We start from the raw sequence: 72089 nt of genomic DNA on the forward strand, positions 1-72089 counted from the left end.
CCGGGACCAGTGTTCCCAGAGCAGTCCTTCGTGTGTCTGGCTGGGATTGTGTTTGTGTGTCAGCTGTTTGATCCAAGAGGCTAAGCAGGGCAGGATGAGGAGGAGCTTACATGTGAAGCCCTGTTTCAGCAGTGCATAAGTCACGCCAGCTGAAGCCTTCACAACACTGACTCGCCCAATACTAGCAGGCTTCTCCTAAGCTCATTTGCCATCCATGTACCTACTATCAGCCCTTTATCAAAGTCTGTCAGGTATACAGTCTTGCCTTCACATGTATGAAAACATGTCCAGGATACTATTTGGTGTGTGCTACATGTTATGTCATTATTAGGAAATAAAGCAGGTGCATCTTAGACATTTTATGGAAAAGAGCTGACTTGTCTCAATGTCTGTCTGTGCAATATACACAGCCTAGACAATCTATTGGTTAGGTTCCCATAACTTTGTATGAAGCAAACCTTGCAACCAGAGAGTCAAGGGCCAGTGATAGGTGACTGATAGAGAAGATGGCAGACTTATTTGTTTCCATCAGCAACAGATCGAAATCAAAGCAATTTCAACTGGGAACATGTCACCCCCGATTAGGGTAACGGGCTGGCAGAACTGAGGGCTATTAGCCCAGTTGGTTATTATTCTCTTTGTAGTGCAATAGACAGAGGCTGTTCGTGCTATGATGCCATCTTAATTAAAAACATTTCAAACTGTGTTCCTGTTTCTTCATGAGGTCACCTCCTGAATCTTTTGTTCTGTTGTCTCCATTTCAAGATTTGAAATTAACAACTTGTGCAGGATCCAGATTCCTGAGATTCCCGCGTTCTGTCAATAATTGATATCCTTTTCCTATGGAAGAACTGGTGAAGAGCACCAGTATGTGGTATATAGACACATAACTGCCTTTGAAAAGGTAAAACAACCTTTCAAGTTACAAAAGTATTTTTCTCCTTTATAAAAATAAATTAGTAATTTAATCTTTGGAGTAAAAGGCTTTGTAAAATCATGCCCAACGTTAATACTGTTCTAGAACTTTATGAAAAAATACTCCTTATTCTGATTATCATGATTAAGCATTTCAACAGCCAAAAGTGAAAGTGGTTTACTTGGCATTTGCCTCGAGAGATTAACTCTGTTTGTTTTGTTGGACTATATAGCATTATGACTCAACATGGCAAGTTCTACCTTGTCAAGAGAGAAATAACCAGACATAGGTGTAATGCAAATATGTAAATTGCAAATTTCTTCCAAAACATTTTATTACCCCTCTAGGATGTCTCAAAATAAAATGATCATGAAAAACAAATGCCTCATTAGAATCACCAGCCCTATTTTATTTTTACAAAATTCTAAAGCCACGGGATTACACGTTCTCAGCAGGTATTACTGACAGGTGCAAAGTCCCAGGACTTCATATGCACCCTGTGGCTTGGAGATCGCCGGTTCAAATCCAAGCTATGCCACTGCCGACCGCGGACTGGAGTTCCCAGGGGGTGGAATATAATTGTCCAAGCACTGTCCAGGTGGGATAAGGGCTAGGTTGGCTGGGGAGTCCTTGGCACACCAACGACCCCTGTGACTGGCTGGTCGCCTGCAGGCTAGCCTGTATGCAATTCAGAACTACATGGTCCTCTGACACTAAGTTTTGGATATGGCTGCATACCAGGCTTGCAGAGCGAAAAAAGCGGACGGCTGATGTCACTCGTTTTGGAGGACGTGAGTGCTCGTCTTCGTCTCTCCCGGGTTAGTTTGGTGGTTGCAGCAGTAAGCCAGGTTGAATAAGGGTCATTCCAAAAGTTCCTATTAAAAGAAGATGAGTATTATTGTAAGCATGGGTATTTATTAAGGACTCCGTCGCAGACTTTAATCAGCAAAATGGGTTTTATTTAACCAGAAATAGATTTTCTATTCTTGTACAATTACTGTCTCTTGCAACAGTTCAACTCTCTTTCAAATCACCATCTTAGATCTCTCCGATCAACAAGACAGGAAAAAGGAAGCAACGTCCTGTCAATGTAACGCAGTAAAACTAAACAACTGTACTTTTAGACTGAGTCCCCTTAGAGAAACCCATAGGGTTCATATTACAAAAATAAAAATGACTGATTCTCTTATATAAAATGTACGAATAAAACCAAATAAATGCGGTTCATCTAATAACATATTTAAAAAGTAGTTGCAGTAGTCGATTCGAGAGGAGACAAATGCATGACAGAGTAGGCAGGCAAAAGCAGGAGTCACACAATTAAACTGTAGATTTGAGTGATTTTGGACACTTTTGTTGTTGATCACAAATATTATCACAGAATACTGATGTTTTCAGGCTTTTAGTCTGGGATCACACAGCTTTCCCTGGTACACTTATTGACCCAGACTTGTACATCAGTGCTGGAACAGATTCTCAATTAAACTTTTCCTCCGGCCCTTGTGAGTCTGATTTTCTGCAACCTTTTATCCTCCCCTGGATCATGTCACCAAATTGAACAATGAATTAATTAATTAGCCCACCAATCGAGACCCACAGTTTCCTCATTTCCAGCCATGTTCTCATGGGAGTCAGAAACCAATTTCCATGCAGGGATAGTAACTTTTGACCCTATCCCTGCTAAAATATAACACAACATAATAACCCTGTGACAGGGGTCACACCACACACAGCCATAACCATCCAGTTAAAAAAGAAATCAACAAAAAGATGCATCTCAGTAGCTGAAGTTCTTTCTGACAACCAGACCCTGAAACTGCTGTCCAGAATTATAGAGAAACGAGATCTACTGTAGTTCTATTGCAATTTATTATGAGAATGCAAAAAAAGCTCTATCTAGTACAGATTACAAACAGAAAAAATATTTTCACGTTAATAATGCTGAATGAAACAAAGCAGTAAGATTGGAAAAAGCATAAACAAATTGTATAAGTGACAAGCAGTGTGTTTACTGAAAGTGATCTTCACACTTGATTAAGACCTAGGGGTGTGCTGTCGCCCCTGGTATGCATCTTCTTGGCTTGGTTGTTTATCATTGACTCATTATTTGTTTAATGTGTTACGATGTTCGTGACAGAAATATTACAGCGTTGCCACATCAGCCTTATTTTGTGTTGTTGACTGCTTAGTAGCATCTCTTCAGACAGGTGTTTTCTTTTTTTTCTTTTTTATATTTTCATTGCTGTGGGTGCCACTCCTTCCCTGTTGGACCTGACAGTGTTTTATGCGATATTGCTCAGAGTCTGCTGGAAGACACTGCAATGTGGATTAAACCCAGCCCTTGATCCCAGACACCACTGCCTAGAGCCATATGCCGTGTGAAATCTTAACTTTGTATGTTAAAAAGTTCATCTCAGAAACAGAAAAAACAATACTCTAACTACATGTGCAGCTGAGTATGATGTCACCACCACCACCTGTGCAATGGAGTTCTGTAGAGATTTGTCTCATCTGTGACACACTACACAAACTGGGATAGAATGTGCCTTAATTGCCATTGTGCTCGGCTGGGTGTTTTAAAGGAAACTGAAGATATAATAAATAATCAATAATTCCCATCTGTACCTGATGAAAGCCATTGTCTTTTTGCACATCACAAGAATGACCTTTTTTTAGGAGAACATGTAAATTAGTATTGTACATCTCTAACTACAGTATAAACACTACATAATAGCTTTTTTGGAACGCTCTTTGCTATTTTGGTTGTACAGCAAATGTGCTGTGTGTTTGAAACCCATCTTGGGTACTATACTGTACCGTTGTATCCCTGCTGAGCACCTGAATGCAACAACACATACCAACCAACCCCGTACAATTACTTTTAGCAAGCCAGAATGGTACGTTCTCATCCTATAATGCACTGTGTTGTCACACATTTAATAATTTTTTTTTATAAAGTGCGTGATAAAAAGTCGTTTAATCCAAAGGGAGGGGGGGAGGTCCCAAAAGTATTTAAATTTGAACTTTCACTAAACTGGACCATTTTAGCAAAGCCCTCGCTCAATTAAAAAAATCTACAATACTTTTTTTTTTTTTTTTAAATAAACATGGATTTTTTATTTGTAACATTTATATTTTATTTGTAATATTTATATGGGATATAATTGACGGTTAGTAGTGCTCACTTTCTACTGACTATGTTGTTTGCTTTCCTCTTGGACTACAAAATACGTCTTTTTTTAATTGCTAATAATCTTGTATTTTGCTGTGGTCCTGTGCTAAATGTTCCATCAAACCAATTTCAAGGTAGCTCCTGCTCTCTTCTTGTCCGTGGCCGGCAATTAACACGGGTTGCCATAGCTCAATGTACTCATTACATGCATGTAAACTTCCGTATTGCCGTTTTCACAGTATCTTGCCTATCAAGAACGGACAGTTTCATCTCCTTCAGCCAACTTTTAAGATAGACCTATCAATCTTTGCAATATTGATCCTTCCTATCCAAAACAGATTATAAAGAGGCGTTCCCAACTGCTAGGAGCCAGGCGAGCTGAGACAGACCGAATGGCCTCCTCTCGTTTGTAAATTCTCACGTTCATAAAAACTCTTGCCATATGAAGCACATACTGTATGTGTGTGTGTGTGTGTGTGTGTGTGTGTATATATATATATATATATATATATATATATATATATATGTAAGCATAAAATGATAAAAGCATGGAGAAACAAATGTGCTGTTACCTTTCACCTGGGACCTTATTGACTATGTCTTACAAATTTGTGGAACACCATTTGTAGAGGAAGGAGCTCTTTGGTTGTTAAATTCGGGACATTTTGTTCTTAATGTCCAGTCTTATCATTTCCATGGTGTGCTGGTATATAGAATAATATGGAATTGTACCCAGAATCCTTCAAACGCCCCCTCTTTATCTGTGCAGTGTTCCAATCAAAAAGGAAGTGAAGTTTGCACAGCAGCATCTGCCATCTCACAGGAGGCTGACAATCATTTCCTCTGTTTACAAAAAGGACTTTTCATGTCTAGCCCTCAGTGACAGGCTGAATAAATTGTATTAATGACCAAACTGTGGTCTTTTTGTCCTTTAAAAAACACTCCCAATTTGAAACACCTGTTTTGTTTAATTGTAACAATACAGACATTCTGTGGGAAACAAAGTCTCTCAAGAGATACAAAAGAAAATGAATTTACATTTTAAAGCAAATGAATTTTTTATCTTTCAAGATTTCAGAGCGATATGGTACGTTGGGTTTCAATGAGCACAGGAGGGAGGCCCTTTGGGTCTCGGGAGGGGGGGGGGGGTCAAAGGTTAATAGGTTTACTGCCAGTCAGCCCCTTCATATTGTCATCATGCAAGGAGGGCTGTCTGACGCATGCTGTTCAAAATGTTAGCCGTTTCAGACTGACTGGAAGAATGCAAGTGAGGACACATTTTCCTGGACAGTTTTGTGTTTCTAACTAAAATAAAACTAAATGAATTGGTATGTGAGTGCTGGGTGATTTCTCTCTGTTCTTTCCCATAATCCATCTGTATCTGATTTAAGACAGTTGGTAAATTCCATAAATATTATGAAGTGAAATTCCTTAATGACATTGTCAGACTATTTATCCATATCTTACAATAGCCTGCCCCCTTTTTTTTGAACTTCTGTCCTAAAAGAGGTAAGTTATATTATATCTCCTCCTTATTCTGCAAAATGCCATCAGTTAAAAAACTAAAGTAAGTTATATGAACAGTAAACATAGATCTGAAGTTTCATAATTCCAAACCAGACAATATTAAGCCTTTGGAAATTAATAGTTTCTGACAATACAACATAAAGGTCAAGCAATTATGTTGTGTTAAATGATTGAAAGAAAGGAGCAACTACCATTGCTTTTACTTCTGCACTTCAACATATCTGCCAAATTGTGGTAGCACCCAAAGAGCGGACTTTCACAGTGTGTTCACTATGTGAGAGTTCAACACAGTGTCACAGCAGAGCACAGAGAAAATGAATACATTGAACTTGCAGTGCAATAGCCTAGGAGTGCAATTCAAAACCTATTCAGCCGGTCGGTTTCAAAATGATGACAAAGTTCATGTCAAACTGTAGCATTTTGTGCAATTGTATATCAACTATATATATATATATATATATATATATATATATATATATATATATATATATATATATATATATATATACACACACACACACACACACACACACACACACACACACACACACACACACACACTGTATGTATAACTTATTTTGTGGTAGAAAAGAAGTTTTGCTCAAGCTAAAATGCAAGTCTAGTTAAACAGTTTCGAAAGACATTCTGGTATTCGTCCCAATCCTACCTCTTGTATTTTCCCACTGTGTAAGTCAAAGAATAGCTTGTTCAGACTGACCTATTTCTAACATGCACAGTCCTGTTCAGTAAGACATGAGTAAAGAATTTGATGTACAGTAGGTTTCTTCTTGAAATTACAGATTAAATCATAGCTGTCAAAGATGTCTGATACTAACAGTTACTGGTTAGTTTTTAAAGCCTTTTAAGATTAGTTTTCCTGTACAATCTTTGCCTTTATGTAAATTCAGTCTCACTACTTCTATCATTCTGCAGCATTACATCTTGTCATTACCCATTAAAAGACATTTAAAAGAAACAGATGTTAAATCAGCTACAAGTATGTGTATTTTATAATAATCTTAAGCTCAACAAGTTTAAAACTTTATACGTTGTCTACTTTGAAATGTTCAGAATCAGTTCATATTAGAATAAAGGCTAACACTTAATTCTTGTAGGTCTGGAGCAAGATGAGGAAACAACAGTATTTCTAGTTTTGTTGTGCCATTTAGAAGGCTAGTTTAAGATATAAGGCGATACCAGTGTAAATCATATCAGAAAAAAATTAAATTGTTGGCTGATTAAGAAAGCCTTGAAATAACTTACAATGAAATTGGAGTGCTCAGATCTGAAGCTGTACGAATATCTCAGCAACGTCACAGTTTTAAAGTGTCACTGAAACCAGATCAAATCCTTCGTTAGGCCTTTAGCTTTCGAAGCCTAGTTTGTTTTATATTATATTATATATAAGTTTAGTGTGTCCAATGATTGTTTCCCCCTAATCTTCTCCCAATTTGAAATGCCCAATTGCTTTTCCCCCCGCATGGCTCAGGAGACCCAAAGGTTCAGTGGGTATCCTCCTCTCCAACAACCAAGCCAGATGGCATTGGCCAGTCAGAGAAAATGACAGGTTAGGTCACAAATGCCCTTCCTATGAATGTAGTAGGAGTAATGGACAATGACAATATTAGGTTTGGAGATATCTCGAAAAAAAAGTTAATTGTTTTATTATTGAGCACATAAAGAGCTTTTTTTCCATGCCAACGAGACAGGGAGCGGGAAGCGGGGAGCGGGGAGCATCCTGCGTGTTTTACTTTTCTTGGAAAATATTTGAATCACTTGAATTGCTTTTATTACCAATTTGATTGTTTGTCCGTCAACCTGGCATGCACTGTTTTAATAAAAGGAAAAACCCTTTCATCCGTTCAAAACAGGCTTTTTTAAAGCTGTTGCAGGCGTGCATGTAAATGGAAAAAGAGATGATTGCATTAAAGAAATATATTTTATGAATGTTGCACAGTTTGGCACTTGGAGAGCAATTTTTGGCCAACATTCAGACATATGTTTCAAAGAAAAATAAATGTAAAAAACAAAACAAAACTTCAGCCATTAATTATTGCCTGTTGCATGAGCAGCAAGGGAGATATTTCTCAGTTATTTTGCTTCAGCAAAAGATATTCTAACGACAATCCTTAGGAAAAACTTACCAGCTTTATGGATGGAAGTGATGTAGATGTGTTCAGTTTGTCTATAAATACTCCCGGAGCCACAGATATTTTCAGAGCCTTTTTCTGCGATAGAAAATTGAGTCTTTAGCCTTCTTTGTACTTGCTTGGAGAATCATGACTGCCAGACATTAAACCGAGTAAGTTGGAAGTCTTTTTGTGGCACACAGGGTAGGCATAGCGTTTTATTTGCTACGGCAGCAAAAGGTTTCTTCATTCCTGAGGTAATGGATTTGTAGTGGCCATTTTAGTCATGCTGTCCAGTTCTACAGTGAGCATATGCAACACAATAACTGGAAAGCCTGAACTATGTGAGAAACTGTCATTTTGTGAAATAAACAGGAAGATGACTCTAGCAGCAAGTCTTATTGAATTTGTGTGAGGCATGTAACTCTCCTGCTCTAACACAGGTGTTTACACCTCTCTATCATTTGATCTCCAGAGCTGAAAATCATCATGAAGGAGCCAGCATTGTGCACACAGTTCTAACTGAGTTACAGCCATTGTTGCAAACGCCTGCTTGCTTCCCCACACTCACTTCCTTGTTATACATGCGCTAAAAGGTCAAATTATTATTATTATTATTTATTTGGCTGACGTCTTTATCTAAGTATAATATAATAACAACAGTGGAAGATACTCTGGCAGTGTGGCAAAGCTGTCACGTCTCTTGATATGAATTTCCAAAAGTGGGGCTGTAATATTTCAAGGTGTAAAATCTTTGAGTGAGACATGGAGACAAACATACATTGCCACTCACATAGAGACAAATTCAAATAATTGCTAGAAAAACAGTCCCATAACACTGTCAATATGGTCTAGTCAGCCTTGTCAGCCTGTAACATGACAAGGTTTTTAAATTGTTCTGGATTTATATCTGACCATTTTTTCCCCCACAATGGCCCATTGGGTCATCTCTTTTGAAACACATGTGTGTCCGCTATTAAAATCTCACACCTCCTGTCATGTCAGCTAATCTTAATAAATAGTATAACCACCAAAAAAAACCCTTTGTTGTACTTCTCACGGGCCAACATAGCTTATCATATGTAAAATTCTAAAAAGTGTGACGTGCTGTGCATAAGCAAAGATGGACGTCTGCTGAAAGAGATGATTTGTCGGTCAAAGTACTGTATGTATATATATATATATATATATATATATATATATATATATATATATATATATATATATATATATATATATATTGCTGGGTTTATAAACAGGTGTCAGTAGTGTGAGAAGTCTTCTTTCGTTGGTATTGGAGCATTCTGGGATTGAAGTGTATTACCCATATTGGATTAACATGTAAACAATGCACTGTGAGTAGTTCACTTGTTCCAGTAGTAACAAATTCACAGCAATAATAGCTGCATGCCACTGTTATATAAAATGGTAACACTTCAAATAAAAATGAAACTAGTGTTTATTATAAAATAGTGCACCCACTATCCAGCTCTGACTATAAAGGGTTCATTGCTGAAGATAGCAGTTAGGGGAAGGTAGCTCCTGTTCTTTACTCTACACACCTGTTACCAGGAACACAGGCAAGCAAACACAGAGTGTATTTTTCTGCTCCCGAGTTTTAGTTTTTTATTGAAATCTTTTGAAGAGTAACTTTATAGTGATTCAATACTAGATAAACTGGGCTGAATCTGAGGATTCAGAAAAAGATTCCTTGGATTTACGTTTTTCATTTCCAATGCTGGGATTCACCTTGAGAAGGACAGCCTTATTGTTTTTTTTTTTTTTTTTTTTTTTTTGCTTTTGTTTTTAGTTTGTTTATTGGAAATGAGGCTTTCAGAATAATTGATAAGATCTTTCCAGTTTTCTATTTCTCACTGATGTGTTTGTTTCTGTTTTTATTGCTTGTGAAGATTTAAAAAAATGACTTCCGAAAAGACATAATAATATTGTTTTCTGGCTGTTTGAGAATTGCCCAGGCGTCATGCTGCCGATCTTGTGTGTGTGATTATTGACTGTTGTCAGAAGCTATAAGAGACTGTGCAATTTATACCCAATCTGATGGAATGACATTATTGGGCAAATGGGAACCAGTTCCATAGTGTTTTATAACTGGTACTGCTATATAAAGTGACACCTAATAGTCATTGAGAATGAGTTGGAATGCCCTGAGTTCTCTTCATGTATTTCTTTCCTACACAGGCTTTCTTTTTATACACAGGAAAAGGTTATTAATGAAAATCAAATCTATTATTCAATTTGCCCCAGTCTGTGCAGTTTTATGGGTGCAATCAAGACAAATTCTGTCTTGTACATCAGTTTTTTTTGTAATGTTTTGAATTAAACAAGGTGTTTGTATCAAACAGCAGCCCAGTGCACTGGTTTAATGTATGGAAGGAGAGCTCCACTTTCACTGGACTTCAGCCATAAAGCTTGTAATGGTTAAATGAGAAAAATTATAGATTCCCCATCTCAGTTTTGTTGCTGCTATAAAGCTTGTCAATTTCTATTGAAAGTAATGATTCCATTGTGTCCAGAGGTAACTGAAAAGCATGATTTATCTCTAAAGATAAGTAATTGATGCAATCAGAATGGATTCTCTGGTACTGGAATGCTCTAAATAAAATCCACTTGTGAATGATCTAGATGGGATAGTCTAATAGACAAAGGTTTCAGTACTACTAGGCCGAGTTTGGGCACTTGCCACGTTGAAAGCCTGGTGTGCGTGTGAGCTAGCACCCCTGCTGTCTACAGTGCCAGCATGTAAAGTTTTGCCAGACCACACACTCTGGGCAATTGCGACAAGTTTAATGAGAAATGAAATGGCATGAAGGCTCTTTGTTGATTTAATAGCACCCGCTTTAAGTAAGGGAAGCAGTGTGGCCTGGCAGTTCTTCTGAAAGAACAGCAGCCGGATGGTGCATTTATAGTGTCTGATTATTGAGAGCAGACTAAAGTCTCCATTTCTGTCCAGGAACTGGAAAACAATCAATAAGTTAAGAATATATATATATATATATATATATATATATATATATTATATCTATATGATATATTTATATAATAATATATATATAATATATATATATTATCAGCTTACAGAACTGCAGATGTAAGCACTCCTAACACTTTCACTTTCAATCACAACTTGACAATTCTGTGATTTTTAATTTGTGTTTTTATTTCTTTACTTCCATTAGTTGTCAAATTAGGGTACATTAAAGCAGTAGCTTCTTACAGGTTACCAGTCATTTTACTTGTCAAGTTCTCTACACTGACAAAAACTTTTTACTATCAAATAGCCACCCTGCTACACACGCATTGCTTGGCAGGTTCCAGTTTTTGGTTTAATGGTTCCATGGCGTTCCTCTTCTCCATTCCATGAACATGCCTCATCTCACATTGCATGTGTACGCCCTGTATATTGCTCAGAATCAGCAGTCATTTAGATTGGATAATCAGTGATTATCAGTGACCACAGTTGTTTTTTCAGCCCAATATTTCAAAGCATTTTCTTTTAACAAAGATCACCTAAGATTTTCCTTGCCGGGTTCATTTAACACATATACAGACTGTAAACAAGGATTATTTGTATCATTCTCTATTGCCTATCACTAAGCCTATTGAATATAAACTTAGTGAACATTTCTCTGTTTAATGCTTATTTCAAATTATTTTAAGTGTCAGCCAAGAAGAATGTCTTGGGCAAGAACAATATTCGGGTACATTGACCTCAATTCAATGTCAGTCATTAATGTACTTTATCCCAGACCTTCTCCATTTTCAATGATTCTTTTTAATACCTTTGCTTGAAGAGAAGGGATTTGGAGATCCATTTGTTACCCATTAAAAGCATACCATATTTAAAAGCAAAAAATGCTATCAAAGCAATATTCTACACTACAGGTATCATGGCATGATAGGCAGATCATGTTTAAACAGTTGATTATTCATGCGTGGCACAACCTGTTTGCTAGAAACAATGACACGTCATTGGGTGCTTAAGTGCCAGTTAGTGCCAGATTAGAAAGGCTTGCAATGGAAGTGAACAAACTACAGTTCATACAGCTGTCTCTGAGCCCAGACTGAAGATCAAAGTGTCCGTTCCCTCTCTACACACAATCTAATTCCCTAGCATTTTATTTTTAATCTCTTTACTGATCTGCTGCGCACGGGGAAGTGGAGATGTCTTCAGTTGACTCCCAGGCTACAGCCTTCACAGCATGTTGAGAATGATGCCTTGTTTGAGATGGTAGGAATGCTGACAATAATCTATGAAATGACTGAGCTGTGTGGGTAGCAAGAACCAGAGTCAGGCCTGTGCATACAGTTCTCATCCTTGTTGTAACAAGGCCTTCTGCTGATGCAGGTAATTATAACAAAGGCTGGGCGTTGCCTTTTAAGTAAAATGAAATGGTTATCAAACTTTAGTCCAGATATAAGTTAATGGAGCTGACCTTGTCTTGCAATATAAGAGGGTCTTCTTGTCACAAGATATGACACTAAAAGGCGCAAATTGTCCAGTCAGAAGGTTGTTTTCTGTAATTACTCTGGTTTGAATATCAAGCCTAGGCTCAGAGAAATCTGCTGCTCTAATAGAGTCAGGCTCCATCTGTGGAGCGATATATTACAGTACTTCAATGTGTTTCATTCATCCAAGAACATTGCAAGGTAGAGGTGTTTCCTATCCCTGTATTACAGGAATATTAGTTCAGCAGTTTAAAGTCGTTAAATAAATACACCACTGTGATGTCTTTCAGATTATTCCATATCGTTCAAGCAGGTCTTTACTGTGCCTAATGAGGCCAGTACGGTATTGACCTGTAGTGGGGAGACTTCATATTGCATGGCATGACTCCTCAATATGCAACGGCTTTAGAGGTTACAGCTACTAAATAATTAATTCACTAGATCTCATGTGTGCAGTTTTGAGAGAAACACATATTACAGTAAATAAGCATTTTAAATGGTTTAAAAATTACATCTGGTAATACTTTGCTTCTGTTACTTCAAGACAGTCTATCACTGTTCCAAGGTCATTTCACATCAACAGTGTCTTTGGGGTCAAAGCATGTCACTGGCTGCAAATCATGTCGATCATTAAAAAAGGGAAGCACCGGGATGGTTCATGACAGAAAAAGTGGTGGTTAAAGGGTGGGGACATTTTCACTCTCCAGGTGAAATTACCAGGATAGTGCAAGACAAGTATTTTCATTTGTATGTGTGTTTCTTTCAAAACTGCACATTTGAGATTTCTGTGAAGCTAAAGGACATGAGCGACAGATAAGATGGATGGAATCGTTTTGTTAGCTAAAACCATTTTAGGCAATGCAGTAGTTTACAACCAATAACTAACTGCACAGTTTGGAGGTTACAGATCCTTATAAGTTTTGGAAGTGAATGATTCCTTTTGTGGCCAACCAGAGTCTATGTGCCAGCGTGCTGTAAATGACTCGACTGACTCAGCCCAAGGAAGACCGCTAGCATGCAACCCTGATCCCGAGGTTGTTGCTAATCGCTCTGCTGTTTTTCTTTCCACGACACCTTTAATAAGAACAGTATGACAGTTAAAAGAGAGTTCAGACAAAGCTGTCAGAAAAACAAGTCCACACATTCCCACCACAATGTGGCTATCATTTGATTACCCCACCCCAAATTTAAATAAGCAATAAAGTAATTTTTTTCTATAATTGCATTTTCAGCAGTGGATATTTATCACGAATAGAACACGGATGAAAATGTACTCTGAGCTCAGTTTTTCTCAGCACTTTTGCGACCTTGTCAGCATTGGCATGAACCAGTGACATGCTGCCAGCATTTGTTATAAAGATGATTTCAAATGAAATACATAAAAAAATTAAAATCTTGAGTATGAGCAGCAAATGTTTGCCTTTTGAGTACTCTTCTTAAACTTTGTGCTGAATGTTAACAAAATAAAAAAAAAATCTGCATATGTGCCATTCATTATGATGGCGGAAATGTATTTCACCTGTTTCAAATACTAATGATGTTTATGCATTAGGTTAAAATATGAATTGTAATTAACTGAATCTAACTTGTGGTCTGTTAGAGATCATTCTTCCCCATGTCATATAACCGGTCAGACTTCTGGTGTCAATCACCCTGTGTGCCAGGTGTCAAAATGACAATATGTGTGGTACGTATTTTTGTATTAAATGAGGCCTCCTTAAGATTAGAAACACAACTATTAATCCTGAGAAATAGGCCTACCCTTTATGCTTCTTGGTTACTTGTAAGCTTATCACTTTTTCACACTACCTAAATAATGCATGGTCATCATGTTTTGAAAAGGTATTTGTGAATAACAATCAGTGGTTTTAAATGTGTGTGGGTCACTCATAATTTGAGTGGTATGAGTAGGGCAGGTGCTCAAAAATGTTGGTCTGGGGGCAATGGCAATAGTGCATTTGTTATTAATGTATTCATATATTTCATGTGTATTCAATGACCTCTATAGATTACTGTATAGATAATGACAATGTATTATTTATTAGGTCAAAGGCATTTTTAAGGGTGCCCCAACTGAACAGAGAATCACTGGAATAGGGTACTGGCTTTTATTGAAGATGCAAAACATAAAACAGTTTTGTTTCTTTACAAATAGAATGTCTTAAAATGTGCACTTTAAAGTGATTTAAGGAAGCATGAAATGTATTTACTGTAGTTACATCGCAAAAGACAAGCACTTATCTTGAATACTAAATGCAGCTTACACAGAAACATATGGAGGAGAATGTACCTATAGATTCACCTGTAACAGATGACCCTTGCTATCACAGAGCCACAATATAAAACTATTCTACTGGTTTAATACACACAATAGACATCAACAAGTGTCTGCATGCCTGGTCTGATTTACTTGTGATGAATAGGTTAGCTTTGACACACGGTTACTGCACAGCTAAAGCAATGAACTAACAAAATAACTGAGGTTACCAATCTGAGACTGTAAGGACTGGGGATAACTTAGCATGCATTCATAGCTTTTATGTCCTTATGCTCTAGTAAACTAAATACTGGAACTGTTACTGCTAAAAAGTGTAACAAAAATAGTGGCCCTTGTTTTCTAAACTTAATTAAGTGTGGCACACCTAGCAATAACTGATGTTTAATATGATATGAATGATGTCATCTAAATATAGAATGAACTTTAACCCTTAGCATGCCATAGACTGGAGCTACTGTTTCTCCTTGCCCTGATCATCATTCCATAGATCTTTAATGAAAATGTTTTATTATTATCTAATGTTTCCAACACTTTTACAAACCACTGTTATAACAGGTGTCTGTAGCCACAAACTCCCTTGTGTCCCAGCACTTTCATTTAGTAATTGTTGTGTTGGTATACATTTTAAATTGAATCTATAATCCATAATCTAGGGACAATGCATGGAATGACCAGTAGGGGGACCGATCTTGAAGTCGAAGAAGAAATTACAGATATTATAAAAAAATTAAAATAAAAAATAAATCAAAGGTTAGTCTGTCTGCCATTAGTAATTTTGATATTGCTATTTGCATTCTATCACACAAAGTTTTTAAAAATCCAGCTGTGGCATAGTGGGACAGTAAAGGGAGGTTTCTTTACAGAGAGCAAATTTAAGGCACAGCCTAATATAAATAAACAGGCCTGTAACGCTGGAAGGAAAGTAGAATCTAACGTCCAGCATTGTTTTGTAATTTCAAACTATTCTTCAGAGTGTGTCTTGAAAACATCCATGACTCGGAATTGATAGATTGGCAGTTCAGCAAATCTACAAATACCCTCATACTTTAGAGTGTCAAATTAGTGCTGTGGGTGTCTCACTGTGTACACAGGCATATATAAAGGACATTTTGGGAAAGGATGTTTGTTAACACACTGTGATTTGTTACAAAATAGGCTTAGCTGTCTTTCATTGTCATAAATCAAATTCCTGCAAACAAATATCATGGCAGGCAAACAAAACAAAAAGGCAAGTCAATTGATATAGCCTGTTATAAATAGCTCACACAGGGGAGAAGAGACCAAACCAATACAACGAAGCTGGACTATTTCTGTCCAAAATCACTGGGTCACTCAAACACAACTCCTACGTGTTTTGTTTAATGCACGGTTAGCGCTGCCACATTAGTTTGGACAGGTGTAGAAATAAGACAACACTGGACCTCATTCAGTAATCTATTGGTATTAAAATAACCTTTTTGAGAAAAAGGTGAAAGCAAATGACCAGTTATTGTAACCTACTTTTTCATTTTTGGTAAGCCTCTTGTGTCAGTTTGTATATAATCCACATGTTAGTGCTCTAAAAAAAAAAAAAATCCCTTAAGCTGTGGTTTGAAGGCAGTATGCCCTGTCTGGTATATCTGTGGTGCGAAAAAGATGCACACATGCAGACACTCACACAAATATTTTGGATTTGGCCCAGTTTGATTCTGGAACTATAAGTCAGTAATTTTATGTATCCATTATGGAAGTTTTGTTTAACATCAAAGGGCAGTTTTAAATTTTAGAAAAGTAAACTCAATAAACCTCACCATGTGGGTCTCAGATAAAGCGAACTGCAGTACCCCCTTATTTTCTTCACAATGCAAATCATTCACAGATTCAGTTTATTCACGGTAATAATTGTAAATGCATGTTCTTTTCATGAATTCCTGGTTTTCAGTATTTCATTTTTTTTTTTAATGTTAGATGGTGAAATAAAAAGGGAGTGTACTTTTGTATTTGCTATATTTTCAATGAAAACACCAGACAAGTGGCAACAAATGCCTTTTCTTAGGGAAACTGAGGGGGCGGAGGGGCGGGGGTTATATTATAAAGCCACAATTTATCTATGGTTACAGAACAACTACTGGTTCTCACTATGGTTCCTGCAGCATGTCTGCAATAGCTCTACAATGTAATGTACTGCATATGGTGTTTGCAGAAGTGCCACTGCTAAAGGGCATTCATATTCAGTCTCTGGCAGGACAATTAGATTTTCTCCTCCAGGAAGACGGTCTTGAGGTCAGCAGGGGAGCTGATGCTGAACACTTTGTGTGAGGTGTTCCTCTTCTCCACCAGAGATGCCACCGCCTCGCCCAGGTCCAGGTGGTTGATGTAACCTGGTCCCATCCTCTCTGCAGTGGCGACTCCCATGTTTACCTTCACCTAGCAGGGACACACAAAGCAGCAATGTGAAGCTGAGATCCCAGCATCCAAAGGAAAGATCAAGATACCCTTGCACAACAGTGTTGGAGTTACACATTAGATGTAAAGCGTTAATATCATCTGGTTACATTTTTTCAGTAACTTGTAACCTGGAATGGTTTCTTTTTCTGACAGGTAATGAAAAGTGGTAAATAACGTAGGACTATGGCCAATGTATAACACGGCAATGAGAAAGGGTTTCAAAAGTGCAACTCAAAACATCACATGGAATGTGCTTTTCATATCATCGTGCAAGAAAATGGCATCAAAGGAGTGACTGGTTGATGCTTAGTAAAAACTAAGAACAGAAAAATCACATCACTTTGTGCCAGACTGCACAGTCAGATTTACATTGATTTTAGGCAGACAACATTTAGAAATCATGCAGAACTGATAGGGGATCACGACATTAATTTCACTAGGGATCTGGTCGGAACCCAAACACGATGCCAAATTATACAGGTTTGTAGAGGGGATGGATTAGAAAGGTTGTAATGTATATCTATTGTTCTGGAGGAAAAATACAGTAGTACAGTGTGAAAACATTTTTGTTATTAAAAAAAATAGAAAGTGAATGCACTTTCACCATGCAGGATCGAATGCCCTATTAGTATGTAAATGTGTACTGTGAAAACAGTGTTTGAATTTGCTCAACTGCAGTATCTTTGCCTTAAGTTTCTCAAGGGGTGTGCACTTTTTTGTGCGAGGTAAGCTAATTCTTGGTGTTGACGCACAAAACCGAAGGTATTTCAGTCTGTTGGTATCTCTGAAATCTAATAATTTGTGACCATAAAGTATTGTCTGGGTAATTGGGGGAATACTGAAGTGGGTGAAAATCTGTCTGCTTATCCGAGCAATAAACGCTGACTCTGAAGACAATGCAAGGACTGGCGCTTTGCCCAGGAAGGTGTGGGTTTAAATCTGACCTCACTGGCATCTGAAAGTGAGTGAGTGTGCTTCTCTTCCCAGGGAGGAGACAGAGAATGTTCTGTTTGGTTAACTATCTGGGTTTGGTTCCCATGGAAAGTCAAAAAAGAAAGCTGTCTCTGAAAGAAAATATTGAGTAAATTGACCTTAACAGACTTTTCAAAATATTTACACAAGTTCAATATGGTAAAGAAGCATCAACATTTCTATTTACAATGAATGCATTTCCATCCATTTTGTTTTAGAAGCAAAGCACTGTGCAGTATTCAATTCAACTGGAAGTAGTGGAATGCCTGGAGGGGGTAGGTCAGTGTGAGTGGTACTAGTTGACATCGTTTCTTGGGTTAAAGTATCTCAACTTAGTATAATGTAGCAATGTCAATATTTGCATTGTATTCAGCTGTTTGAACTGAAACGGAAGGTGTTGTGAAGTGTACAGGTTCAGATGAACAGAAGTGCAGTTGCTGTTATATTTACATACAAGTGACATTTTAATAAAATTCAAGCAGTTTTAAGATAAAGTGAAGTGTTATAAAACTGTACATACACACAAAGAGCAGCAGACATTAACAATGTCTTTTTAAAGTGGCTACTAGTTGACTATTCTGGCAAATGAGCAGTCAGTCTCATTCCCCCAGTTCACGGTGACCTTCATGTTTCATGATTAACACATTTATTTAAAACTGTTGTGGTGAGTGTTCAAGTTTTTTCAAGCACTTAGTTTTAAGGGATATTTTTTTTTATCAGTTCTTTAAATTGCCACATTCAACTTAGGTAGGTTTTCTCCCCAACTTAAATGCCCTAGAGGTGCCTGGCCAGAAGGGAAAACCGACCCTGCTAGATCTGCCTACCTAAACCACAGGAGCGCCTAAGCCAATGCGATGCTCCTTTGAAAACCCCAGTGAAGACTGACGATTTCTCACAGCCATATTTTTGCATGTAATGTTTAATTGCTTCTGTACAGTATTTCAGGGCCACTGTACCAAAGGCTGTATCTATAACGCTAATGCTATGAGTAAGGTTTTGTTGACAAGGTGAGCACAGTCTACTGTCTAAATAATAATAATAATAAATAATAATAATAATAATAATAATAATAATAATAATAAATATCCTGTTAGTTCAGGAATCAGAAAGATGGTTCACCTCATTCAGTTTGCATGGCACATCAGGGTACTCCTCCCTGATTACCTGGCAGAATGCCAAAGCCCCTGCTGCCCCCAGAGTGAGAAATCCAGTCCCTGGCATCAGCAACCGCTCTCCAGCACCACCTTCAAAAAGAACAACACAACTGAAATCCAAACAGGCACACATGTGGCATTGTTCTACTGCTATCCATACCAAACACAGACACCCAAGCTTGGCTTGTCAAGCATTTAAATACTCTAATATTATCAACCAGTTTTCAACTAGTTCTATATTCCAGACTGTTGATTTCTGAAGAGTCAACATATTACTATGGTCTCCATAGATTTCTATGGCTGACAGTAATAGATTTCTAAAGGATATTTTCTTAATATTTCTATAGGATATGTTTATAAGGGCACAGAATGATCATGTACATTATTATTATTATTTTTACAAAGAGGCAATGGTGGGGTGGCACTAACAAGGCTACAGTAGTACATTGCTAATGCTGTGGTTTTCCGACATTCCTGCTTTTTTTTTTTTTCATTTTCCAGTTTAAACGTCAGCTGAGCTGAACATTTTACCAATAGCCACTTTTGCTGCATTACTATAATACAGAAATATTGCATTGCCGTTAAAGGTCATTTGGTAAGGAAAACTGAAGTACCGTTAACACTATATGAAATACTCACCAGTAATGAAGGTGTATGTTCCACTGGCACTGTCTTTCACCAATGGGAAAAAAGCTTTCCAGGAAGTAAATGTGCTCAAGAGAAGAGTTTCCAGTACCTAAAATAAGAATAGTCTTACTGCTGTAAGTTTTCATTTACATGCCACCCCGCCCCTAACAATTAATCATTTCAAAAGTTAAAAATAAAATGCTTCAGTTAGTCTAACATTTCCTAAGTCATTTTACCTGAGTTGTCCCAACCCCTTCATTCCCATCTCTAATCAACCAAATCAGTGACATGCTTTGAATCCTGTGACATGCTTTGACCACGCTCAATAACTGAGAGATCCTGTTATCCTGCTATGATACAGGATACACAAAGCAATGCAGCTGAGTGCATGGTTTGCTCGTTCCCCCAGACTCACCTGATGAAGCTCCTTGAGCGTCTGTGTGTGGGGAGGGCCCCCCTGCCACCAGCTGAAGCCCAGTGATGACACGATGTCAGTCACCTTGCCCACACTCTTCAGCAGGCTGGTTTTAGCTGCTTCGGCTCCTTCCTCAGTCCCTATTGGAACAGACAGCTGAGAATGAGCTTCCTTTTGGGCACCCTGTGCTAACGGTTGTTACAGTCATTTTCACTGGGATGTACAATACTGAAGTAAGTGATCTTACCCACATCTCCTACCAGTGTATAGAGACGGTCTTTGGTGGAAGGGGTGACGAAGTTCTGCAGCTTTTCAAGTCTGTTTCCATCCCTGGAGATCACAGCCACACGGAAACCTAGACAGGCATAAAGCATGGGTGTGAATCGACGTTTCAAATGATAACGATACCAACAGGGTGACATATGTATCTACACAAATATCTACACAGATAAACAACTGACATTTGATTCAGGATTGAGGTGTACAAAGCAATTAAATCTGAACTAATACATTCTTCCTGGCATTGGGTGTCATTTTCTGTTTCGGTCTCATCACATCCTGCCCACTGTTATGACCGCCTGTCAGCGAGATGAGATTAAAGCTCTATAACCACTAATGCAGATGAGCCCAGCTTTTTTGCATAGTGATTAAGACCCTCCCTTGTGGTGTGCAAGGTCATTGGTTAATGCCCAGCCTCCTCCCTGTTAAATTGGTGTCTTGACCCCACAAAGAGTGTTGAGGTTAAAGAAGGGAAGAATGGAACAGGCAGTGTTGTGTGATGCACTGCCATTATGGATTCTGACGTATGAGATGAGGTTAAAAGCTCTAAAACCATGAACACCGAGTCTGACTTTTGCATAGTGCTCAAGAAATGTATTTAACGTATGCAGGGTCATCTGCTCGGACCCATTCCAATACATACTTAGCTTGTTGTTTATGAGGTTTAACTGTCTCCTATATTTACATGTTGCTTCAATACTGATAATTATTAGATTTTCTCTGTAGCTGGGTGCCTTTTGTTTGGTTCTGTGTCTGTGGTAAGTTTAAAAGAGTTGCAAAGCTACATTGTCACAGATTGCTTAGCAATCATAGACAAAGCACATTAGAGGTAAAAACAAAAATATATCAAAGCAAACATAACGGTTAGAGGCAGCTGTAGAAAAAAAGAATGAATCTTAATATTGGAACAACATAACCTGGCACCACTTACAAGTACTTCAAATATAGGTAAGTAGATTGGAAGGAGATGAGAGAAGCTGCTAGGTTGGCACCATGTTAGTTTCAGAAGGCTGCTGGCAGCTAAGTTTGTTTGACCTCTGATAGTTTCTTTGTTATGGAGGTTGCCTCATGAATAGTTCTCATTGTTTGTTTGTGCTTGTTATTTATTCTTGCTTCCAGTAAAAACTCTTATCAACAGTTTTAAATTACAAAGACATTCCAGGGAGCAAACAAAATTAATCATATGATTTCAAGTGGAAATAACCATAACCGTTGAGTTGGGATGATAAATCCTTTTAATTGGTTGCTGGTAAAGGGGATGCTTCATCATCTATATTTTCCTTTATTGAATTGCCTACCCGTTTAATATCCCATTATGTTATTGTGATTTAACATTTGATGATTTGTACATCCAACTTTTAAAGCCACCTTTAGGTTCAAGCATGATACAAATTACTATTAACTAGTCCTATATTGCTTTGGAAAAGGTGTTTGAAATGACATAATTGTGGTCAGCTAGTTTTATAAACGATGTAACTGAAGCATGCTACTTATCCCCATCGTTTTCTCCTTTTTTCTAGACTAAGTAAATGTACCATGACTATTTGTTAAATGCTCCCCCTAAACTTAAGCTCCCCTTGTAACACAAAAAAAGTGTTCCAAATGATCTAAGGAAAGTAATTCTTTGAATGCAGCTGTTTGATTTGTTGTTTAAACATTTTCCATATGTAACAGGCAGTGTTGTGTTATGCACTGCCATTGTATCAGTGAGGAGATAAAGATAAATCTTTCGCGTAGTGGTTAAGATGCTTGTTTGTGGTGTGTGGGGTTGCTGATTTGCGACCAGCCTCTGCCCTGTTACATATACATTGTACTTGTCATATTATCAAAACCAAACATCAGGGGAGGCTGATTCTGAAGTCCAAAGAAGATGCTTTATATGATCCACCTGGTTGCTTATTTTGCCAAGGGATTTCATAGCTTGCTAAATTTAAGTTACCTTGTCATAAATGGATCATCTAAATTGAGTGCCTGGGGATGCTTCCGAGGCTAATTTGATCCTGCTTTATTCATTCAGCTAAACCTTAATACAGTCTGGGGCTTGTAATACACACATCTACAATGTAGCCTTATTGCTCTCTCTGGAAAGTGGGAAGGCTTATGAAACTAGCTTGCCTAGCACATTTCAGCACGAGCATGCAGCATGATTCCAAACCACTGCTCATACCTCCGGAACAAAATCAAATTGGACCCGTATGTGGTCCCACTTGTAGCCTACCTGGATGTTACAAAGGTTGCTTTTTATATAGAAATAAATATAGTATTTCTGATATCTGCTGTGGCTTATTATCTAGTGACAGAGAGTGGAGGTGTATAATACACTTTTATATATCATAGGTATATCTGGTGTATATCATACATTATATCACAAAATTATCATTTTTCCATACCTCTGGAATACTATCCACAACTAAACACTTCATACTGTTGAATTAAGAAATACTAAAAGAGACTTCAATTCAGTGACAGTGGAAACCCGCTTATCCAGTTGTGATGAAACTCGGTATTAACATTTAGGATATGTTAAAGAGTATTATATATTTTTGGGGTGCCAGTCTGTCATCCTATTTCTCCATCGGTACTATATGTCACTCTTTTATATTATAATAACAGCCCTAATTGTAAATTTCTAGTTGTGGCGGGGTGATGTATCACTGGATCAGGCTTTTATCCTACATAATGCATTATGTAGGTAGTGTAACTTGGGTATTAGTCATGGCATTTAATGCCAAACCAAACACACACCAGCAAAGTGGTGCAAGGTAGGATTTTCAATACTACTTTGAAAGCCATACAGCTGACAGCTCTCACCTCATTACAAAAAAGACAATATCAGCATACAGAGAAATTTAAAGAAAGGAATTTAGAAATTAAAGAAAGTCATGGTAAAGGGAATTTTAATGAGTTTAGTAAAGAAGGCACCAATAATTGACCAGGTCAAGCTAAAACAATGGGTTCAACCAAGAAGCAATCAGATGCTAAAACACAGGTTTAGATAAAGCATCAATATTTTTTAAATAAATTGGATTAAAGGGAAATTGGAATAGTCCTGACAAAGTTGAAGGGCAAAGTTCATTAAGCCTTGCTTCCATTTGCTACTGGGAAACCAATTTTAGCCCTGTTTTGAATCCATGGGCTGCACAAAGAAGATCCAGTCGGTTTGAACTCTCTGTCAGCTCTGATTAAGAATGCAAGGAAGACTGATTGTGTTCCTTCCACAGAGACCCAAAGAGCATCCGTATGCAAGACGTGGCGCGACGAGAGTCAGACCTTGAATTCTAGAAAAGAGCTGTTGAAAAAGCCAGTAAGCACTATCTTTGACCTTTGATTAACATTCTGTGGCAGACTGAACTATAGGCAGTAAATGCAGTGTGATAATCCAGTAAGATTATATCTATTTTTACAGTCAAGTTTTATGGTGCAGATCTTAACATAGCATATATTAAGGTCAGTCTCCAGCACTATCAGTCTTGTAACTTCATGGCAAGTACATAAATCACACAACAAGACTTACAATTTAAAAACCTTGGTGGTCGGAACAGTAGTTTTATTTACAGCATAATGTAATACAAGTATATATGTTGATGCTTGTTTCAATGAAATAAGGCAATTGTCTCATTCTAAAGTATGCCACAAAAACTCGACTTCTCATGTGTGAGGGATTCAGATCTGTATGTTTTTAGAAAGACATACATGTAAGTAACATGAGTCCAGTCGATCAGGACAAAACCCCACAACACAGACATTTGAGTAATTACTTTTTTGATTATATGAGGTACAGAAATGAACTGCCACCAGTCTCCACCACAGTATACCCATAACAGGCAGTACCAGGGGTAGCTACAAGGGTGGAGTTAGGGAGGCAGAGGGAATTAATCAATTGCAAAAGGGGTAAGTTAACCAGACTATTTATATTTTTCCCATAAGCCAGGAATGGGTTTAATGTGTAGGGACCAGTCCTTCCTGACTAACCTAAGTTTTTAAACTTCATGAAACACGTGGTTTTAGAGCCGTCACAGATTAGAACTCTTTGCCAGATTGCATATTGACGGTTTAAAGTGTGTTTGTTTGTTTGTTTTTTAAACCCTTTCATGCATGTTGACCTCAAGTAATATTCTTTATATGTAGACATATGGAAGACACAAATGCATGTTCCCCACATAAATCAATGGAAAAACATTGAAATGCAAAATATAACTTTCAGCTAGTTTTTTTTTTCTTCTTTTTAATATTTAATGCATAAAAGGATTATGTAAAGTGTCACTTTATATGAGGTATGTAAGTGCTGACTGCATTCATGTTCATGTGTGGTTTTATTCTAGCAATCTATCCAGGATGGTCCTGGGTCAAGATGTCATGATGAATCTCAATGAGTTTTTCCTGGTTAATAATAACAGTATAGTACTGCCACACTTGACCTCTAATCTCCCTACTGTTTGTACAATAAAGATAAAGTTATAAGAAATCAGTGTTAGCGCTAGAACACAAAGGCAGGCGGTACTGGGGGTAGCACAAGTATTTTTGTTTAAACTAAGATGAAGGTAATTGCAAATTTAATGAAAACTTTATTTTGTTATAATAAATTATCGGTTAATAAATCCCCCTATTCGACTATATTGAACACATTTAATTTGCCCTGAAAACAGCACTGTAATCACCTGTCAGCCCTGCTGTTGTAAGTTTCTTGCTAGTTTTTTACCATGGTTCCTGTTACCATGGTTCCCGTTTACCTTTTGTTTTATTCCTCTCAGAAAAATCTCAGGAATTTATCTTATCAGCACTATGAACACTGTTATTGTATTAACTATGATACAGTTTTAGACTGCCTTACCTGTAGGTACACAGGACTATGCAACTACATGTATCAGCAAGCTCATATTTTTTGAATATGGACCTTGGCGTTTACAGTGCAATTAATCTGACTTCTACTCAGATAGCTGGAAAATTAGGAATAGGGGTAGTTTTAAACTTAAACATACACTGCTGGTCTAAAATTGTGGTACTGGGTAAGCCTCAAACTATTACATTTTGTAAACAATGTTCATAATGCTGACTTATTCTTATAAAATGGTATTTACTAGAGGGTAACAGTAGCACATAGGACCATAGCACCATTACTACAATGGGTACTACAGTGGTAAAACTGTAATGTTTTGACATGTGGATGATATTGAAGTGGTATGAACTAATACTGGTAATCTATCATTGATGATGCTGTGATCTGCCAACGGTTAAGCTTGAATTTCTTCATTGTTAAGCATGGGTATTATCATGAATTAACTGTGGGATTTTTTTTAAAACCTTTCTGGTAGGCTGTGTTTGTGTGGATCACAGTAATTAATCAAGTTGACACATTTAAATTCTTCACCTAGAATAGCTTTGTGAAAGGAGCATAACCCAGTTGTCGAATGCTTTCAATCTGCAGCCTGCTGCTTCCAACCGTGTCCTTGTAACAACATTTAATTGTACTTACGTTATGTTAAGGGCATGTCATATATCATATAATAACTTGGCAATAAAAATGTAATCTGACAGATGACAGTGCAATTCTAATACACACACCAATCACAGCCACATTACTGTTGACATGAGTAATCTACCTGTCAGGTGTTCACTGAACAGTTTAAAAACACAAGTGCTTGACTATAGATTATTTTCTTATTAAAAGTTGAATAGACTCAACAAATGTGTGTATATATACAAAGATCAGACCAACTGTCAATTAAAGGTATAATGCTGCATGATAAGATGAATGGACCGGACTCCAAGGCCAGTTAAAATCCCAATGCTGGACCAAAAGCAAATCTTACCAGTGCAGCTTGCAGAGTATGCAGTGTGAGCTATGTAACACATTCTGTAACTAACGTTCAATATTTACTGGTTGGATATTTTAACATCCTCATTATCCATTGTTCATATCTTGATGATGAAGCCCAAAATACTGTACTATAAAACACAGCGCTGAAGCATCGCAGTCTTTAGGCTATAGGATGCTGGTACCAATTAAAAAAAAAAAACAACACATTGGTGCTGAGACTGAGAGATGGCCACTTTTTAAATCTGACATTTTTCTAATGCAAGTTTACTGATTTTTGAAAATGTATTGGGACTAGCCTCTTGCCTAGACAAAGAATTGTATTTGGGATTGTTAAAAAAAAAAACTATGCAGGTGCCTTCAGTGTACCTATTGGGGTTTCGTAGTATTACTAATGTTAACCAAGAACACTATAAATAATACTTAGCTTTGATGACATACCTGTCTTAGTATGTACACAGAATTAATATGCTATTTTAGGGTTATACCATGTACAGATATATTGAGTGTCCTGATACATGTAGCATCTAGTTAGTCAATATGAAATCATTGATTAAAACTTCATATTCAATACTTTGCCAATGGTCAAATTAGGGGTTTGACCTTTCAGTGCAATGTGCAAATGATGTGAATATCTCTTACCTTTGTCCAGCAGCGCTTTGACAATTCCTGATCCAACAGTGCCAGCTCCCCCAAGTGCCAAAACAACTCTGTCAGAAGAAGACATCCTGGGTTTAACACAAAACTCCAGCTCAAAATGCAATAGGGGGGATAAAAAAGAAAATTGTTTAAAAAAAAAAAAAAAAAAAAAAAAATCAGTTTGTACAACTGATGGAGGCTGCACGTTATCAAGGGTTTAAATGGGCATCGGTAGGATGGGAGTCACGCCTCCCTATGAATTAAGCCACGCCCCGACAGGTAAAAGAACCGCCCCCATCTCTGACATTTATCTTGCCTGGGGACAACCATAATTACAACCATAGCTTTAGTACTTGTACAAACTAGGGACAGAATCTATATCCGTTTCCACTTCTGTCGTGATTTTTTTTTTTTTTAAACTAAAATATTATTATTATTATTATTATTATTATTATTATTATTATTATTATTATTATTATTATTAGTCGTCTGAATCTGTTACAAAGGGATATCTTGTTATTGTATCGATGCTGTTGAAAATAGCACCTGCAATTCAGTTTCAAAGTGGCACAAAGCATGCAGTCGGTATTTTGAAAGAGTATACAATGTATACAAAAACGCCAAGCGAGACAGCGCCCTCTTGTGTAGCATCAATTAACTACCGGTATTCAACAAGACCGTTCTGCTGCTTTGTAAACCTGTAAACCCGTGCCCCCTGTTGTAATTCTAGTAAAACAACACAATGTAAATAACAGAAAGAATAATTCCTTTGCCGTTTTATGGTGTTTGCAGTTATGTTGCGTGGATTGGGGTCTGTTGCTCCTATATTGAGTTAGCTTTTTTTTTTTTTTTTTTTGCATCTGTCTTGTTTGGAAAACTGAACAGTCTTCCTTATTAAGGATAAATAATAATATTCATTTAGCAACTTTCATACCACGATCACAAAGCGCTTTACAGAGGTAAGCTGTGAACTGTGCATTATATGCAGAGTCACATACAATAAAGACATTGGTTTAACATCTCATTCACAGGATGGAGCACAAGGAGACAGAGGCGGGATAGGAACCAGTGACTTTTTGGTTATAAGCACTGGACTTTAACCACTGGACCACACAGAAATAATCAGTAATGATGTAAAGCTGGTACATTCGTATCTGAGAGAAACTGGCGCGGAACGGGAAATTAAAACAAGGTAAGTCAATCATCCAAAACTGAAACTAACGGATAACCACATAGAACGTCTGTACAGCACTGAAACACTACGTTTAAAAAACAAACAAACAACAACAAAAACAAACTGTACTGTAAAACCTCGTCTTCTTTAATATCAGTATCACAAGGGTATCCATCTATTATAAAAAAAAAAACAATAGATGGGGCTCTTCAGCGAGTTACAGGAAAATAATTCTATCTCGGGTTTCTGTGACAGTTTAGAAACTACTCGACCTTCAGGTCTCGTAATTTATGACGTCACAGAAACCCTAGATGGAATTACTCACTGAAGCCCAGAGAGAGAGAGAGAGAGAGAGAGAGACTGAAGAGAGAGAGAGAGAGAGAGAGAGAGAGAGAGAGACTGACTGTAACACATAACTATTAAACCTGTTCTATTGACTCAATGGTACAATAACAGGATAATGGACATTTAACCCTCAATAATATACAATCAGGTCTGGTTTATGATATGACTGTGCAGAAGAATAGCTGAACTGGGAAATTTGATTATGCAGGATGCTTTTTTATATATATACGACACTACCTTGTTTTCCTTTTGTGATACATACTTGTGTTGAATCTATAAATATCAAGCACTCATTTACGGTACTGCAGAAAATTCAGGCAATAATCCAAAAGATTACACAACCCCTAGAACGCAGCGTGACGTAACGCGACGTGACGTGTACACGTCACTGCAGGAAGTGTAACATTTTCACCAAAGTTTTGAGAGATTTGAACAAGTATTTTTTTGTAAAGAAATTACGCAGTTAAACGTATAGCAGAAATTAATAAATAAAATAGGCTTAGAACCTATTAGTTTTTTTATTAGTCAAAACAAGTCCATACCCCAAGCAGTCTGATTAACTAAATTACCCGTTAAAATCGTGCAAAAGGTTCATTTCTCGACTGTATCTGTGTGAGTTAAGAAGTTTAAATTTGAAGACATTTTCGCAGACGGACAAATAAAGGACAACCGCAAGGTAAGAATTTTAATTTTTAAATGAACGATAAATCATATAGTATATACTAACATGATACTATATTACTGAAATGCTAAATTATGTTCATTAATTCTAGCTACATATGACGTTTAGGTTGGATGTACACATTTTTTAACATATTAATTTATGTACTATACTTTTTTTATTTAGTACATTTTATTTCACTTTCACTTTTACTTTCGTTTCTGAAACGACTGCATTTACAATAACACGCAAGGGTGTAGTTAAAAAAAAAAAAAAAAAAAAAAAAAAAAACAATAAACAAAAAGCACCTCACTTTTGTTAATGAGCGCTTGATCAAGTGCCTGGGTAATTTTTTTGGTAAATCTGTACACACAAAGATGCGTCTCCCATATTGTAGCTCACAATTTGCAAGGTCGTTTTATAGGGGCCACAGAAAATATTTTACTGAAGGAATTCGAAGAGAATGTTTGAGAAGTAGTTATGTATCCTTATAAACATTCTAACATTGAAATTTGGTGCCGTCTGTTAGGGATTAGGTGTGGTGTATATGGCAGGTATGTTGTACAGCAAACCTTGGTCTCAGCCTAACCCCTGCTTTGTGCATTAACACATTGTATTGCCTGTCAATGCTGTGTTTACTCCCTTGTTGGATTAATGAATTACTTTTATTCCAATTTAAAATTTTAAAACACTTGAATTAGCTTGCGTCGCAACAGGAATGTAATTACTTTTATTCAGGCTCCTGTCAGCAGCAAGGCTTCCTTTACTTTATATAGTTGAAGTGCCCATAACATTTGTTGTGTTTGCTGTCAGATATGGTTCAGATTGGTATAATGTGTACCACAATGTATTTATAGAACACCCAGCAGTACATTTTAGTTAGGAGCCCCAACTATTTCAAATTTTAGCAAGATGTCCAGAGGTCTCTGATTCTGTTTTTTAATTTTTTTCCCCCCCAGAATGAGCAGAAAGGACATCTGCAAGGAGTACAGGAAAGTCTTGGAGACATGTCTGGAAAAAGGACATGCAGACATTATCTGCAGAGACGCCGCTCTGGTAGCTATTACCAGAAAGTTGCTGATAGAGGCAGGGAAGGAGCTGCACGGATACCTGGAGAACATGTTTGAGATCATCACAGATTCCCTTCAGCAAGAGCCGTGTCTGGAGACGGGGCTGGAAAAGCTCAGGAAAGCGTTTGAAATCCTGGAGCTGGCATCGCTCAATCTTTACTTGAGCCCTTGGCGACAAGAATTCAAGATCATTAAGGTACTGAAAACTCAATAGCAATGTAACCCTCCTAAGATCTTGTCAGGTAATCGCTTCAACGCCATTTATTTTTCAGGTGACTTCTTTATAATGTAAACCTTGATGTAAATGCTAAATGTGTTGGTGACCATGACTTTGACCTAATATGGCTGTTCTATTGAGGCCTGTAAGTTTTTGTTGTATAAAGACATTGAGTAATTGTATTTCTAACTCTGCTGTATTCTTTGATTTTGTGTGTTGCCTGTGTTGGCCATATCAATAATACAGACCAATGCTTTGAAATTGTCTTATAGTTGGTACACAGCTGTACTTTATGATTCTCTCAATAAATATACACTACAAGGTGATATCTAGTGACCATTTCCCTGCCACATCTCAATTTTTTTCTTGTTCACAAACCATTCAGCGTGGTACAACATTACCCGTAGATTATGATCATGGGGATGGTTTGATTGATTGATTTATTTGTTATAATTTTCACAACTCCTTTTTAGTTGCCAGATACCTCCCTGTTTACACTTGGAGGAAGAGAAGCCATTTTTTGTCCACTGTTAGTGAGCCCTGGGTCTGGGAACTTAGAATCAGCCATGCCTTCTTAGGAGAATGCATTAAACTGGGAATTGAAGCAGGGGTTGATATTTTATATATTCAACAATAGAGTGATTTGCATGTTGCTTTGCAAAAGGAGAACAAACTTGAATTTAATTTGCACATGCAAATTAATTAATAATTTTGCACTTTTTCAAGATTGAATATAGACCCGATGTTTATTTTGAAGACCACTGGCACGATATTCTATTCATCTCCACCTGTACTTTTGAGCCAAATTAACCTAGAATGTAAGCTTAGCATAAGAGTGCCATAGAAAAGACAGAAGAACATGTGTTTGATAGGATTCCACGCCTTTTAATTTCACTGCAAAGAAATCCAGTAAACATGACAAATCACTGTTTTTCTGACCCATGTAACCTGTTTTGTTTTAGACTTACTCAGGTGTCTACATTCACTACCTGAAACCAGTCCTGTCTGATCACAATATTGTGGAACTCTTTCAGAAGATGGGCTATAGAAAAAGAGACAAGAATCAACTGGAAATAGCCATCTTACCATCTTCTGAAGACCAGCTCAAACTGGCATGCGGTTTCTTCACAGCCCGGTCCGAGTGTGACCTCCTGTTAGAAGTGTTGAAAGGACTGAAGGGCTTTAATGCTTCTATTCAACTTCTGATACCAGAGAGACTCACTATGAAAAGCCTTGATGAAGGTGTGGAAAACCTCAAGAAAAAGATCTTAGCCTTGAAGAAACAAGAGCAAAGAGACCCATGGACAAAAGAAGCTGCAGAATCATCAGAGCCTGCACTTGATCTTTATACTGATCCAAAGCAGAATAGAGATGAACACCATCAGTCAGGGAGCACTGGTATATTTACCAGTAACGTATCCTTTAGTATAACTCCACTACAAAATGGCCGTGGTGGATTTAGTGCTACTTCAAGATCTGGCATTCAATCACTTGAACAGCAACATACTCTAGGTAGCTCTTGTCCTCCTGGAGTTCCTAAGTCCAATCAGCAAGCCAACCTGAACTCTGCTGCACACACTCTAGGAAAGCAGCACAGCAGCCACACTGAACAGTCAAAGTCTGGAGCTGGTGTGAATTCAGCTGAGATGACAACAGGAAACACTAATGTTGGGATACCTAGTAACTCACCAGGGGCAGACCGAAGTGATGCAGAAAGAACGACCATTGGCAAGGAGAGAGACTGTCTGGAAGGGTTTGAGAACTGCACATGTGTAATCAACTATTCTGTTTATAAATGTAAATCATGCAAAATGCTTCATAGCTGTGATTGCAAGGTTGTGGATAATTGCAGCGTTCTTGGTCATGAGGTTATAATGTTCAGCTGTGAAACCAGACACAGGGTGCATGACAGGTTAAATGCCTCTACAGAGGTGTGTCAAAGACTAGGTCACAACACCCAGTCTATTCACGATAAGGAGGGTAGGAAGATCATGCTCAAAAATGTGGAGGAGGTGAAGCAGCATGTTAAGCTATATAGCTGGCAAAAGCACAGTTGCATTTCTGCCAGTACGTCGCATTACTGTGCATGCGTGACTTGTTTTGAGTTACATTCGGCTTCATGTCAAGAGGTCCGAAATTGCAAGTTGTGTGAAGTAATAACTTTAAAGAAGTGTGCATGTAGTACAGAATTACATTCCGAAGGTGATGTTGTATGTGACATATATGATGTTTGCTTATACTGCCATCGTGCAATCTGCAAATTTAGTTTTTACAAAAACCCACTTAACTGTATTTGTGGTCTACCGTATAGAAACAACTGAAATTATTTCCAGCTCAAAAGGCCTGAATTCTGACCACAAATAGGACAATAATCTTAATTTTGAGCAGGTCTTCAGATTTCCTTTGTTTAATATACAGCAGCTACTTCATGTTCATTAATTAAGCAGTAGCTTTAGCTATGCAATTAGGGGGGTGTTATCTATACAGAAGAACCTTTTCTTTTCAGTTTTTATTTTAGATCTGATTTCCTGGAGAGAAAAAAAAAAACAAATCTGTGTTTATTAACAAAATAAATAAATCAATAAAACAGGTTGAAATCTGCCAATAATAATTTTCCAGGTAAACACTGGGCTAATCTGGGAAGATCGGAAAAGCAGCTCATCTACTTCTATTGTTCGTGAAGGCTAACAATCCAAAGCTGAAATTTAACCTGTATATTGTTTTTATTAACATACTATAAATATTTACTGAGTGTAACATTAGGGATTTTTCTTGATGTAAATCAGTATTTTATTTTCTTGAGGGGGATAGCTTTTGTAAAACCCATTTATTTCTTGGTAAAAATGAGGGTGTGTGCTATAGTAAACATCAACCACTTTTTACCTGGAACGTGTGACTTTTTTATTTGAGAAATATAGCATGATGGTAAACATGGTTTATACAGCTATCGCAACATGTTGTTATCGATTTAATTGACTGCATTATACTGTTTCTTGCTGTTTGGACACTGGAGTTATGCAGTAAAACGTCTTGTAAAGCTGTGTTAAATCAGAGTACAATTTACAACATGTTTAAGTAGCAGTACAACAGGCTACAGCTTCACTTATGAAATAAATTAAAAAACCTACTGTACAGTTTAGATTAACAATAACACCTCTTCATTATTTGCTTTTGACAGTCTTAATCGTTCCTGATGTCAATTGTTCAATTTTTCTGATTTGCTCTACCCAGACATGATGCCTGTTATAGTTCAGTACCGTTTGGTTTAAAAGGTGGATCTTGGCAAAGAATGTATGGGAGCAGGGAATATTGTTATTGCATGTAATTTCTGAAACTGGAAGTTAAGAATTAGGTTGAAATCTGAACACGAGAGAAAGTCAACTTTTGTTTAAAGAGGGTGGTATTAATACTAAACTTTTTATTGTATAGTTGGACAGAATTTTTCTAAGGCTGTATGCGCTACTGTTTGTATAACTCCCAAGCGCTTGTTTTACCCTAATATATTGATTAGGTGAAAACGAACTTCATAATTTGTATTAAAGTAATTCTCATGCGGTAGCAAGACATTTTAGATGGATGTATAATACAGAACGATAGCAATTCAAGTCATTCACTCCAATGCATTACTTTTCTTACTGACTACAAACAGTACAATCTAACATAATGCTGTACCAGTTTAAAATGGCATTTTCCTTAATCAAACATGCTTTGTAACCGTTATGTGTATTAAGCAGATGATACAGCTGTAGAATACAGTAAATAGCATATTGTATGTACAATACATACTGTTAGAGTACTTTCCCTTTTAATAGTACAGTATTTCACTCTAAGGGTCTTCTGCATAAAGGTAGCTTCTTTGCAAATAAAATATAAGAATTTACTGCACAGTCATTTTGTCTAAAAATTGCTTTTATTGACAAGACCCAAAGTAAATATTCAAAAATATACTTCTAGCAATATTCAATACAGTACATGCATACTGTATTTGCTACTTTGTAATTTTTGTTTCAGTTACATTTATGACACTGTGTAAGTAATACTATAGCAAGCTCAATAAAGTTGATTCTTGGAATGTATCGCTGATTTTGTGTTTTTATGGTATCCCTATACAGTAGATTTCTTTCTGATGTTTTGAAAATGTAAGTTTGTTGGGGTGTCCAGTAACCTCAACAATTCCTTCGACCAGGTTTTAGATTTCACAGAACACAATTAAATCAAACCTGAAATGATGAGGAATACAAAAAAAAAGCTACTTTAGGTTATATTCTTCAACCTTCTGTCATAGCCAGGTAAAGGCAAATTTAGAGAGTAAATGTTAACTATGAAGCTCCATATTGTGAAATCAGGATGAGATTATTTGTAATATAGAACTAGGAATATCCTAGAATTAAATTCTGAAGTCACAATATAAACCAATGCACAGAAGATTTTTGATACTGGTATCACAAATGTTTAAACCTCCACTGACACACTGTAGGTTCAATAAGCAAAAGAATCAACAGTATATGATCGCTAAGGAAAGTCCCCAGATCTGTTCATTTAAACCATGCGGAGGAGCACATGCTGCTACTACGACTAACACCTGCCAGAGGGCTGTTTCCTGGGATCAGACCTTGATGCGTTTTGATTGGATCTCGGAGCCCCCTGCAGCTCGCTTGTTCCGGTGGTGAGGGAAGGTAGGCATCAGTTCTGGTTCACAGGCTTTGGGAGAAGTTACAAGGGTTAATAAAACACAACTCCACTGTACTACAAGCAAACAAATTCCCTACAGTACCTAACAATTATCATTGCAAAAGATTAAATAAATATTTAAAATCTGCATCCATTTCATTTGTGCCTACTATAGTTTGCATATATAGTTTAGAGCTTTTGTTTGCACTTAATCACAAAGCATAACTTGTCAAACGTAGTTCCTTTTAATTACCCAAATGTATTTTTAGTTGTAGGGTAATAACTCAACTGCTTGAAACTCATTTAGCGAGACAGATATGTATGCTTATAACATACACCAGAGACATCTGCACACACCAGGGACATTTTCAGAGATGATAATACAGATAAACAATGTTTTAAGTAAAAAAAGCTAACAAGCCACTACTTGGAACAATTACTTAGAGGCTCCTTCCAACTTAGTTTCATGGGTGGGCGGATGGTGCTACTTTCATGCTCTTATAGTCTTCTCAGAAAATGAGTTCAATTTGTTGGATTTATATAGGCTATATAACTATAGGCTTTCTTTTATGCACTTTAGGATGCAAGTATTGTACAATTTAAAATAAGTGACAGAAAAAATCCTGTCAAAGTGAAAACAATTAAGGACTTGTGAGAATGCTGTTATAATAATGAGAGATGGAAGCCTCGGAGATTAACTTTCTACAGTGAGTTTTAGTAAAATATCCCTTGAATCGTTATGGACACAAAAATACTACTTACGCAGGGGCTTTTCTTTGAAGTAGGAACTCTCTAAACTGTCCTCTGCAGTGGCCCTGAAATGTAAATGTAATTTATATATACGTTTGAAAGATAAACAAGAACAATGACAGGACTGTTGCATCTCCTGCAACTAAATTTGACCTTTAACCCCACTCACAAACAGGGATCAACAAAGATTCGCCTTTTCCATCACTGCACAAATTAAATTTAAACACCTATTAAATTATATTTAGATCTACAAAAAACGAATATGGTAATTAATTCATTTTAAGTTATTTGTAACTATTTCAAATCAGTCTGACTGCAACATCAGACTGCAGCACCCTTTAGAATGCCAACTAAGTGGCCTCCTCTTTTGTATGACAGAAAAGCTGACTTGACTAATAAATTGCTAATAAGATGAAGAAAGGCAACGGGTGCCTGTAGGCATTGTAAGACTACAAGACTCACACAGGCACTGTAGAATCTGAAAGGACAGAACACTTCAGGGATGTACAGTAAAATTGATGGCTCAGCTTAGGATTTAAAACCAGCAACTGCTAAATGCTAATCTACTCTACGGAACACTAAACAATCCTCCCTCAGATACAGAAAGAAATATATAATTCTGCTAGAATACAAGCTAGATTTACCTCCGCTTGGGGTTGTACATAAAGAGGAAATTGAGCAGCCGGAGTCCCGCCTCAGAGAGCCAGGTGAATTTGTTTTTGAGGTTGTTGTAGGGTTGTTTCCTCAGTGAGTATTGACCAGCCAGTGGGAGCTTGGAGAAGCCCTGGATGGAAGAAAGCACAGCAAAACAAAAAAAGATTTAAAGTCATATTCCCAGACATTTCACTTTAAATATTTTGTAAAAAATTCAAATCAAACTAGTTAATAAAGAATTCTCATTACTGGCCATATGTTCTCATTGGGTGCCCCCAGCAATTGAATTATTAGGTCAATCTGCTGAAGTTCTGAACCTCCAGGAAGCAAAGGCTTATGGGCCAGTAATTCAGCCAGGATGCATCCCACTGCCCTGCAAAGGGTTAAAATATTACAAAAAATGGGGCATGTTAACAAAAACTCCAATTTCAAACACATTTTTAGTACTAGTATTGCTAAAACATTACAGAAAATACAAACATTTTAATACATTATGCATTCTTACCACATATCGATAGCAGTGGTTTGTGTTTTTGTTCCCAACAGAAGTTCAGGGGCTCTATACCTAGAGAAAGAAAAAAAAATGTATATAAATGAAAGTTACTTAATGTACTTTTCTCAATAGAAACATAACTGTACATATTCAGTTATACAAGACAAAAGTTATGAAAACTAGGTAACCAGTTCCAAAATAATTTCAACACACACACGCGCCTCCACTGCATTCCGATTTCACAAAGGTGTCTCAAAATGACTATGTCTCTCACGTTTAACCCAAGATCAAGTAAATACTTCTTAGGGAAATATAATAATGACAAACTACTGATTTAACTTATGGAACGCCCAATGGAAATTTTTGGTTTAATTTGTGGCTGTCAAGTGCTACATGCTATTAAAAATGAAGCACGGGAGAGGATCAGATTTAATTTATATCCATTTCTTAGAAGACATAGTAAGCGCCCATATCACAAAACCCCAGGCTGGCACCAAGCACATGTGTCTATTTACCCAGGTTATTGACATGGAGACAGAAGTCTTCTTTCCAAGGGAAACCTGCCAACCTGAATGTGACACTCAGTAAACTGAACAGCACGGATGACATTCTTTCCAGTTCATGACTTCTCTAGCTTGCTAATCATGAATCACTCTTCCAACACACCCAAAAACACTAAGGTCAAGGTGGGAACAGAGTGTGACCTGCCCTCTTATCCCAAAAGATGAACTTACCACAATGTAACCACCTTCGGGGTCATCGGTTTCAGAGGCACACCGTAGGCTCTGGCCAGTCCGAAATCAGCTGAGCACAAGGATGGAAACAAAACCATCAAAGTGAAGAAAATAAGACACAAAAATTAACTGGGCAGGAGAATAGGCTGGCATGGGGAAAAAGTGCTTAAAACCCCTAAAAAGTTCAAAGTTGACTGATTGGAAATGTTTGATCAATTTATTTCTGATTTGTGTTAAAGCAACAGTCAGCTTGCATCCCAGCTGAATTACCTTCATCCCCCTCCAGAGGGAACTCAAAGACAGTGAAGCAGTGTACTACATGAAAACCCAACACCCTTTACCTGAAGTAAGAATGACCACATCATATGCTTTCTTTGTTACTAGTTCAATTACAGAAGTATGGAAGAGCATTATACTGTTTATTTATAAAGCTACAAAGCCAGGTTAACTATAAGGTTCATCGCAAGAAGAAAAACATAAAATCACTAATGTGAAGTCAGGTATTTGTGTTGTCTAACTACGGTACTTGTAATCATTCCTCTGAAAAATAAAATGCACCTCACCGATCTTTACACAGCCTTTGTCAGTCATTAGCAAGTTGGACACTTTAAGATCCCTGAGGATGAAACAGACAAACATCACAAATATATATGACACACTGTATTTAGGAATCAGAAAATATACTTATTCCCTGCCAAGGAAAGAAATGACCCCGACTGGCCCGGAAGGCATCTTTGGCAGATACTCATTACATGGTACTGTAATAACAACACATCTCATTGCATTTGTACTGAAGTGGCTGCCTGTGGTTTATAAAGTCAAGCGGCTCCAGCAAAGACTTCTGCCACCCCCTGAACCACACTCACCTGTGCACAATGAAGTTTTCATGAAGGTAATGGAGTCCCTTTAAAAGCTGCAGAATGATACACTTCACCTGAGATTAAAAGATAAATACCAAAGGTTATAACCAAAGTATTCTTTACCAGACACTTGCATCTCCTAACCAGTGCTGTGCTGCACGTTCCCCCGCAATATATATAAGGGCCATGTTCTTTGAGAACTACTATTATTCACGACCTTGAAAGACTATTAGAAATATAAAATAAAAAAATCAACAGCGAATTAATAGGGGACTTGTGATAGCATAGTTATGGTAATGTTCTGGGCCTAAGATACACAGTCAGTAAGTTGTCAATTTTAATGCAGCACTAGTATTTACCTGAGCCTCTGAGAATGGTGACTGCATATTTTCTAAAAGGCTGGCAAGGTCTTGTTCACAGTATCCCATCACCAGAAAAATACTAAATGAAAAACAAAACAAAAAGTGCAGCTGCTTTTTAAAATGGACAGGAGTGCGGATTACCTGCAGATAACCTCTTAGTTTCACAGATCCAAATTAACCCTAACCTTGGACTACCTAATTTACTAAGGTACTGCCAATCATAGTGTAAACTAGCAGTGAAAATGCAGGTGTTGTGCTTTTGTTCACTGCAACCCGATCTCACTTTTGGTTCACATAAGTTATGACTGATTCTTCACTCAACCTTCAAACCTGCATTTGCTCTTCAGTGAAACATTTCCTTTACTTTTAGTACCAGATCCCATTTACCATTGGCTTCGAATGCTAGGTACCAACACATACATCTGTAGCAAAACGACAGTTCCAGGTCACATCCTTGGTTCTAATTGTAGCAATTGGATATCATTTCATTATCTTGCTGGTGATCAATATGCTGTTTCACAGTTCTGTTATGTAAGAACAAGGTCTAGCTAAGGATACTTATAGCTAGGCATCTCTTCACGGCACCAGCACAGCACATTCCCGTGTCAGAATTTGTGCCAGCTCATAGAATGACACCATGTACTATTAGTTTCTGTCTTCAGTGTGACAAGGAGACTGGTCTACTGGTAACCAATTAATTCGCAAATTGTGTATTGGGTCAAAGACTGAAGAGGGAAACCCATGGTAAATCTTCCTTTGTTAATTTAGGGTGTATCTGTTTTTTGTCTTTTTCTAACTTCAGGAAAAGCAGTATGAACATGGTGTGTATGCACAGCATTTTGCAAATACAAAACCCAGTCCAAACTGTGCATCTGGCAAGTGTGAAATGAAGTGTACAAATCACCAGTTTCTCTGTGTTGGCATTAATTATGAACTGTTTACCTTGGATATGTTAGACATGTAGGATATTAAAATTAGTAATGACAGTGGAGTTTAGTGTAACCCTGAGGGTCTGCAATAATCTTTGCAATCTGAACAGATGACTTTTTTAATATAACAGCAGAAATCTAAACACAGAACACCACCTACTAAAGCACACAAAAAGGAAATCCTAATTTATAAGCATGTGAAAAATGCCTCATTACAACAGGTAGGCCTACGGCAAACACAATGTTCCACGGTATGGACATGTACAAATGTAAATGTAATGGCTATGTTCCTTTATATATTCAATGACTGTGACATGCTCTAAAATTAAAGAATGTAGTAAGCAATAGCAACCAATTGGATAAGCAGCTCTCTAGTAACATGTAGAGCTCTTACCTTTCATCTACTAGGCAGCAGAAAATAATACATGATAAAAGTACTTGTGAAACCTTCATTATTTATTACACTCCATAGCATACCTTTCCAGGTGACTTCCTACTACCACCTCCTTCAGCTCCACAATATTGGGGTGCCTCAGTTTGAGCAGCAGGTTTATCTCTCTGAGACTGCTGATGGGGAGTCCTAAAGAGGAGCAAGTCATAGAAAATTAAACTTCCCTGAAGGGACTGGTCATGTATAAGGTATGTTTATAGTTTAAATGTTTTGAATGCTTCCTAAAGATTTTGTAGCTTCAAATGAAATGTTCATAGTAACCCATCATCTTGTGCACAGCTACTGTGTACTGCCAGTACCTCGATGGCACGTTCTTTTACATACAGACACATTGGCTGGTCTAGCTTTGTCCGCAACTCCTTACAAGACTGGGATAATTGCAAACATCATGAAAAGGTAAGGTGACAGTAAAACATATATGAAAACATTACTCTAACTATTGTCAAGACTGGCAAGACATGGGCTATCCTTGCTATTAGATTGGTAGCTTAAACAGGGCTTGCTGCAGGTTGGAGGCTGAGCGATTATATTGGCAAGAGGATGGGGGGGGGGGGAAGGGGGGATTTATATAGACAGTAGATGATGACTGAAGCATCAGTCCTCTTTCAGATAATTAGCCACAACTTTCATAACTTAAATCAAAGGAAATTTTAAATCTAATCTAACCCTCCTATAATGTATGTATTCTTCCACAACAAAAATTACATAGCATGCAGACTAGTCATAAGGAAATAGTGTCATACTGGCTTTGAACCTGACTGAGTGTTTTAGCAGGTTTAAATCTGACCTCTGTAAATATAATAATGCAGAGGCTTACCATCTTTCTCCTTGTCCATTCGCACTTTCTTTAGTGCAACAATCTCATCACTTTTTGTGTCCCGGGCTCGATCTACATGTTTAAAGCACAATTTATGAACAGGTATTCTAACTGATTAATATCCAGATACTGACAAACATTCAAGAAAGAACAACTGACATATTAAACGTACGGCTCAGGATCCCCAGATTTCATTTACAAACCAAATTAAAAGCCACGTGACTACCAGCAATAGGTAGAGCACATGCAAGCATACAAAAAGTGTGCAAAACGCAGAACAAAATACACAAAAACATTCTCATTGCATGTGCAGGGCCTCAGCCCTGCCACACACGGTCATGCTTTTGTAAAAAAAAAAAAAAAAAAAAAAAAAAAAGAACTGTTAGAAAAATTTTAATAGAATATTGATAGCCTAGTAGTTGGAGGCATGTTGGGTCGCAATACATAATATCACCTTCTGCAGCTGTAAATAGATGATTAGTTGACAGTAATTTCAACACCATGAAAATGTACATCAACATTTCCTATATCCACTGTGTCTTGTAAACAACTGCAAGACATTATAACGACAGTTTGTATTTTTGATGACAGAATCGTAATATCCAACCTCTGTTCATTCTATATACCAGAAGATGAAAAATAAAAATAAACAAATCTTGACTTACAGACGATTCCATAGGTCCCTTCTCCGATTCGGTTCAGCTTCTCAAACTCTTTTACGCTCCTGCAGTTCCCGAGCTAAAAAAATAAGTACTGAAATGTTACATGAATTGCTTTAATTGGAGAGTGTACTAACTGGGCGGGCTAAAAACATTTAGGTCTACAAGTTACCACTAGTAATAGCTCACCATTATCAACTATTAACGTTTACCATAGTAAAAGCATGGCAAAGCATTGGGAAGCACGGTAGAGACCAGTGAGGTGTGGTAAAGCATATTGATACTCAATATAACCGTCAGAAGGGGTAGTAATTATTTATGTATGCTCTTTTTAACTAAGGAAAGAAAGGTTATTATTATTATTATTATTATTATTATTATTATTATTATTTGTTTTCAACGTTCTGAAATGTTTTTAAAAAGAACATGTGTGTTGCGTTTTAAATACAAGGCAAGCCCTTCGTTTTAAATGAAATTAATGCTTACCCGATCCTGCTCGGGGACTGTAAATATCTTTTCGTTTTTTATAGATCTGAGTCTGATCGGGTGTTGCTCCTTTTCAGTGAACTCCGACATGATCGACACGGTTCGCTCAGTCCAGACGTAATTTGTTCTTCACATGCCAAAAACAACAACAACACATGGAAACTGCAAAACTCACCCACAAAGGCTACCTTATATTGAACCCAGATATAGGCTGGCTTGTGCTTCCCTGATACAACATGCTTACTAAATAAACAGGAAGCCTTTACAAAAACGGATTGGATGGACAACGAGTAACTTCCCCTGAGTTTCTTGCCAGCTCTCTCCCTGGCTTGTAAACATTCAATCCAATAACACAAAATTTGCAGTGAAGTAAAACACAAACCGAAAACAAGAACCAGCCAAATGAATGTGCTGCGTAATTGTGTAAAACAAAAAGGTTCACATAACATGTAGCTCCTTGTATATGTTTATTAATGTTGGAAGAAAAAAAATGGATAACTTCCCACTTGGCACGTCATGACCTGTCCAGAGTTTCACACTATAATTAAGGATATAATCTGTCTAATCTGTCCTTGTCTATGTTTGTGTGCGTAGATATTCTACACACACACACACATATAGACGTCGACAGGTTCGACAGATTATATATAATCCAGTATTATTACCGCTAGGTTTCAATTTATTATTGGGACTGTCGCTGGCGAGGAGGCACGGCGTCCGCGACCGGTGTGGGTTGCATGCTTTTCGATGAATCCAGGAGCTCCTCGGTGGATGGCGGTGTGATGATGATTTTAGGGACTGTCAGTGCCCCCGGTTTAGAGTGAACGTTGGTTTTCCCTGGAGAGTTTTCCGATATCGCCTCGGGTGCTCAATTAAAAAGAAAACAAGACATTATTAAAACTGCAGTACCCCACAATAATGATCGATGTTACACTACCATTTTATTAGTCTGTGAATGTTATTCTTCAGGCACACAAACCCCTCCCATGGTAAAACATACCAATAACTGTGGCATTATATGCATGCACGATCATATTATAGAGACTGACCCGGGCGATGAGATAACCTATATAGAGTATCTATATATAATAGTATGGATATATATATATATATATATATATATATATATATATATATATATATATATATATATATATATATATAATAGACAAAGGAAAGGACTTCCTCAGTTCAAGCAATGCACAAAAAACCTTATATTGCATTTCTGGATTTTTTTTATTTATTTTAAATAATATACGACCAGCTATATCTTTAATTATTAATAGCTAAATAAAATATGCCTGTTTCTTTAACAATATATACATTGGCCGTTAGAAGGTCTAGTCCACAGAATAATTGACGATACAAATAAAAATACGTTTCTGCCCGTCACTACTTTTTAAAATCTATTTTAAAATGTCGTTTTTTTCGCTATTGTAAATACCCGCATTAAACTATAACTTTCTGATTTGTTAGCAAGCACTATAGGAATCCCTGAGTCCAAGAATTGAGAAGGGGTCTTACTTAAAATGCTAGGACAATCAGCGCTAATAGTACAAAATACATCTTAATTTTAAATATGAAGTAATCTATATTAATTATATAAACGCTTACCTGCATGATCTGATTGCTTGCACGGAATAGCCCCCATTAATACTTAGTAATCTTAAATATTTAGGCAGGTCTACAAATGACCACCTGGTGGCATTATGGCAGTCGCTATGATAGAAGATACAGCAAACCCACAGCCCTGCCGAAATGCATGTAGCGAGACTGCATTTATTTTCATACTTGCTAATTACATACTTACTTGTCACTATTTTTTTTTTTTATGACATTGATTTGTACACATTGGCTACATCATATTAAAGCCTGTTAAATTGTACAGCTATGAGGGATATAGCAAAACATGTATTTTGTAGATTTAATGTGTGTGGAATTTGGTAATCATTCGCAAATTTATTGATTGGTTCTCGTGTCTAATTCTGTCCACGTACAGAAATAAGATGATGACGTCAACAAAACAATTAGTAACCAGCAGTGTGCACGTGACTTAACCTGGATTTGTAGCCCGAGTTGTTTTTCGTCATATGTGCACACATACAAATGCAATGCGTTATGCGCCTTTAAAAGCAAATGCACACGTCACCTGCTTCAAGTATTACCGCAAAACCCACAGAGAGGCCTAAATTTGTGTTTGACAAGGTGCTAATACCTTCTTACACGACTTGCATCTGAAAATATGGACGGTAAGAGCATGTACCATTATTATGCGAGAGTAGACGGGCGTATTTTAATTTGTATCGACGTGTTTTGTTCACAAAAAATAACCCTAACAACACTTATTTATACTTACTGTTTACTTTCTGGTGTGAGGTATAAATTGACAGCTACGGTGGCTTAAACAGCAGGCAATGTTTTAATTGAGCCATTTCATTAATATATATAATATATATATATATCTATATATATATATAATATAATATATATATATTATATATATATATATATACTATATGAGTAAATTTAGTCCGTTTAGAATGTAAAATGTGTAATTTTAAAAAGCTTTGTTGGATTAAATAAAACAAAAAACAAAACAAAAAAACACATTAAAAAAGCTTTATTTTTGCCCTTAAACGTTCACATGTAATGAGGTTTGTACGGTATTATGAGATATTTTAAATACAGCTGATGAAAACTGTTTTTTTTAATGTAAATATCAAAATCGTTTAAAATTTATTAGGTCACCCAGACGTGGTTATTTCATTCAAGAAAGTCATTTCAAGAGTTTAGGAAAGAATTAAAGACAATTAAGTTACCGGGAAAACTAATTCAGCCACCTCCAGGTATTTGAAACATCACTGCCCTGCAAAGGGCAATGTCTTTATTCACATAGGGGTAATTTATTTACCAGGCCACTTTATTAGAACCTCCCCTCAAAGCCTGTTGTGTTGCCACCATCAGCTTCCTATCCAACAGCTCCCTTCAAAGAAATTACAGTTTAATAGTGCAGTAAACATACGATGGGATGCCTTACATTTGTCCAGGAATTGCCTAATTGTGCCAGGAAGTTGATGCATAACACAGATAGGCTCTGGGTTCAACCCACAGATGCTCAATTGATCTTGATTGTGTAGGTCATGGTAAGCTTGGGAGTTGTGGTACATATTCCTCAAACTATTCACACAGTTTGTTTTGCCATAGGCAAATAATTTGTATCATTTCAAAACATATTTCACCATTATGGTAAAAGTGAATGACTGCAGAATGAGTTAGTCTGCCACAATGCTCGGATATGTACGATATTGACTTTTCTTCCAAAATGAATAACTTGTCCAAAATCCATTTGGTCACATCCACAAACTTAAGCAGGTTAGACATGTGACATGAGACAACTCATGGCAAAGAGCCCCCCTAAAATACTCACGTCAATACATTTTAAACAGAGTAGACCCACACCATTGAAGGAAGATGTCAATTTGTACTTTTTACAGTGTTCCTTGATGCCCTACTGTTGCAATTGCAGACTGATCCACAAACTAGTTGGAAACATACCATCATAGCTTTTTAGACACACTTAAGTCTTTACCGCTATCCATTTGTAAAACAACTCTGTCAGATTACAGCTCAGAGGCTTGTATAGTCTAAAGCCCCTTTCACACTGGCACTCCTACCCGGGTTCTGGCTACTTGGGTTGTGTGAAACCATGTACCTAGGTCCTACACGGGTTGACCCGGGACGACACGGTTTCACTTCTGCAAGCAACTTTTCTGTTTATTCTGTTTAGCCATGTTTTTGTTGATTGAGACACACCATGAGCCAGATTGCAGCAGGGATGAAGAAATATTTGCTCTGGGCCGACAGTTCAATCCAGAATTCAATGGCTGGAAGTGTCTAACACGCTGCTTCCGGGGCATTGATACGTGCGTTGTGCATTTGCTTCTGTCAATCAAGTCGGCCCTGCTTCTTCAAAATCGGTGTGATATCGCGTAACCGACCTGCATGACACCGGATCCAGACCTGGGTAGGTTCTGACCCAGGTGAGCATGCCAGTGTGGAAGGGGCTTTAGACTACATGACTAGCTCTACAATGAAGCCACTAATGTATTCTTATTTGATAAACTAACACTACTTTCCCCATTCCTTTTTTTTTTTCATTGCATGATGTGAGTGCAGTTCTGATGATGTTGTTATTCAAAATGGTAATTTTGTGCCCATAAAACGTTCATCCTCATGCAGCTGAATTGTTTTCTAATCATGTCGAGGGAAAGTGTGACATTTAATACCCTTCTCTTCACCTTTGAGTGTTTTGTAATGCTGTTTTCTCTGTTCTTTACAGATACATTATTTCAGCTGAAGGTGAGTACTGAAATATTTATGATTCATATAAAAAAGCATAAATCAAATAAGTTAATCTTTTAAACAGTTTTTTTTTTTTAAATTTTTAATTACCATATTACAGTTGACCCACAAATGAAATTTTTCTGTGAGCGAAGATTGAATGTTTGGAAATTTGCATCCAGTATTTCAATTGGTAATATCTCACAAACTGGTTCATGTGCAACTTTATGTACAGTGGTTTGCAGAAGTACTCACCCTCTACTAATGTCATATTTTGTTGAATTACAAATAATGTGTGCACAATTTTTCAAACAAACTTTTTTTTTTTTTTATTCAAAGCTGTAGTGGTTAAACTGAACAATGTTATATGAGGAGGTTAAATGTCAGCAAAACTTGCAAAGAAAATGTACAAAATGAAATTTACTGGTTGCATAAGTATTCAGCCCCTTAAGTTGGTAGAAGCACCTCTTGCAGCAATTACTGCTATGAGTCTTTTTGTATCGGTCTTTACTAGCTTTGCACAGTAGGATGGTGATATTTTCTGCCATTCTTCACAAGAAAATTTCTCAAGTTCTGATAAGTTTGTTGGGGATCGTCGATGGACTGCAATCTTCAAGTCTTGCCATAAATTTTCGATTGGATTCAAGTCAGGACTTTGACTGGGCCACTCAAGAACATTAATTCTCTTATTGTTCAACCACTCCAGTGTGGTTTTGGCTTTGTGCTTTTAGGTTATCCTGCTGGAATCCTTTAGGTTGTCCTGCTGAAATGTGAATTTCCTCCCCAGTCTTGGCTGACTCAAACAGATTTTCCTCAAGGATTTGCCTGTACTTTTGTTCCATCCATTCTCCCCGCTATCCTGACAAGCTTCCCAGTCCCTACTGAAGAGAAGCATTCCCATAACATGATGCTGCCACCACCATGCTTGACAGTTGGGATGGTGTTGACTGGGTGATGTGCAGTGTTGGGCTTGCGCCAGGCCTAACGCTTGGAATTTAGACCAAAAAGTTCAATTTTTGTCTCATCTGACCACAAAACCTTTTTCCACATGTCTGCAGTATCCTCTACACGCTTTTTCGCAAACTCCATACGTGCTTTAAGATGAGGCTTTTTGAGTAATGGCTTCTTTTTTGCCATTCGTCCATACAGGCCAGCTTTGTGTAGGGACCAGCTTGCTGTTGATGTGTGAACTTTGTAGATCTTTCAAGGTCTTTGGCTTCAGAGTGACATCCCGAACCAGTTTCTTGCTTGCATGGCTGCTCAGTTTGGGAGGGCGACCTGATCTGGGTAGTGTCTGGGTGGTATGATGTATCTTTCACTTCTTAAGGATGGACATTGCTGTGCTGAGAGGGATAAGCAGCCCTTTTGAATTGTTCTTGTACCATTCTCCTGCTCTGTGCCTCTCTACCACTTTATCCCTGAGTTGTTTTGAAAGCTCCTTGGTCTTCATGATTGCTTTGTTAGATCATTATGTGATCTTTATATACCTGAGGGAAATTATCTACAAGTTAAACCACTTTGAGTACACACAGGCGGAAACCATTTCACTAATTTTGTGACCTTTCAAACAAATCATTTGCACCTAAGCTGATTTAGGGGTGCAGTAGCAAAGGGGTTGAATACTTATGCAACTGAGATTAATCTGCTTTTCTCTAAATATTATTTATTTATATGCTGTATGCATTTTTTTAGCTTTATCAATATGTAGTAGTTTGTGTAGATTTTACATGTAAAGCCTAATTTGAAAGTGTCGTAGAGTACGCTCAGGTGCCAACAAAATGTGAAAACCTTGCAAATGTAAAAACTTCTGCAAACCACTGTGTACACATTTGACCAAGATGGCTGTCATATTGGGGTGACCCTAAATATTTGAAATATTATCTTTATTCCAGGTACGCAACTGTATTTGTTTAATCTTCTAGGTCAAGTTTGATTTGGATATTATACATGAAAACACTTGTGCTAGTAATTTTACAAAGCCTCGTATCTGACGAGCTATTTGAGGTAGTAAATCCTGCATGCATGTTAATGACTATGACATTAACCATTGACCTAATATATTGGCCCCTCTCTCTCTCTCTCTCTCTCTCTCTCTCTCTCTCTCTCTCTCTCTCTCTCTCTCTCTCTCTCCTCTCTCTCTCTCTCTCTCTCTCTCTCTCTCTCTCTCTCTCTTCTCTCTCTCTCTCTCTCTCTCTCTCCTCTCTCTCTCTCTCTCTCTCTATTATATATATATATATATATATATATATATATATATATATATATATATATATATATATATATATATATATATATATATATATATATATATATAAAAATATATATAAAAATTTCTCTACTTGATTTAGATTTGTGTGATTGAACTCGAAATCAATGATGCAAATATCTTTCCTGTTTATAAATTTTAATGACAACTGATACCAGGCTCAGTATGCAAGATGAAGCATCTGTTGTTAAGCTTATGTCTGCCAAATTGTATTTAGTATAAGCTCACCTGTGTGTAGTCACTGAAATCGGTCAATGGGGAGTGATGCTGCCTAGAACTGCAAAAGCACTGAGGGTGGGAAGTGAAGTAGACTGAGTTTATGGAAAGATTAAAATAGTAGACGAGGTTACATATGCTGTACAGATTTGATTGTACTCAATAACGCAATTATGTTAACTGACTGAGAATTTGAACACTGACCATCATAGCCTGCATTTAATCTTTATAATGTATTTTTAACTTTCTCCTAAATACAAACGTGATGTACACATTGTAATGTTAGATTAGTAAAATAGAAGTCAGAATGACGGGAACACAGTACCTGTGTGATGATGATGATGTGGTCAAGTACCTGCATCACATTAAAGCTAAATCACAACCATAACCATTAAAGGGATACTTTTTATATATTTTGAATACTGTATTAAGTTCCTTACCTGTTTATTCCTATTAATGTCTGTTGTGTTTGATTCTCTATTTTTGTTTCTACTTAAATAGTAATTTGCCATGCTTACTAAATATTCCTGAAAACATAACTTCCAAAAAGGCTGATTGAAAAGAATAATAGCGTGCCATTGGCCCTAGGGGTTCATCTAACTTTTTACATATACTAGAAACTGTTTACCAGAATTTGAAACATCTGAATGGTTTGTATTACTCGAGAAAGGTGCACGGCACATTTGGTGGTTTGTTGTATCAGCTGTGGTAACTTGAACACAAATCTACTGTAATATTGATTTTAAACAACCTAAATTGAGTTGAATATTTGACACCTGCTAGCCCCACTGCCCTAACAGTCTGCCAGTTTGAAAGCCAAAATTCATACCATGTAAATTAATATGTTACTATCTATTTATTTATTTATTTATTTGTTAATTTTCAAAAATGAAGTCCTTGTTAGCTCTGCGTTGAGCATTATGGGTGTGTCCGATAGACCATGTTGAGCCCCTTTCTTGGCCTATTAAGTTATTTGTTTGAAACTTAACATCAATAGGTTTTTAGTTGGATAAAGCTCAAAGGTTTAACACTAGCATCAGTGAGCAGGTTGTCATGAAGCTGTTGATACAGTGTTTTGACAACTATAATGGTGAAGATTTTTAACATCGGACAAGTCAGCCAGGACATTTATGGGGCAGTTAATGTATACCACCAGAAATATTATTTTTACCAGTGCAATAAAAACAATTCATGCTGCTTATCGGTGCTTTTTATTGAAGTAGAAGCAGCACATCACATGTAGCTCTTGTGACATCTATGACTAGAGAAGCAACCAGTGTATTATCTCCTCGTATGCTTCATGAACCCTGTAGTTGCCGCTTACAGCAGATGTCATAAATTTAATTCCCTGCAAGGGATATCTATATATTGGTGGCGTCACACTTACTTTTACATTGCAAATCACAGATCCAGTTGTGATGAAACTTGTTAATTTTACCCTCGCTACCCCATATAGTCTGTAAACATTATATAAATTACAACACATATTAGTATGCTACACCTAATTATTGCATGTACAGCAGATCAGTTAAATCATTGTAAAATAAAATGGTTTTAACAATACATTCACAAAACCAAACTGTTTGATTTGACTGTTTTATAGTTGTAGGAAAAATGAATTTGAGGCTCTCACTTCTGTTCTTTAGTTTACGGCAAAGCAGCTGGAGAAACTGGCAAAGAAAGCAGAGAAGGACTCCAGAACTGAACAGGCCAAAGTGAAAAAGGTTTGTGCAGTGCATTGGGGCGGGGAACAATGCTTTCAATACCTTGAAGGAATAAAAGTGGTTTATGCAATTTGGGAAAGAAGGCTGGCTGGTAAGTAACATACTGAGCTGTATTAAACAGTAAACAAAAGAGGTTGGCCGAGAGTAAAAAAGCAACTGGTTGGGCAAGTGACTTGGCACATTTGCTGTTAGCATTGTTAGGGTGAAAAATAAGCTTTGCAGACACTCAAGGATCAAGGTGAAATTGAACCCTTTGATCTCCTGCCTTCCAGTCTGGAGAGCAGAAGGGGCTGCATCATGTAAGCATTCAGAGCCAACAGGGGATTGATTGCAGTCAGCAGACCAGGGGCATGAAACAAAACCTGTGTGACAAATCGGTAGACTGGCATTTAGTTGGCTCACTGTCCCTGTTTAATTGACATATTTGAGTATGCAGTATAGTTTTGTACTGATTAGGGGAGAAACCTCAAAATGGAGGAAGGTAACCTGTGGAGTACCACAGGGATCAGTATTAAGTCCTCTGCTATTCCCAATCTACATTAATGAATTAATGATTCTGGTATAGTAAGCAGACTTGTTACATTTGCAGATGACACAAAAATAGGTGGAGTGGCAAACACTGTTGCAGCAGCAAAGGTCATTCAGAATGATCTAGACAGCATTTTGAACTGGGCAGACACATGGTAATTGGCATTTAATAGTGAAAAGTGTAAGGCACTGCATGCAGGCAATAAAAATTTGCATTATAAATACCATATGAGAGATACAGAAATTGAAGGAATCTGTGAAAAAGACCTAGGAGTTTATGTTGACTCGGAAAATCTTAATCTAGATAATGTAGGGAAGCTGTAAAAAAGGCCAACAAAATGCTTGGATATGTAGTGAACAGTGTTGAATTTAAATCAAGGGAAGTAATGTTAAAACTTTACAGTGCATCTAGAATGTTGTGTCAAGTTCTGATCACCTCGCTACAAAAAGGATATTGCTGCTCTAGAAAGAGTGCAAAGAAGAGCAAACAGAATTATTCCGGGTTTAAAGGGCATGCCATATGCAGACAGGCTAAAACAATTGAATCTATTGAATTATTCAGAACTCTAAAAGGTGTTGACAATGTCGACCCAAGGGACTTTTTCGACCTAAAAAAAGAAACCATGACCAGGGATCACAAATAGAGATTAGATAAAGGAGCATTCTGAACAGAAAATAGGAGGCACTTTTTACACAGAAGTGAGTGAGTCTGGAACCAACTCCCCAATAATGTTGTTGAAGCTGACACCCTGGGATCCTTTAAGAAGCTGCTTGAAGAGATGGGCCAAATGGTCTCCTCTGTTTTGTAAACTTTCTTATGTTCTTATAACTTAAGCAGAAAATTAAACTATGTGAATCTAAACAACAGTACAAAACAAGTTTTAAACATGTACCAAGTTTCCTTTTAAATTACTGGTTTTATAGTAGGGCGACAGAAGGGTGGCATATCATTCTATTAAACCGGAGAGAACACTGTTTATTCCAGCATATATTTTTTTTTTTTATCTGTCACACATGGAAGGGAAATTCAAAGTTTACGAAACCAAATTGCTCATTTGGACTGAAAAGTATAATATGTATGTAGTAGATACATTACAAGTTAGGGGTTAGAACACTCAAGGGGAAAGTTCAAATGAATATTTACAGCAACATTACCAAGTTACTTCTAAAGAAAATAAATTAAAAAAAAAAAAAAAAGATATATATATATACACACACACACACACACACACACACACACACACAGAGAGGTAGTGGATAAAAAAATGGAAACACCAATGTAAAGTCACTTAATAGGGCGTTGGGCCACTACGTACGGCCTGTATGCGCCGTTGCTTAGAGTCTACCAGCCTGTGGTGCTGCATCCCTCCTGCAGAATTCCGTTCTTCCATGAGAAAGTCAGTGAACTCATGCCTGGTTGATGGAGTTGGAAAACACTGTCTCGGGCGTCGTTCCAGAATATCCCATAAATGCTCGAATGGGTTCATATCTGGTGACTGAGAAGGCCATGACATATGGATAACATCGGTGTCATGCTCATCAAATCATTGGGCGACCGCACGTGCTCTGTGGATGGAGACATTGTCATCCTGGACTCTGGACTTGCAAAATTGCATTGCAAGGTGTGATGAGCGGTTTGTGCACTGCAACCCAACTATGGTATCCAGCTCTGTGGAGTTCTTGATTTTGATGAAACTGGCTGCTTGTGCCCCAGGTTGAAATTTGCAGTCAATTAATCTGCAGTTGCTCGCCTGTTTTGCCTTGCACTACAAATTGGATATCACGATCCTGGAGTGTGCACTTCCGCCTGATGATGTCTTTCCCTCGGAGTTCCATGCCGACATCACCTTAGACACCGTTGCTCGTGAAACATCAGCAAGTTCAGCTGTCTTGGTCACTGAAGCTCCTGCCAAATGCACCCCAACAATCACCCCTCTTTCAAATTCATTGAGGTCTCCTCTTGTAGCCATAATTATAGGCAGCCAGGTCTGTCCAGCATTTTATACATGACCCTAAGCATGCTGATGTTATTTGCTTAATTAATACTTGAGCCACACCTGTGTGGAAGCCCTTGCTTTCAATATACTTGGTGTCCCTCATTTACCCAGGTGTTTCCATTTTTTTTTTTTGTCCACTACCTGTATGTTAAGTGGAAGGTATCTTTTGTAAGTATTGTTTGTGCTTTTTTTTTTTTGAGATAAGTAGATGTGTTTTTAAAGGTGTGGTTTTTGTAAACCAGGAGACTTTAACCACGGCTTTTGGTTTTGTGTATCACTGTGCTGTGTGAATGGCATTCTGTTCTCTTTCCCCAAGTTAGGCTCTTCAGCAGAAGAATGTGGAGTGTGCGAGGGTCTATGCAGAGAATTCCATCAGAAAGAAGAATGAAGGGGTGAACTGGCTGAGAATGGCATCTCGAGTCGATGCGGTGGCGTCAAAAGTTCAGACAGCAGTAACAATGAAGGGGGTGAGCTGCTGTTTATATATAGGAATACATTATACATTATATTGAGGTAGTTTTTTTTTTTTTTTTTTTTTTGTAATTTGTAAACTATCATAACATTTGCAACTTAATTTGCTTCAGTAGATTGTGTGGATCTTGCATGTTTTTGTAGTGCTCAAAATAAGATAGAGACCTTTTTGGTTACAAGATGGCACTCCATCTTTTTTCCTGACAGCTGATCCCTGAACACCAGTACATTTTTTACATTTATATGAAGCCTTGATACTGAAATTGCTCCAAATTGCCCTGTGCTTTTGGTGGTGCTTTGTTTTTGATAAATATATTGATCCAACTGAGAGTTGCTTAAGCAGACATTAAATTATACAAGATGGAAATAAAACGGGCCAATTATAATAAGTTTGGCTAATTAATTTGTTACTTAATTTGTTCACAACTGGGGCTATGGAGTTCAGTTTATATCTTTCACACAGGTATTTACTTTTTCAGTATAGAGTACACACAATTTGGCAAAATGCAGCATGATTGATCCGTTTCTTTTCAATGTGACATTTTAGGTTTGTTTTTAGAGTAAAGCCATGCTCCTTGTGTGCATGGTTATATACAAACATTGTATTCATAGACATACAAAAACACAGCCCTTATAATGTTTAGTTTGGAACATGATTGAAAAACCCAGCTGTTAATCCATATGCTAGACAAAGCAAGAATTCAGTGAAACTGCCCTGCAGTTCTCTGACCCTGTAACACCCTCTTCCTCTTTACTGTTCAGATACCATGCTGACTGAGGATGCAAATGTAACATTTCCAAATGGTTAAGTATCAAGGTTTTGTGCATAAAACTTTGGTGTGTATTAAACTTATACAGTACATCCTCGCTATAATGAACCTGTTTGGGTCCAAGCCTTTTATTTGTTATATCGAGGGGTTTGTTATAGCGAAAGGACAATAAAAATGAATGACAAACTGTTGGAGTAAGTTAATGAGATGAGATTGTGACTACAAGTAGAATTACATGCACCTGTTCGTCGCATGTATGCAGTATTCTGCCTTTGCTTTATTCTATTAATTAATGAGTTAAAATGCAGTACAAAAATTTAAAATCCCAAATTGAAGCTGACCTTTTATTCAAAATCTATCTGATATAAATTGTTTCAAAGTGCACCAAATCTTAAATCAACATGCAAGAATCCCAAACTGAGCTTTTATTCCAAATTTGATGTGAAAAGTTAATCAGATCCTCAACTTTTTTTTTTTTTTTATGTAATCAATTTTGCTTTTTGACAACCTCTTCACAACAGATATGCCTGCGGTACACTTTTTTTTTTCTTTTTTAAACGATACATACATTTTAAACATAGCTTTCAGCTTTGTTGCAACATAAAATGATTTTCGTTTCGGAGTTGACTTAACTGCAGAGGTGGCATCCCATACATAGTCTGGTATGTTGGTCCAGGTCCAGGTCCAGGTGCCAGGTTTGTTATAATGAAGGCCGTTACAGCGAAGGTGTACTGTATATTGCATTTTGGAAAAGTTACACCCCCCCCACCCCCAACATTATGTCCCATAAATATATCTGTGTAGACTACAAGAAATGCATTAATTATCTTTTTCGTTGTTTTAGGTTACAAAAAATATGGCCCAAGTTACAAAAGCACTGGACAAAGCTCTGGGCTCAATGGATCTCCAGAAGGTGTCGGCTGTTATGGACAAGTTTGAAACTCAAGTCCAAAATCTGGACGTTCACACCTCGGTATGCAGTCTAACTGTTTTCTGTAGTATTGAATTTATCTTTATTTTATTTATTTATGTATTTATTATATTCTATTAAAAAAAGAAAAACTCTAGCTGGAACTCTTGGGGGCCTATTTTTAAGCAAGATAAAGCATTTTGATAAACTGGCTGGAAAGTATTCAAATCAGTAATTTGACTGCTCCTTATTGCTAGTTTCTCCTTGCTGTCCTTACACTTCCAACTACTGTGACCTGAAGTAACCAGACACCAAAGGAGGCTGGACATTTGTGGATGCTTAAGACAAGGTGCTTCTTGGCATTCACTGTAGGGAATACAAATAACTGGCTGGTTAGAGCAGGTGACCGTAAACTAGAGTTGCACTTTGCAGGATTTGAATTGAAGGATTTAGGACTGATAACTCAAGAAACAGATATGTGCACCTCAATAACTGGTGGTCCTTGATATTCAAAAAGGCACTGAGAGTAGTTCTAATTTGGATAGAGCCTTTTTTTTGTAGTCCTCTAGAGTCAAACAAGTTATTTGTCTACTCGGACATGAACTTGATTTGAACCCATATCAGAAGTATATTTAGGCCAGTCTGACTGGCTTTGTTTGCAGGATACTGTAGCCTTTAAATTAATTCTTTCTATTAAAAACTTTCTATTAAAAAATTATGAGTAGCACAACAGCTGATTTAGAGAGGTGTATCCCAAATATTTTCCCATACATTGGTGAGCTGTAGGTGCCTGAAGCAAGGAAGTGGAACATGTATGTTGATCCAAGCCCCTCTGTTAAAGGCCATTGTTATTTCAATCATGAAAATATAGGTAGGTTAAAGAGATAATACATCAGCATAACTGCAACATATACAGCGTTAAACATTGAGGTTGTATGACTTATTAGCATTCTTGAGTATAAAGATAGTACACTGAGTTATTGTCCTAATATTCAGTACACAACTGTAATCTTTGATTTTCTGAATAAAGTTACATAACCTATAAAAATTAACTGTTTCACTGCCCCATAGTTTTAAGCTCTGGCCAAATCAATAATACAGACCTCACATGTTGATAAAGTGTTGTTGCAGTTGATACAGTACATACAGTAGCTGTTTTATACAGTTATCTCAAAGTTCAACTACAGGTGTTGTCCAGTAAAAATGTACTATTTCGCTACCATTTTTTTTTTTTAAATCTGTATACATTTTAATGATACAGAAGTTTTCACAAATCCATTTCTTAATGGTTTCAAACCATTCAAATTATGTATGCCATTCCTGTTACGTAATGCCCTGGGTTATGCTTTGTTTTTTGTTCACAAAGCTCCCATTTAAGACAATTTTTTAACCATATTTAATTGGCATGCAATCATAAGCAAAACTGTGATGTGGTTAAACCCTAATTATGGTGCTGATTATCCTTTATAAAAAGAATAACAGAACCGATCAAGATAATTGCCAAATACTGTATGCTATACTAAAACTCATAGGTTAACACCTCCAAGCCAAGTTTTATGTCAGGATTTTAGTACTTGTCAATCCCTGAAATACTACTGGAATCAGCTGCTGGGGCAGTCTTTGAGTTTTCTGCATCGTGTTCGTAAGGATTGTGAATCATAAGCACTGGAGATAAAGTAAATTTGTATGTAGCTTGGTACATAGCCCGAAATACCTCCTTGTGTGAGAATCATGATAAGAAACTGTTTTTTCATGACTTGGAGAGCAGTTGTGACCACGGGTGGATGACCATTGTTTCTGCTTAAAAAGCTGATTTTGATATGGCCCTGTGTGCAGATCACAATCAACCCAGCTACAACTGGTGAAACCAGAAATGTAACTTTTTAATTCTGCTTAAATGACACAATAGAATCATAGAACTCCACTTCCTATCGGAAGGGGGTTGGCTTTGCTGTTAGTAAGAATTACTAGGTTACACCTGTTTTAGGTGGAACCCCACGCCCTGTGGGATGTAACCTGCCCAGTCTATTATAGTATATGAATGTCTGTAACTGGGATCTGAAAACTACATCTGCAGTGATGCCAGCTCAGAAACTAATATCTCTGATGCCATGAGAGCTCAGACATCCCATCTCTGTTCAGTATTGCCATATGTCTCATTTGATTTGCTTTGTTCCTGAATAAAACGCTTGATCGAATTTACCTGAAGAAGACTGACATTGTTTTTAAGAAGAAATCGAACCTTACACTGGTAAACTAAAATTAATAAATGTGCATCTGTTCTGTTCAGGTCATGGAGGATTCAATGAGTTCGGCCACCACCTTGACCACACCACAGGAGCAGGTGGACAGCCTGATCATTCAGATCGCAGAGGAGAGCGGCCTGGAGGTCATGGACCAGCTGAACGAGCTGCCAGCTGGACCCACTTCACTGGGAGAGAGCTCGGCCCGTGCCCAGGATAAGGAGGACCAGCTCTCGAGAAGGTATCTGTTAGAAAATCTTTTTTTTCACTATCCATGTCCTTTTCCACAGCAGGATGGCACAATTGCCTTCATTACTTTTTCTGTGTTCACATTGCCAACTGACTACTGAATGATCAGAAACCTTACTGGCCACACCTACAGACCATGCTTTGTTGTTATATTTGCAGGTTCTTAATAGAATACAATACTGTAGTTCTTTATATATAAACACCCAAAAACAAAAAAGGGACCATGTTTGACAGCTCTGTTGGTACATGGTGTATTCCCCTAAAAGGCAACTTGGTATGGATAGAAAACTCTTCCAATAGTGGACGTAAGAAATTGACACATGCTACCTTGGAACAAATGTGGTATTTCTTGCATCCAGTAGGGGCAGAGTTGCTTGTTAGAAATTATATGAAGAGCTCTGTTGAGGCAACAAGTTTTAAAAAGTCACCAAGATGGAATGACCCATACCAAGTTTTCTTTTAAGCCCAGCTTTACTGAGCCCCATTACCATTATTGCAAAACTTGGCTCTAGAAACTGAATTAGAATGCAGGATCCAATTGGAGAATTGAGGCGTAATCATGTGATTTAGTACTTGTTTTGTGTGCGGTTATGTGCTTTATTCATTATGGTAATTAAAAACTGTTTCCACTTATGAAATATAATGACCAAACAAGCCCACCTGCCATTGAATGCAGTAAATTTATTATAATTGTCTTCAGAAATACTTTAGGTCATCCATGACGTATAGAGACATTTATTTTAAGTAACAAGTACTGAAGAAATGTGGATATAAATAATGACACATTAATAATTATATTTTTTTCTTTCAGGTTGGCTGCTTTACGACATTAAAAAGTGCTATTGTTTAGAAGAGAAAACTGTCATTATTGGTTTAAAGGGCAGTCTGTGCAGGAGACAGCAGAGTATGAGATCCATGTATTATAATCAACTGTATGTATAAGCACTCTGGCGTCCTATTATTGATCTTCCCTATAGTACCTGTTTCATTTTATTTATAGCTGATCTCACTAAGGTTGAAAGGATGCTGCTGAACATCAGGCAGTCTGGAAACAGCTTGACAATCCAGCATAAGGTTTATTATGTTGTTCTCTTGGTTGGGTGTTATTGGACACTGTGCAACCTTGTTGTTTTGCCTCTGAATGCTCTGTGTATGCTGGACTGATTCACATAATGTAAACCAAAAACACTATTGTTCGCAGTTGAAGATTAAACAAAAAGATGCATTTAGTATGACTCAATACATAACACCTTTTTAACTGTACAGTTTTATAAACAGTAAAATGACTGTTGGACCACATGGAATATCTGTACATTTCTGCTAATTCTCAGAACATTTTTATTTTTTCTTAGCCAGTCAGAAATGTAATAATGGACAGTTAGTAATGTACAGTATGGGTGCAGCCAATAGAAATTGGAATATGCACGTGTGCTTTATGATTAGTTTGCATGTATAGGAACCATGAAACTTTCGCCTCAATCATCAAGTTTTTTTCACTGGGCTGTCTGTTCAGGTTGATAACAAGCCTACGTAATTTGCATAAAAACAGAAGCTAGTGAAAACTAACATGCCAAGTTCGTAACATGGAAGTGGTGTTCATGAAGTTGAAGTTCCTTTTTTTTCTGTATACAGTGGACTAAAATAATTTGAAAAACCCTTTCAGCTCTGATAATTGTTACAGTAGTATTAGTTACTATAACCCCCACCCCCACTCTGCAAATCTATATAGTAAAATGATTAAACTATATTATATTTTACAGATACTTAATGTAGATTCTTTATTTAATATTGCCTTACACAAATACAAATGCTTGCTTAAGAGCTCAACAGTTCTAGGTTGCCAGAAAGCCTCTCGCTAGAGTAATGATTCATAGGAGATTACAGGCGTATTTCCATGGTTTAGCTGACTAATAATAAAATGTAGACCTCTGACAAGCCGTTAATATGATATATAATACCTGTTGCATATGAAATAAGGTACACTGGTGTATTTGGGAATTATTTTAGGGTTATGTGGGATCATGACGGACATGATTTGGATCAAGAAAGATTCTTTTGGTAATTTACAGTTATGGATTGATTAATATCTTTGTCTGCTTATGCTTTTAAATGGTTATTTTTGATGTAGTCCAAATCCTTTTACTGATGTTCAAATATATATATAAAGACAGTACATTTTTTGGTCTTGTATTTTTGAATAAACCCTGTTCATTCTGTTTAAAGCTGTTTTTGTGTTTCATTATTTGATTTATGTACTGCTTTATAGGGATTGGTGTACTTTTTTCAAAAGATTTTGGTGATCAGGGGAAACAGTCTGTCATCATTAAGAAAACACAAGCTATTTAATTAATACCTTGGCTCTGAGTCAGTAAACTAAGCATTTCACTGTTAGCCAGTGAGCTTGTGCATTATTTCCCAGCATACCCCCTAAATGATGACTGGAGCTCTGATCGAGGGCCATATTCACAAAACCTTTTCCTGTTTACAAATGTTACACATTGGCTTCAGCAATGTGTTAACATTTGATTTCATGGCATGCAACTAGCAAGGCCACGCTTACAGCCCAGCTGTCTACAGATGAACATGATTGTGAACCTTCATAATCAATTCAAGTTTGGTATTTTGTATGTACATGTATGTATGGGGTTTGTCACACTAAACACTACAATAAATAATGTAATAAAATAAGTATTTAGAAAACCTTTTTTCTTGTAAAATAAAGTTTTAATATTCCAATCCTGAGTTAAAATATAGTGGAAAACTATTTTATTTTTATTATGTAATTACAGAAGAAAACCTTGGTCCAAACAGCCATTGACTTAGCAGACAACATGAAGGATAACTGTAATATTATCTATCCATAGAATAATGTGCTGGCACACTGGTTTAAAAATAAACACATTATTCCATTCTGTTTCTAATGGTGAGCACAATTCAAGGCATTTAAAACACAATCGTCTGGTTTCACAGGCCCTGATTAACATTAATCTTGTATTGCCTAATGTTACATCAGGAAACATGGTCAATACTGCTAATCGGAGACCACATGAAAGTGGATAATAGAGCAATAATCCCAGGTCGTGTTCAAATAGATAATTCTATCCATACCCATACCCACACATTTGTATTCTACTTAATATAAGCCAGGTGTGTACTGCAACCTTGTTTTTTGAGTGATTCAACAATTTTAATGAAAATGCGTGACACACAAACCCAGCTGCACCCATCTTTTCTCACTTCAAACCTTCTGGTATTAACTATTTTCATGCTGCTAAGTGTTCAAGGTTCTTGACTCCTTTACAAGGGGTTTAACTGTTATGTAAATCCATAATAAAGTATCTGCAAAAGGATTGCTTTTGTTGAAGAAAGGATAGGAGGGGAAAATGTAATATAAATATCTATCTATCTAAATATATAATTCCACAATTTATTGTATATCAGAAACAGACACCAGTCGCACAGTTTGTTCAGATTGAGATCTCAAACCAGATACAAACCGTTAGACAAGCAGAAACGCATTATATTTGGCAAATTAAGTGTATTAATTAGTACAGTATAAATTCAATGATAATCCTTTTAGGCGAAGTTCTACACTGACTGAATTGTAGGCAGGTGATGAGTGAAGGGCAAACCCAAACATACAGCTTATTGACAGGATGAAAAGTAATCTGACGACATAGTGTGGTAAACCAGTTGCTGTAGGTACTAATTTCCACCCTTCAAAGAGTATCTTGGTTGGTATTCTTTCTAGTATGGACATGTTAAGTATTTTCATACTGGTGTGGAATCATTCCTTGAATTCTTGGTATAGTTCTTTCTCAGCAAAGTATCTCCTCTCCTTAGATTTGTGCCCACATTTTTTAAGTCACATATATTTTTGCGTAATTCAATTGTATTTAAAGTATCTAAAAGGACTGTCATAACCGATTATAGATTGCTGAGGCAAAATAGTTCCCTAAAAATGTGCTGCTGTTGTGTTTCTTCCCATTTATTTATTTATTTATTTATTTATTTTCTACACTTTATATTGAACTAGCTGGCTTTAATTTAAAAATATATACATATATACTTTATGTTATTATCAGCTGCTTCAATGGTTAATCAGCATGATTGATGAAAAAGGTTAAGGTCGACTCAGTTAGTTTGGTATGTTTTATTATTATTTTTAACAGTATTTCAGCTGTGGACATAGATATTATCTTATGTTTACAATTTATTTACCATTTATATAAAATCGACCTGAAATAGTTAAAGCTCTAAGCTCTGTGATTGGATGAGAGAGAGAGAGAGAGAGAGAGAGAGAGAGGGGGGGGGGGGGGGGGAGAGGTTGATCTAGATTTAGATCGATCTCATGACTGCTCGGAAGAAAAAGGAGGAAGCAACTCAAATCAATACACGTGTATTTTTAAAACTGAAACAGAAAAAAAACGAAATTGTTACATTGACAATCTGATGCCTCAGACAAATTAACCAAATGTATAACTATCGGACTTCATACGCAAACCTCGACTTTGTGATCTGGAAGATGGAAAGCTAGAGAGAAGAGTACAGCTATTTTTTGGCAGTCCAATTCGGGAGGGGAAGTACACATTTTTTTAAAAAATACAACAATGAGGAAATGTATTGTAATCTGTTGGTTGATCTTTTGTGTTACCGGATCTACGGACCTTAACGTTATTAATGGTAATAATAACAGCAGAACAACGTTGATGATAAATCATAGTGAGCGAAGGTATCTCCACATAGGAGACGGGACTTCAGTTGAATTTGAATTTCCACAGAATACCAAGGGGGTTATAGTGATTTCCAGCCACTACGGGCACGGCACAGATGGAGAGAATTGGAAGCAGACGGTGAATGTAAAATCACTGGACACAGCTGTTTTGACAATTTTAAACATAAGTGACAGCGGGAATTTAGGACTGGAAAAAAGTTACGTTGTCAGTATTAGATCTGGTCTGGCGGGGACGGCCCCCCTGTTAATCCAGTTTTTGGATTTGCGCAACGATGCACAACCGGTGATTTTAGAAGAGAGGAACGATTATGTTATCCGAGTATCGCCGAATGATGACGCTGTGTTGCGGAATGCAGATGGGCTGTCCCATTTCTCTGAAAACCCTGTGCTTTTCGCCCTCTTGCCTTTGATATTCATCAACAAATGTGCTTTTGGATGTAAAGTGGAAATTGACGTTCTACGAGGTTTGTTGAAACAGCCGCACCCAGTATTGTTGGGGATAGTGGGCCAGTTCGTGGTCATGCCTTTGTACGCTTATGCCCTGGCCAGGATTGCTTATCTTCCTAAAGCCCTGTCTCTAGGGCTGATCATTACCTGTTCGGCGCCGGGAGGTGGGGGCGGTTACCTGTACAGCCTCCTCCTGGGTGGCGATGTGACCCTTGCCATATCCATGACCCTCATCTCCACTGTAGTCGCCACTGGCATGATGCCACTCACCTCCACCATCTACGGCCGCCTTCTCAATGTACACGAGACCCTTCACGTGCCATTTGTTAAAATCCTTGTCACCCTGCTGTTCATTGCTGTTCCTATTTCTACCGGCATGCTCATAAAGTACAAGTTCCCCAGCGTCTCCCGGGTTCTGCTTACCCTCATACGGCCATTCAGCTTCATCCTTATCGTCGGAGGTATTTTCATGGCGTATGAAATGGGAGCTTCCATACTTGCCAGTGTTAAACCGCAGATAATAGTGGTCGGGGTCACGGTGCCACTTTTTGGACTGTTTTTGGGCTACCTCATGGCAGCTGCTTTGAGACTGACAGCGCCTCATCGCAAGACAGTCAGCATTGAGATTGGGGTTCAGAACAGCCTCCTGGCCCTCGCCGTCATGCAGCTGTCTTTCCGCCGGCTGGAGGCAGACTTTGCATCGCAAGCGCCCTTTATCGTGGCTCTCAGCAGCACCTCAGAAATGCTGCTTATAGTGATCATTAACGCCATCTACAAAAAACTCAGACCGACCACCCAGACAGAAGTGTGATTGTACTATTTCTTTTTTAATATACACCAAAAAGTCTTGAGACCAAAAGCCTTTTTTTTTAATTTTTCATTTCACACTGTGCACTATTGTATGAGAGAAAGTTGAAATATTTTTTATACCAAACATTTTTTTATTTTATAATTGAAATTTAAAATTATATATATATATATATATATATATATATATATATATATATATATATATATATATATAAAGTGTTGTAATTTATATAATGTTTACATACTAGAAGTGGGTAGTGAGGGTAAAATTAACCACTGTTTGGCTTTAAATAATATGTTCTTGAATACAAAAGTACATTAATACCTGGATGAATCTTGCTAGAAACGATGAGATCATTTGAAAAACCTTGGTACCTAATTAAAATAACTTTTTGCCCATTTTGAGCAATTTTATTTCCTAATTCGAGAATGCATTTTATATTGCAGGTGCCTGTCTGGCAGATTTGTTCATTTCACAGAGAAAATACCTTCATAATAAAAAAATAAATAAATAAAGATTTCCTAAATATATTGCTTTGTTTATATTTCAAATGGGAAGGATGTGCTGGGTTAGAAAATGCTGCTTTTAATATATGGGACGATGGAACCTTTTCTCCAAGACAAGTAGTTCATGTAACTTAACCTGCAGGGCCTTGTGTGACTGCAGTACATTCGTGTAGATTTACTTGGCTTGCTGCATTGGCAGATGGTGGACAGCAAGGGTGGCGGCATAACAAAATGGAAACCTCTCAGAGCCTGATTTTTGCTGCTTAGCTTTTAAGAAGCATTAAAATTGTGCAGTTGAGCAGAACAAAGAAATACATAAAACAAGCAACTTGAAATTGTTGGGCAAGGTGCATTTTGATTTTGTTCAATTTGAGGGTGCCCAGGGCACATCAAGCACTGTGCTTGTTAAAGCCAGGTATGGGGGGGGATTGGCACTAGGTAAGTGCTGCCATTGTCAGTATGGAATTAATATTGTGCCTGCAAGCCATGCAGCTTTTTTCCAGGTCTAAAGCTGAGATAGCAGCTGTTATCTGGGTGGAAAATATAATCCTGAAGCACAAAACAGGTTCAGAGCTTCATCCGACAGCTGACTTGGAAGCTGTTCTTATATTTATTCCAGTGGTGAGGGCTCTATATGAACAGTGATGGTATCAGCAAGTGTATTAAAACATCAAGAAACACTGCAAACCAGTACCAAGGCTTAATAAGAAATAACTGTTTGCACAAATGACACAGGGTTTGATGAGTCCTATACTAAAAAAAAAAATGACAAAATGATTTATTTATGTTGGACAAAGGCAGCAGTTGTAGTACTGGGCTGGTATGTAGCTCTCCATTGACATTGTTTTCAAGTGAGCATTCTTGGTTTGAAACAACTTGTCTGTTCTGCAAATTAGTGTTAGGAAATATTCTGCTTCAACCAGCTTCCAGAATGGTGCTGTTTGAGTGTTTCAGGCAAGGGGGGGAGGGATATGCTTATGACTCATTGGGAAAGTTACAATTTATCAGTTGCTTTGCCTCACCTAAGGCACGGTGATGTCCCATAACCTTGTAATGCATTATAAAATAGCATACACACAGCCATTTAACAATTATTGGTGGGGCCTTAGTGTTTTACTCCAATCTGTAATAAACTCGTATTTTTTTAAAAGAGAAAAGTACTTGGTATTTTATAAAATTAGAACCAAATATAATTGCTAAGGTGTCTTAAGAACTAATTTGGGAGTAACTAATTTTAGGAAAGCACAAGAAACTCTGGTAATATATAACAAACCCTTGCCTAAATAGGTGCATAGATGCATATTGAATCTCTGTATTCTGGAATGTGTGTAAACTGCATTTCCACAGATTCCCATCCCCCACAACAATTTAAAGGCAGATTAATTCAGGAATGGTCTCATATTTTCCTGGTAAATAAATGCCAAGATTTAGTAAGGGTAAAGGGTTGAACATATTAGAATGCTAGGGTGCTTTATTATTTAATATGAGTTCTGTAGGGAATTATTTGTTCAACTCTCTGTAGGAAGTATTAACTCCACACTTACAGTAGTTGAGTGTAGTGTGTGAGAATTAAATGATTGTCACATCATTTTAAAGCATTAGGAAATGTAGTTTTTATACCTTCTACAACCCCTGTCGCCATCTGTGTGTCATGTTGCTGCCTGCATGCTCTTAATCACCACCACAATAGCAGGAAACACTATGGTTGAGAAAGACAATTAATAAACACAGTACTGTACCATCGTAAAATTACAAAGAAGCTGCAATATTACACATGCATGCAAGTCAGGGGGTCACTTTATACTTCAACACGACTGAAAAAACTAAATGAAATGCAGCCTAAAGCACTGACTATCTAGTGGGTTGGGTTCCTGTTAAGCCATTTGAACCAGTAGTGTCAGCGGCAATCCACAGTTCTTTTTCCAGTACTGCAGTTGATATTTTAACGATATCCCCTTAGTATAGATATTGAAATTCCTTTATTTATTCATAAACTGTTTCTTCAGGAACCAGGCTAGAATTTTATCTCACAATTTAAAAAAAAAAATACTGTAGCACCCTCCAAAAGAAAAACTACCTTCTTCTGTCCTTCCTATTTTGTTTTTATAGTTGTGTAGCATTTCAAAGTGAAAAGCCCCATTAAGTTCAATGTAATGAATAGCACTAAAATGGCTAAAAGCGTGGCTCATAACTAAATAAATATTGTAAGATGAAGCAGCTATAGCAAAATGTTTGCTCAAGAGACTCACAACACTGGCAACATGCCCCTCAATTTCTAGGAACGCTAAGCTTACAAAATTAAAAATAAAAACATATTTTAAGCTTCCACAGAAAGGCTTTTTGAGGCCTGTACTCAGGCAAGGCATATCTGCACAGCTAAGAAACAACTGTTACTATGGCAACTAGAGAACTACACCTCAAATACACTGGAGAAAGATAAGACCATGCAGCTCCAGGCTGTGATACTGGCTGTATTTGCATTCTGAGCTAAGCTTTCTGTGTTTTTTCTGTGAAAGTTCTGTTTATCTGTGAAGTAACAGCAAATAGTGGTTAATAGTTTTAGAGTGCCCATTTACTTTACCCCTATTTTTTTTTTTTACCAAATTAAAATGTTTACTCACATTCCCTCTGCAGCAATTCCTCACACAACTCAGGAGAGCTGAAGGTCAGTAGACAGCACCCTCTGATCCCATGACCAAGCCACAAGCAGATGTTGGTTACAAAAGCCAGCCCTACAGGTGTCCCCTTGAGCTTGCAGGATGCCTGGCCAGTAGGGTCCGCTGTAGCACAATGAGGGGAAACACTCATGGTTTTGCCACCTAACTCACAGGAGCGCCAGAGCCAATGCGGTTCACAGCCAGGGCGCAAACCTAGGCACCCAAGACTTCAGGCTCCCCTCATCTTAATCTTTGCTTTCAATCAAAATATTACAGTGCCAAGCAGTGGAAAATATTTTAATCGTATCAGTGATCTTAAAGCCAAATCAGAAATCCGTTATAAGCACTACAATCAAGTATCACAATATTCTTCTATAAAAGTCAATTCTGATCCAGAAACTTCTTCCAACAAGGTCATAAAAAAAGACTTGATTGGAACAAGGTTGTGGATTTGAATGGACTGAGTGAGTAGCTCTCTATCTGGTAGACAAACGTGCCCACTGTACTTGATGCAGTAGTTTACTTACAAATAGTGTGATGTACGTTAGTATGACCTGTGGGGATTTCCTCCCCAGCTTGGTACAATAATAATAATCTAACTTTCATTAAGCTGCACATGGTGTGCCTGGGGTGAACAGTGTGTGTGTGTGTGGAGTGATAAGCAGGTGTTGCTAATGACAACGGTCAATATGTTTTCTGAAAAAAAGGTGTGCATTTTTTTAAAAGTCAGCTGTTTTGTGTTTGTATAAAGTTTTGGGGTTTTACATTTCCTAGTTTTGGAGCTGTCATGTGGTTCTATTTCCATTTCATTTAAGCCTACTTGTCTCTGAGATGAATTGCTGTCAACAGGAATTCATTATATTAGCTTAGGCAAAATCCTGCCTTACAAGATCGGTCACATTCAGTTGATTACAATTTAAATGCATTAGTGGACACATCCCATAAACTGGGGACAGCTGGTCACAGTAACACCCCCCTTCATTGTGCGAGGACAAACTGCTGTATTCTAATCTAATTAAAAGATTAATTTGTGTGTGTGCGTGTGCATGTGTGTTGCAGGGTGGATCACATGTTAAGGTCATACACAGAGGTCAGTGACAGTTTAGTGAAACATTTTCAGACTGGTGTATTGTAATAAAGACCCTGTTACAAATTCACCAGTTCAAGCTCTGGACAACATGTTTTAGGCTGTTCAGAGTTGTTTGTTGAATGTTTTTTATTTTATCAAGTTATGCTGATATCAAACATTGTAATGTTGAGTTAAATTGCTGGTTGATTTCACTATACAATCTAGAACATACTGCATTTACCCTGGTATTTACCTCATAGACCTACTGTGCAATATGGTTGGGTGTGAGTTTCATCAGTGGCATGAAACTCTGCAATTGTGCACTAAGATCCATGATTCTCAACTTCAGAAGTGGGGACTGGGTTCAAATCCACCTGGTTCCTTCCTTTATTTTCATAGAATTGTCTCAGTTCTTGTAGAGACAATGATAAAGGAGCATTTTCCATGGAAGTGAGATAGCACAATGGGCTAATGTACTAGTATGCTGTGCTGTTTCAAATCAAACCAATCATTTCCTTTTTTTCTCAGAATTGATTAATTTACCCTTATAGTCAGTGTGCAACAAAGGATTCCTGTGGGAGCTGGTGGTAAAGTGAATTAATCCCATGGCCTTCTCTTCCTGAAAATAACAGTTCAAATCCAGCTTCCTGAGATAAGTAACAATGTTGGTTCTAACTAATAATCTTGGTTGTGTGTCCGCAGGTGGAGTAGGAGAAGATTTGCCCTGTGGAGGGAGGTGGAAGAAGATACTGAGGGAGGGGGGGCCTGGCCCTCCCTGCCAGGGAGAAGCATGGAAGGTGGGGGTGTTGGTACCTGAGGAAGGTGAAAAATGACTGTTTTTTTTTTTTTAAAGAATGTTATTAAACCCATTCCATAATAGAATGAAGAATTATTGAATGTACACTAACAATCTTTAACAAGTACAGTTTGTACACCTTCCTCTTCTCTCAGGGACCAACACCCCCAACTTCCACTCTCCTCTCTGGTGGGAAGTCCACCCCCCCCCCCTTTTTTTTATCCTCTCCTCTCCACCTTCCTCCACAAGACAGGTCTTGTTCTCCTCCACTTGTGGGGACGCAACCAACATCATTACTTAAGCTGCAGCTGCAACATGCAGATATTTTCAACCAAGTACACATTCCAGACAGCGTCATCTCAAAGGCAGATAGAAAAGAAAGAACACAACTTTTGGTGATGACACAGGGGAAAACCCTCCTCTTTCTAATTTGGCTTGCACTCTAAAAAACTGAAGCTCGCAATTTGGAATCAGAAGCTAAGATCGTAATTTTTTTAAATGCAAGCTGGCTTTGCATCACACTAGCAATCATTGAAATACAAATATTTAAATGATTTTGTATATAAACCTGCAAAACAAATACTGAAAATGCTGATCTGAAAATAATTAATTTACCACAAAAGCTTTTCAAGGTGGCCATTGCTTTTAGAAATGTTGCCTCACTAATCCACAGCAAATAACCATATTAAAAAAGTCCCCCCCAAACATCTACCAAATAATAATACTAAGTGTCTTCACAATTAATTCCTGTCCAGTTCATGTGAATCTTTATCAGGTCATTCATTGTTGAATCAGTGGTTTTGGATCTTGGTCAATGGTACTTTGAGAGATGCAAGAACAGGTTATTTTGACCTATTTGCGCTTAACAAATTTACTTCAAAACACAATAGGAACCAAGTAATGTAATTGTAAACAAAAGAAATCCAAATCAGAGCCGGAGCTGGTGTTAGCAAAGCCGGAGCACTGCCAGCTCAACCATGAAGTCTGTCGGCTGCCTTGCCTTGCCTTGCACCTTTGGAAATACTCCAGAATATTGTGGAATGTACACTTCAAATTCAACAATGAGAGTGCAAGAGTTGTTGTTTGCGGCTTTGTGTGTTTTTTTCCTTTTCCTATTAGAACACTTTGTTCTACTGCCTATTGTCTGAATGAGTTTATTTCAATTATGTAGTCCTGTGAATACCAATACACTTACCAGGGATTGTCCATTAGGTCAGCTTAATGGTTTCACTTTCAATTATTCATTCATAATGTAGGAAAGACTCAGAGACAACTAATTCAATGTAGTTGTGTTTATTGGAAAAGAGCAACTACAGCCTAATGTAAGAAATGAGATGACATAGACAGCACTCCAAAAGGCAACTTGGGAATTAGCTAAACCTGTCTATATTTATATTTCTATGGTGTTGCAACTGTAAAAATTTTAAAACCCTACCTGCAGTCTATCTGGAAGTGCTCCAGTATATCATTAGTACTGTCCTCTCTACTAACTACAGGATCATTCCCAGTTAGTATGCTACCCTTAGTTTTTTGCAATTGACCATACTACTATTTGAAATCTGTATTGAAAAGACCAAACTGCAGAGTTTTTAATAGAAAGGGTTTCAGGGAAGATCAGAATTGTCTTCCCTTGTAGTACCAACCCTCATAGCTACAATGTCCTACAATCATGTTACATTTACACAAATTCATCACAAAACAGACTTCTCCAATAAGAACTAACCAGCCTGTAAAAATGGAAGGGTGTCAGTGCGATCTAAGACAAGAAAAGCTACAGGGATCCATTGCAAAGGACCTGGAGCTGCAGTTTGACTAACAGGCTAATTGTTATCATAGAATTGCAATCTGAAGTATACCGAAGGACACCGATGGGCTGAGTACATCTTAAGGGTATACGATACACTAATGTCACAATGAGATACATATCTCAATATGCAGGTGACCATATGATATCATATGATACAAGTGGTGGTCCTGATCTCCTGCTTGTATGGTGCACAATGAGATAAAATTGTCATTTAATGATGGACTATTTTGTTAAATAAGTTAGAGAGAGTATGTAGTCATACCAATTAAAAAACACATTGTTCTCCATTCAAGAACTGATTGGTGAACTACAATGAGCTATGCTGTGCTTTTGGTTTGTATCTAGAAACGGTACAGTAGAACAATGAAAGAAAATATGAATCATTACACCCTTAGAACATATATAGTGCATTTTCTCTCATTTTTAACTTTCATATTAGGTCTATTGAAAGGTGAATCAGTATGAATCTCTCTCTTTGTAAAATAGGTGCATCCCAAACCAACGCAGGAACAGAGATGGTGGATCTTAATGAATTATCCACCCATACAAACATTCAGACATCAATTCTGATGTAAAACTTCAGCAAACTAAAGGACTGATTTTACCCACCTATACCCCACTGGGTTAGACCAGACAATCTACCGCTAATTTTTAGGGGTAACCCCTGGATAATCTGTGGTTGATACAATCAACAAGCAACTTTCCCAGTGCTGTAAATGAAGCAGATAAATGTTTCCGCAAATGACTTTACCAGTGTTGTAATTTTAGTATTGTAAAACTGACAAAGGCACGTGTGTGAGCAAATGTTTGGTGGCAAGATAACAGGTGAACAATGCCTGTATCTACATAGCAACAAGCTGACTTCCACACTGAAAGCCAATCCTGTAACACCAACCTATTGGCTACTTTTGTTCTTCATCACCTACTGTTACTTTGCCTACATCATCATTTCATCATTTAACCTACTTTTTTTTTTATATGACACCAATCATTCGCTAACAAAGCCTGACGTATTTAAACAAGACAAAAGCCACTGTAGGGGCTCAAAAGAGCGAATAAAAGCCTTTCCAAAGTAACACACAAGCAGATAACTTTGACAAAAGGAAAATAGTCATTTTCTCAATTTAAAATGATACCAGTTGAAATCTGTTTGTTGTCATTTATCTCTTAACTTGAAGACCACTTGACAAGTTTTATTTTGGACCCCTTTGAAATTGTAACCCCAAACCAATTAAATTGTGCGAAACATCCAACAGTCGCTGTCAACAGCATCTAACCCGGTATCTTCTGGAAGTGTCTTTGTCAGGATTTATTGAAACTCTCTTCCTCAAGTATAATCCCTGACTATTGTGCAGGAGTCCACTGGCTACCAAATGCATTGATTTCTCTCTCCAGA

The 72089-nt window shown here is 37.4% G+C and overlaps 5 protein-coding genes across 7 annotated transcripts; 3 read left to right on the top strand and 2 right to left on the bottom strand.

Annotated features, from left to right (window-relative positions):
- Window positions 1-14305: 14305 nt before the first annotated feature.
- LOC121326293 lies at window positions 14306-27192 on the bottom strand. The gene is made up of 6 exons (XM_041269544.1): window positions 26821-27192; window positions 20332-20439; window positions 20085-20224; window positions 19682-19778; window positions 19008-19132; window positions 14306-16895 (listed from the first exon to the last, which is right to left on the bottom strand). Exons 1-6 carry the CDS (start codon window positions 26903-26905, stop codon window positions 16719-16721), a joined length of 732 nt encoding a protein of 243 aa, XP_041125478.1. The 5' UTR covers window positions 26906-27192; the 3' UTR covers window positions 14306-16718.
- Window positions 27193-28421: 1229 nt separating this feature from the next.
- Window positions 28422-34360, top strand: spata2l (spermatogenesis associated 2-like). Its single transcript, XM_041267882.1, has 3 exons — window positions 28422-29012; window positions 29957-30263; window positions 31247-34360. Exons 2-3 carry the CDS (start codon window positions 29958-29960, stop codon window positions 32603-32605), a joined length of 1665 nt encoding a protein of 554 aa, XP_041123816.1. The 5' UTR covers window positions 28422-29012; window position 29957; the 3' UTR covers window positions 32606-34360.
- On the bottom strand, window positions 34176-42423 carry cdk10 (cyclin-dependent kinase 10). Its single transcript, XM_041267884.1, has 14 exons — window positions 42151-42423; window positions 41671-41743; window positions 41006-41077; window positions 40215-40317; window positions 38806-38887; window positions 38453-38520; window positions 38150-38202; window positions 37587-37656; window positions 36865-36924; window positions 36609-36732; window positions 36350-36489; window positions 35718-35770; window positions 34897-34985; window positions 34176-34504 (listed from the first exon to the last, which is right to left on the bottom strand). The coding sequence occupies exons 1-14, from the start codon at window positions 42238-42240 to the stop codon at window positions 34499-34501; spliced, it is 1083 nt and encodes a 360-aa protein (XP_041123818.1). The 5' UTR covers window positions 42241-42423; the 3' UTR covers window positions 34176-34498.
- Window positions 42424-44210: 1787 nt separating this feature from the next.
- LOC121325424 (charged multivesicular body protein 1a) lies at window positions 44211-60312 on the top strand. Of its 3 annotated transcripts, none has more exons than XM_041267887.1 (7): window positions 44211-44399; window positions 46490-46509; window positions 50620-50697; window positions 53543-53689; window positions 55308-55436; window positions 57664-57857; window positions 58677-60312. In XM_041267887.1, the coding sequence occupies exons 1-7, from the start codon at window positions 44393-44395 to the stop codon at window positions 58696-58698; spliced, it is 597 nt and encodes a 198-aa protein (XP_041123821.1). In that variant the 5' UTR covers window positions 44211-44392; the 3' UTR covers window positions 58699-60312. The 3 variants fall into 3 exon arrangements, with proteins under 3 accessions (XP_041123821.1, XP_041123819.1, XP_041123820.1); XM_041267885.1 differs by lacking the exon at window positions 44211-44399 and adding an exon at window positions 45978-46174; XM_041267886.1 differs by lacking the exons at window positions 44211-44399; window positions 46490-46509 and adding an exon at window positions 48928-49051.
- A 1886-nt stretch (window positions 60313-62198) lies between these two features.
- On the top strand, window positions 62199-63993 carry LOC121326258 (P3 protein-like). The gene has a single exon (XM_041269492.1). The coding sequence runs from the start codon at window positions 62476-62478 to the stop codon at window positions 63856-63858; it is 1383 nt and encodes a 460-aa protein (XP_041125426.1). The 5' UTR covers window positions 62199-62475; the 3' UTR covers window positions 63859-63993.
- The last annotated feature ends 8096 nt before the right edge of the window (window positions 63994-72089 follow it).

The sequence above is a fragment of the Polyodon spathula genome, chromosome 13 (assembly GCF_017654505.1).
Source record: "Polyodon spathula isolate WHYD16114869_AA chromosome 13, ASM1765450v1, whole genome shotgun sequence".
In the NCBI taxonomy this organism is placed as follows: Eukaryota; Metazoa; Chordata; class Actinopteri; order Acipenseriformes; family Polyodontidae; genus Polyodon; species Polyodon spathula.

Excerpts from the sequence above, each read along its gene's own strand:
- LOC121326258 (XM_041269492.1), top strand. The coding sequence starts at position 62,476 with ATGAGGAAATGTATTGTAATCTGTTGGTTGATCTTTTGTGTTACCGGA.
- LOC121325424 (XM_041267885.1), top strand. The coding sequence starts at position 46,153 with ATGACACCGGATCCAGACCTGG. Across the intron at positions 46,175-46,489 it reads GACACCGGATCCAGACCTGG|ATACATTATTTCAGCTGAAG; the intron begins GTAGGTTCTGAC and ends TGTTCTTTACAG. Across the intron at positions 53,690-55,307 it reads CAGCAGTAACAATGAAGGGG|GTTACAAAAAATATGGCCCA; the intron begins GTGAGCTGCTGT and ends TCGTTGTTTTAG.
- LOC121326293 (XM_041269544.1), bottom strand. The coding sequence starts at position 26,905 with ATGTCTTCTTCTGACAGAGTTGTTTTGGCACTTGGGGGAGCTGGCACT. Across the intron at positions 20,225-20,331 it reads TACACTGGTAGGAGATGTGG|GGACTGAGGAAGGAGCCGAA; the intron begins GTAAGATCACTT and ends CTGTTCCAATAG. Across the intron at positions 19,779-20,084 it reads CGCTCAAGGAGCTTCATCAG|GTACTGGAAACTCTTCTCTT; the intron begins GTGAGTCTGGGG and ends TTCTTATTTTAG.
- spata2l (XM_041267882.1), top strand. The coding sequence starts at position 29,958 with ATGAGCAGAAAGGACATCTGCAAGGAGTACAGGAAAGTCTTGGAGACA. Across the intron at positions 30,264-31,246 it reads AAGAATTCAAGATCATTAAG|ACTTACTCAGGTGTCTACAT; the intron begins GTACTGAAAACT and ends GTTTTGTTTTAG.
- cdk10 (XM_041267884.1), bottom strand. The coding sequence starts at position 42,240 with ATGTCGGAGTTCACTGAAAAGGAGCAACACCCGATCAGACTCAGATCT. Across the intron at positions 38,888-40,214 it reads GTAGGAAGTCACCTGGAAAG|TATTTTTCTGGTGATGGGAT; the intron begins GTATGCTATGGA and ends TTTTTCATTTAG. Across the intron at positions 36,490-36,608 it reads CCAATGAGAACATATGGCCA|GGCTTCTCCAAGCTCCCACT; the intron begins GTAATGAGAATT and ends TCTTCCATCCAG.